Raw genomic sequence first — 60,719 nt, 5'->3', positions numbered from 1 at the left:
TCCCCAACATCGGGAACAACTTTCCTGCATCTAGCCTGTCCAATCCCTTTAGGAGTTTATACGTTTCAATAAGATCCCCCCCTTCAATCTTCTAAATTCCAGAGAGTATAAGCCTAGTCGATCCAGTCTTTCATCATATGAAAGTCCTGCCATCCCAGGAATCAATCTGGTGAAGCTTCTTTGTACTCCCTCTATGGCAATAATGTCTTTCCTCAGATTAGGGGACCAAAACTGCACATAATACTCCAGGTGTGGTCTCACCAAGGCCTTGTACAACTGCAGTAGTACCTCCCTGCTCCTGTACTCGAATCCTCTTGCTATGAATGCCAGCATACCATTCGCCTTTATCACCGCCTGCTGTACCTGCCTGCTACTTAATGTTCAGTTCCACCCACAACGCCTCACTGGATGAGTTCTTCACCCTGCCCTGCCCTGACATCTTCCCAGACTGGTAAACCCACCCCTCCTCCTTTAACCCCTCCCGCTCTGTCGCGTCTAAAGCAACGGGACCCCCGGGACATCGGGCAGCCCCTCCTGCAACCCAGTCTCATGAGAGGCTGCGGCGTCATAATTCCAGGTGCTGCCCCACGCCCTGAGCTCGTCCGCCTTTCCTCCGATACTTCTCGCATTGACACACAGGCAGCAACGGACACCCATCGCGCCATGCTCGACCTTTTGATTCTTGACTTTGTCTGAGGTCTCGCCAGCACCCGCCTCCACAACCTCTCCTCTCACTGTTCTGGCGTACTGGCTCACATCCTAGTTTAAACCACCCTTGCCCCCACTCCCATGCACCACTTAAGAGAGACGAAAAGGTAGAAGGGTGGTAACTATTCAGGAATTCCCATTACTTTCCGGGGAATATCCTGCAGTATTGATTCAGGGTCCGGGGTGAATATCTTCGTACTAATTCAGGGTCCGGGGTGAATACCGGACAGTATTGATTCAGGGTCCGGGGCAAATATCCTATAATATTGATTCAGGGTCCGGGGCAGATATCCTACAGTATTGATTCAGGGTCCAGGGCAGATATCCTACAGTATTGATTCAGGGTCCAGGGCGAATATCCTATAATATTGATTCAGGGTCCGGGGTGAATATCTTCGTACTAATTCAGGGTCCGGGGTGAATACCCGACAGTATTGATTCAGGGTCCGGGGCAAATATCCTATAATATTGATTCAGGGTCCGGGGCAGATATCCTACAGTATTGATTCAGGGTCCGGGGCAGATATCCTACAGTATTGATTCAGGGTCCGGGGCAGATATCCTACAGTATTGATTCAGGGTCCAGGGCAGATATCCTACAGTATTGATTCAGGGTCCAGGGCGAATATCCTATAATATTGATTAAATCCAGAGCCGGGAGGGGCGGTCGGTGGGGGGCGTCCCTGAGACAGTTTGACGGCGCTGACAGCTTCACTCTGGCAAACTCAGCGATGACGCTGGTGCCAAGCCATAGGGATCGACAGCTGCCCACTGCTACTGAGCGCCAGAGCACTGCGGGCAGGGCGGTGGTGGGGGGGGACTGGCAACGTTGGTCTGCTGTGTTGAGAGGAATGCTAAAACTGAGCCGGGAAATTACAGGCCAACGAGTCTGATATCAACAGCCGGCAAAGTATTGGAGGTTGTTTGAAGGAACGGGAAACATAAGACCATAAGGCACAGGAGCAGAATTCGGCCACCCGGCCCATCGATTCTGCTCCACCGTTCAATCATGGCTGGTCCTTTTTTCCCTCTCCTCCTCAACCCCAGTTCCCGGCCTTCTCCCCGTAACCTTTGATGCCGAGAACCTATGGATCTCTGCCTTAAATACGCCCAACGACCTGGCCTCCCACAGGGTGCACGTGGCAACAGAATTCCACAAATTCACCACCCTTTGGCTAAAGAAATTTTCTCCGCATCTCTGTTTTGAAAGGTCGCCCCTCTACCCTAAGGCTGTGCCCTCTTGTCCTAGACTCCCCCACCATGGGAAACATCCTTTCCACATCTGCCCTGTCTGGGCCTTTTCAACATTTGAAAGGTTTCAATGAGATACCCCCCACCCCCATCCTTCTGAATTCCAGCGAGTACAGACCCAGAGCCATCAAACTTTCCTTTCATTCCTGGAAAACATCCTTGTGAACCTCCTCGAGACCCTCTCCAATGACAGCACATCTTTTTCTAAGATGAGGGGCCCAAAATGGTTCACAATATTCAAGGTGAGGCCCTCACCAGTGCCTTATAAAACCACAGCATCAACATCCCTGCTCTTATGTTGGAGACCTCGTAAAATGAAGACTAATATTGCATTTGCCTTCCTCACCACCGACTCAACCTGCAAGTTAACCTTCAGGATGTTCTGCACGAGGACTCCCCAAGTCCCCTTGCACCTCAGATTTTTTTGATTTTTCTCTCCATTTCGAAAATGGTTCACTACCAAAAGTGCATCAACCGTGCATTTTTCCAACACTGCATTTCATTTGCCATTTTCTTGCCCATTCCTCTAATCTGTCCTAGTCCTTCTGCATCCCACCTGTTTCCCCAACACTACCTGCCCCTCCGCCAATCTTCGTAATAAGCACAGTGGATTCTGGTTAATTGGGCAGTTAACTACTCAGTAAATGGGTTAATCAGTTAATTAATTGGGCAGCTAAGTTTCCGGTTAATTAATCAGACCTTGTGGGAGGCACAAGGGTTAATTGGGGCCGGTGCCGATTTTGAGAAAGAACCAAAAAAAACTGATCAAGGGAAATAGCCAGGATTCCTCCTGTCCATTTGGGACACTATGCCCCTTAATTGGGACAGGAGGCTGTTGCCAAAACAGTTTCTGACCTGGTGTCAAGTCACGTGCACTCGTGAGGCCGTTTGACACTGTGCTTAGAGGGAGAGCGGTCTATAAATAGCGTCATTTCCATGTGCTCGTTATTCCTAAAGAGAAGTGATTTTTTTTTTTTTTGGTCAGTGATAGTTGCCAAGAAATAAAGAGCCAGGGAAAACCATCTGGGGCCTGCCCAGCACAATGCTGCTTCACGGGCTCGGAGACGTGAAAATGAAACCATTTCGCCACCTCAACAAGTCAGTTGGCGGGGCGGGTGGGGTGGAGGGCAATGAAGAATTTGAAGGCATCAGCAACCACCTTGAATGTTACAATGAAAACGAAGATTTGGAGGACGCAATTGCCAAAAGCGTTTGCGCGAAAGGCGGTGCGTCTGTATCTGAGCTGATTTTGTTCATTCGCGGCCAATTAAAAGAGTTGCGGCAGTGTACCCTGGGTGAAAACGTTTGCTGGTAACTATCCCGGAGCTAATACACAGCTTTATAGTGCTGTAGTAGCATTGGCAATGTTCCAGTTTGTTCTGTATTCCGCACTAAATGCATAATTTGTTACCCCGTTAAACGGTAGTTTTTTTTTTTCTCTTTTTTTTGTCTAACTTCTTAAACTAGTTCCATGAAATCTTTGGCTGGTTTGGGGGGCGGTCCGCTCAATTGGGCCAAACTGTACTGGTCCCGACGAGTCCCAGATACCCGGAATCCGTGTTGGTACTTGGCTAAGCAGGGACGGAGGAGGGGTGTGGACAACAGAGCTTCACACTGCGGACGCTCTGACCGACCTTGCGGCGATCTTTGAGGGAGTTACCGGGAAGGTCCACGACTGGCAAGGCGGCGTGGGGTGCCGTCTACACAGACTTTAGGAGGCCCTTCAATGAGTTCCCGCAAGGGCAGCTGACAAAGAAGGTCCTGTCGCCCGGCATGCAGGATGAGGTAGTAAATTGGATTGGTAGTAGATAGTTGCCTCTCTGACTGGAGGCTCTGTGACCAGCGGAGAGCCGCAGGGATCGGAGCCGGGTCCGTTGTGGTTTGTCATCTAGATCAACAGTCTGGGTGATAATGCGGTGAACTGGGTCAGCAAATTTTGCAGGTGACACCAAGATTGGGAGAGTAGTGTGGTCAGCGGGGAAGGCTATCAAGGCTTGTAGAGGGATCTGGACCAGCGGGGAAAACAGGGGTTGAGAAAGCGTGCGGACGGGAATTCAATGCAGACAAGTGCGAGGAACTGCACTTTTGGTAGGACCAACCCAAACTAGCCGAAGTTTTCATGGAACTAGTTAAAAAGTTGGACAGAAAACCGCACAGGGAAGAGAACTAAAGGAATCTGGGAATACCGGTTCATAATCCCTTGAAAGTGGCGGCAGGGTAGACGGGAACATAAAGAAAGCTTTTGGCGCGTTCATTAATCTGTGCAGTGGGTGCAGGAGATGGGCTGTTACGTTGAATTTGCATGAGATCTTGCTGAGGCCGAATTCAGAGTACTGTGTGCAGTTTTTGGCAACCTGTCCTGCAGGGAAGGTATCAAGAAGATCGAAAGAGGCGCGGGGGAAAGTTTACAAGGATGTCGCCGGGCCCCCGAGGAGTTGTAGGGAAAAGGTCGAACAGGTTCGGACTCAATTCCCTGGAGTGTCGGAAGAGGGGGGGAGGGGGGAGATTTCATAGTCATAGTCATACTTTATTGATCCCAGGGGGAAATTGGTTTAAACGGTTTGACGGAGGGGCGCAAGATTCCGAGGGCCTTTCCCGCTGAGGTGTTGGGTTGGGACTCGATCCAGAGGTCGGGGGGTTAAGGGTGAAAGGTGGAATGCTGAAGGGGAACACGAGGGAGGCGTTCTTATTCACTCGGAGGGTGCGGGGCAATCTGCCAAGTGGGGGATGCAGGGTCAATTTTCACGTTTCAAAGAGGTTCAGTTCGATGGGAGAGGTGTGGAGGGCCGCGGGGAGGGTTCGACGGAGCTCAGCACAAGTAACGGGTTCAGCAGCGATGGTTTTTGCCCGCAGAGTCCGGCAGGTGTTTGCTTTACCTGTGCAGAGGTGTGAGTAGAAGCCTTCCTTCGTCAGCATGAGGAGGAGGGAGGCCCATCCCAGCAGCACGGCGGAGAAGAGGAGGTTTTCGATCACCGCCGTAATCGCCATCCACCAGCGCCTTCGGTAGGCCTTGAGAGAGAGAGGGGGCCATACCTGGGGGACGAAGAGAGGGAGAGAGAGGGGGGGGAAGGTTAGTGGGAGCTGATGAGAGAGCAAGCGCGAGCACGGGGGAGCGAGTGAGAGGGGATGTGAGAGAGGGCTAGAGAGAGTGACAGAAGGATGAGAGTGAGAGAGAGAGGGGAGGTGAGTGGGATTGAGGGAAGCAAGAGAGAGTGAGAGGGGTTGTGAGAGAGGAGGAGGAGAGAGGATGAGAGAGAGAGGGGGGGCAAGTGAGAATGGGGGAAAAGGGAAGGTGAGTGGTAGTGAGAGAGCAAGAGAGAGAGGGGGGGGGGTTGTGAGAGGAGGGTGTGTGTGTAAGAGAGAGAGAGAACTAGAGAGCAAAAGAGAGTGGAAGAGTGAGGGGGGTGAGTGTGTGGGGGAGAAGGAAAGGGTGTGAGAGGGAGGGAGGAGGGGAGGTGAGGGGGGAAGGGAGAGGAAAAGGAGGGGAGAGTGGGTACAGGGGAGGGGGGAAAGAAGGGGGAGAGGGAAGAGGGGAACAAGAGGGGGGGGAAGAGGGGGGAAGAGGGGGGAAAGAGGGGGTGAAGAAGGGGGGAAGAAGGGGGGGACGAAGGGGGGACGAAGGGGGGAGGGGGAAGGGGAGGGGGAGGGGAGGGGGGAGGGGAAGGGGGAGGGGAAGGGGGAGGGGAAGGGGGAGAGGGGTGAGGGCAAGAGAGAGGGAGGAAGAGGGAGCTGTATGTGTGGGTAGAACACATTAGCAGAAGTGGTGGAGGCAGGTAGGTAGAAGGAGGGACACCTTGACAGGTGCACAAATAAGAAACAAGAGAGAGAATCTGCAGAAGCCAGAAATCTGAACAACACACACCCGAAATGCCAGAGGAACTCGGCAGTCGCGGTCGGCAGTGTCTATGGAAAAGAGAGTCAACAGTCAATGTTTCAGCCCGAAACCCATCAGCAGGCCAGCTGCACTTTTTTTTTTCCAACAGATGCTGCCTGGCCTGCCAAGTTCCTCCAGCATTTTGTGTGTGTGTGTGTGTGTGTGTGACACAGATAAGAAAGGATTTTTTTTAAAAAAGAGGGGGTCGGGAAAAAATGTAGGCACCTGGGACTGGGCTTAAATGGGAATCTTGGCCTGCACGGAGCAGCTGAGTGGAAAGACCTGTTTTCCAGCTGTGTGACACTGTGACAGAGAGAGACAGAGACAGAGACAGACAGAGAGAGAGACAGACACAGAGAGACAGAGAGACAGACAGAGAGGCAGAGAGACAGGGGATGAGTGGAAAGGCCTGTTTTCCAGCTGTGTGACAATGTGACAGAGAGAGAGACAGAGAGAGAGACAGACACAGAGAGACAGAGACACAGAGAACAGACAGACAGAGAGACAGAGAGACGGGGGATGAGTGGAAAGGCCTGTTTTCCAGCTGTGTGACACTGTGACAGAGAGAGACAGAGACAGACAGAGAGAGAGACAGACACAGAGAGACAGAGACACAGAGAACAGACAGACAGAGAGACAGGGGATGAGTGGAAAGGCCTGTTTTCCTGCTGTGTGACACTGTGATAGAGAGAGACAGACACAGAGAGACAGAGACAGAGAGAGACAGGCACGGAGAGACACAAAGGCAGGGGATGAGTGGAAAGGCCTGTTTTCCAGCTGTGTGACAATGTGACAGAGAGACAGACAGACAGAGAACAGACACACAGAGACACAGAGAACAGACAGACACACAGAGAGACAGGGGATGAGTGGAAAGGCCTGTTTTCCAGCTGTGTGACACTGTGACAGAGAGAGACAGACACAGAGAGACACAGAGAGAGACAGACACAGAAAGACACAGAGAGACAGACAGACAGAGACAGACACACAGAGAGACAGAGAGACGGGGGATGAGTGGAAAGGCCTGTTTTCCAGCTGTGTGACACTGTGACAGAGGGAGACAGAGACAAGAGAGAGACAGACAGACAGAGACAGAGAGTGACAGGCACAGAGAGACAGAGAGACAGGGAATGAGTGGAAAGGCCTGTTCTCCAGCTGTGTGACAATGTGACAGACAGAGAGAGACAGAGACAGACAGAGAACAGACACACAGACGCAGAGAGACAGGGGTATGAGCGGCAAGGCCTGTTTCCCAGCTGTGTGACACTGTGACAGACAGAGAGAGACAAAGAGACACAGACACACAGGGAGGCAGAGAGACAGGGGGATGAGTGGAAAGGCCTGTTTTCCAGCTGTGTGACACTGTGACAGAGAGAGACAGAGACAAAGAGAGAGACAGACAGACAGAGACAGAGAGAGACAGGCACAGAGAGACAGAGAGACAGGGAATGAGTGGAAAGGCCTGTTTTCCAGCTGTGTGACAATGTCACAGACAGGAGAGAGACAGAGACAGACAGAGAACAGACACACAGAGACTCAGAGAGACGGGGGTATGAGCGGCAAGGCCTGTTTCCCAGCTGTGTGACACTGTGACAGACAGAGAGAGACAAAGAGACACAGACACACAGGGAGGCAGAGAGACAGGGGGATGAGTGGAAAGGCCTGTTTTCCAGCTGTGTGACACTGTGACAGAGAGAGACAGAGACAAGAGAGAGACAGACAGACAGAGACAGAGAGAGACAGGCACAGAGAGACAGAGAGACAGGGAATGAGTGGAAAGGCCTGTTTTCCAGCTGTGTGACAATGTGACAGACAGAGAGAGAGACAGAGACAGACAGAGAACAGACACACAGAGACGCAGAGAGACGGGGGATGAGCGGCAAGGCCTGTTTCCCAGCTGTGTGACACTGTGACAGACAGAGAGAGACAAAGAGACACAGAGAGGCAGAGAGACAGGGGATGAGTGGAAAAGGCCTGTTTTCCAGCTGTGTGACACTGTGACAGAGAGAGACAGAGAGAGAGAGAGACAGACACAGAGAGACAGGGGATGAGTGGAAAAGGCCTGTTTTCCAGCTGTGTGACAATGTGACAGAAAGAGACAGACAGAGACAGACAGACAGACACAGAGACGGGGGGGGGGGGGGACAAAGAGGGGGGGGTCAGAGAGTGGGGGAAAAGATGACAGCCCTAATGCAGCGTGTCCACCAGAAACATCCGTTTGCCGCTTTAGATGTTGCCCGACCCGCTGAGTTCAGCAGATTGTATACACACACACACACACACACACACACACACACACACACACACACACACACACACACATACACACACACACACTGAAGATCCTAACGTGGAGAGAAACAGACATACACGTATGCACACAGACACCAACACACAGAGATAATGAGAGAGAGAGAGAGAGAGAGAGAAATACACACACACGCGGGTACACAGTTAGAGAAACACAGAACTGGCAGATAAATAAAAAAAGTTTGAGATAGGGATTGCGGAGGGGGGGTCTGAGAGGGAGGGGTGAAGAGTGGGGACGGAGGGAGGAATGGTGTGTGAACGGGCGTCTCCTAGGTGTGGTGGCTCTGTCACCCTGTCCCTGTCCTTGTCTCAGACGACGGGAGAGAGAGCCGCAGCCGCTGAGAGACAGTGCGAGAGGGAGCGGGTAGAGAAGAGAGACTGGGAGCTGAAATCGGACACCGCCGGCCCATGGTATCAGGCGGCAGCTTCGGACTGCCCCAGAGCTGGCCCCGGCCCACGCAGGTACACCCCGAACCCCGCTCGGCGTGGCGGGACACCCCCCACCCTGTCACGGCTCCCGCCACGCTTTCTCCCTGCGAGGCGGGAGCTCCACGCTCGGCGGGAACCAAAAAAGGAAGTCTCTGCAAAAAAGTTTGGGGAAACTTTTCTTTTGGTTGAAAAGTTTTGTCGGGGCGGGCTGTCCCGGGGGAGGGTGGCACTGCTCACCTGTCTAGCTGGACACCCGTCTCCGGGTCCGGGGAAGCAGAGAGACAGAGAGTCAGAGAGCGCGGAGGCAAAGGCGGGGAGGAAGTCGGGTTGCGCAGCTTTGGCAGCCGGGGGCGCGTTTTCCCGCAGCCACGTGGTGAACGAACATTTCACGATCGCAATTTGCGTGCGTGTCTGTGTGTGTGTGTGTGTGTGTGTGTGTGTGTGTGTGTGTGTGTGTGTGTGTGTGTTATGTATAGACGGCTGGGGGGGTGGTTAGTGGTGAGTCATACAGGGAAGCAGGTGGGGGTAGGGGAAAGAGAGGAGGGAGAGGGACACTGCATGAGAGTTTGTGTGAGGGAGACGCAGACTGTATGTGTGTGTGTGTGTGTGTGTGTGTGTGTGTGTGTCTGAAGGAGGGAGGGTGGAACTATGTACGCTTTGTACCGTCCGGAGGAGTCGTTGAATCAGACAGGCCGCGCACAGCAGGTAGAGAGAGAGAGGGACTTCTGGTTGTAGTGGGTGACGGGGGAGGGGGGTGGGGACGGAGAGAGCCGAGACGTGTGACAGCTAGAGACCGAGAGGGGCGTGTATCGGACGTCACGCAGGCAGGGCTGGTGTGGGACAGGACTTGGGAAAATAGAGGTGTGTGTCACAGAGCGAGAGAGAGAGAGAGAAATAAAGTATGTGTGTGTGTCAGAGAGAGAGGGATAAAGTGTGTGTGTATGTGTGTGAGAGAGGTGTGTGAAGGAGAGATGTGTTTGTGTGTGAGGGAGAGAGAGGGTGTGTGAGACAGAGGGTGTGTGAGGGAGAGAGAGGGGGTGTGAGAGAGGGTGTGTGAGGGAGAGAGAGAGGGGTGTGAGAGAGGGTGTGTGAGGGAGAGATGTGTTTGTGTGTGTGTGAGAGCGAGAGGGTGTGTATGTGTGTGAGAGAGAGGTGTGTGAGGGACGGAGGGGGAAATATGTTTGTGTGTGTGTGAGAGAGGAGACGTGCAAGGGAAGTTTGTGTGTGTGTGTGTGAGAGAGAGAGAGAGAGAGAGAGAGGAAGTAATTATGCGATAAAGCAAGAAATGGTCAGTCCCAGCCCATCCCTGTTTTCCCGAGACCGTCAGGCGTGTCCATGTCTGCTCCGTCTCCCTGTCCTAGTGTCTTGTAAACATACCATTTCCGCTGGCAGCCCGCTCCGGCTCTGTGTCACAAACTAGTCCCTTTAAATCCTCAGCCTCGCTCCTTAAAATTGGGGTCTCTTTGTGTATTTGTGTGTGTGTGTGTGTGTGAGCGAGACAGACAGAGATCAGTATCCCACACCGAGAGTTTTACCGCACACAGCTCCAGTCTCCGCATCCCACGCCGGGACTTTTCTGCGCGCCGCTCCCGGCCTCTGCGTCCATCTCTGGAAGCTCCCGCACGCGGTTCCGGCCTCCCTGACCGGCGGGGCACTCACCGCTCCCTCCGCCACGAAGTTCCCTCTCCTGCAGCCCCCGCACCCATCCCATCCCATCCCATCCCATGTGGGACTCTGGTCTCCGAGACAGCTCGGGAAGGGCGCAGGTCGTCGGCAGTCCCGCGGTCTGCTGGTGGGCTGCTCCGGACGTGGGAGGGAGGGAGGGAGAGAGCAGAGGGCAGGGACAGATGTTGGTATAAGTGTGTGCCAGGACTTTCGATGGATCGGCTCGCCGATGCTGCGTTTGGGTTCTGGAGGGAGAGAGGGAGCAGAGGGGGAGGGGGAGAATGGTGGGGTCAGGGTGACTGAGAGGGAGAGAGAGAGAAGATGGGAGAGAGGGAAGACAGACAATGTTGGGGAGGGAGAGGACGAAGAGATCGGGGAGACGGGGGGGTAGGAGAGAGGGGACTCAGAGGCGGGGAGAGGGACGGAAAGGAGAGCAGCAGGGGGTGGGGAGCAGAGAGAGGGGAACTGAGTGGAGGAGGGGGAGGGAGACGGAGGAGAGCGAAAGGTGGGGGGAGAAGAGGAAGACAGAAGAGAGGGGAGAGAGATGGTAACCAGAGGGGAGACTGGGTATGGAGAATGGGAGGGAGGGGCTGGAAGGAGTTAGGAGAGGAGGGGGGAAGGCAGGTAGAGAAGGGAGTGGGGGGAAAGCGACGTGGTGAGTGCTGGGCGAGAGAGAGAGATCGTCTTTGTTCTGCCAACTATTGAGGATTATTCCTCTCGACCCTGTCCAAGATTCCTCTCCTCCCTCCCTTACCCCTCCCCCACTCCCTCCTTCTCCGCCCCTTCCTTCCTTCTCCACCTCCCTTCCTCCCTCCTCTTACTATTCTCTCCCTTCCTTCCTCCCTTTCCCCTCCCATCCTTCCCTCTCCCTCTCATGTTCCTCCCCTGCTCCCTCCTGTCTCCCTCAATAGGTTTCAAAGGTCAGAGAAATATATACAATATACATCCTGAAATTCTTTTTCTTCGCAAACGTCCACGAAAACAAAGGAGTGCTCCCCAAGAATGAATAACAGTGAAATATTAAAACCCCAAAGACCCCTCCCCAGCTCCGTCTTCCTTGCCCTCCTCTCCTTACCCTTTCCTCTCCCTCCCTCCCCCTTGCTAATCTCACCCCTCCCTCCCGATCCTCCCTTCCCCTTCCCCCTCCCTCCAAAGTTGTTTCGAGGCCGGCCCTCTCTCTCTCTCCAAAGATTCCTGCTGCCCCACTCTATCCCTGTTCCTCTCCAACCATCGCCCATCCCAAATCCCGGCTGAGTTGTCCGTGAGAGGGGAGAGCGTGCGTGGTGACATCACTGAGTTGAGGGCCATCACGAGGAGTGTTTGGGGACAGAGGAGGAGACGGAGAGAGCGAGGCCGCGGGGCAGGGAGCGGGAGGGTTATTCGGAGGGTGCGGGGGGAGCCCTCTGTGTGTTTGGGGAGGGGAAGGGATGGTGGAAGAGAAGAAGAGAGGAGGAGAGGAAAAGGGAACGATAGAGAGAGAGAGATAATGAGAGGAACAAGAAAGGAGAGAGAACGAGAGAAGGGAGGAGAGCGAGATGGAGAAAGAGAACAGGAGATGAAGGGGGTGAGAGAGAGAGAGCAGTGAGGGGAGGGAACGAGAGAAGTAGGAAGATGGAGAGAGAGAACGAGCGAGGGTAAGGAAGAGAGAAGGAGAGAGGGAACGAGAGGGAAGAAGAGAGATGGAGAGAAGGAACGAGAGAGGAATGGGAGAAAGAGAGAAGGGGAGAGAGGAGGAGAGTGAGAGACTGAAAGGAAAATGCAAGGAGATGGAGAAAGTGAGAGAAAGTGAGAGGGAGAGTGGGAAAGGAGAGAGTGAGTGATGGGTGGATGGAGGGGATAGTGAATCTAGGGTGAGGAAGAGAGACGGACCAGTTTGGTTGGGGGGGAGGGAGCGGGAGCGTAGGAATGAGGGAGGAGAGAGAGAAGGAGATCGGGAGATGAAGGCGGCAGAGTGAGCGATGGGAGGAAAAAGCGAGGGGGAGAGAGGGAACAAAGGAATTGGAAAAAGAGGGAGATGAATAGAGGGAATGAGAGATTGGGGCAGAAGAGGAAGAGTGAAAGATGAGCGATGGAAGGAGAATGGAGGAGAGGGAAGGAGAGAGGGGGAGAGGAGAGGAAAGGGAGGGACGGGAGAGGGAATGAGCGAGTGGAGAAGGAAGGAGACAGGGAGAGAGCAGAGGATAGAGTGAAAGAGAGGGGGAAGAGGGGAGGAGTGAGGGGAAGGGGAGGAGAGAGGGAAGGAGAGAAGGGGCAGAGGAGAGGAGAGAGTGGGAGAGGGGGAGAGGGAGAGAGCGGAGCAGAAAGTGAAGGAGAGAGGGGAGAGAAGGAGAGGGAGGGAGAGAAGGAGAGGGAGAGAGAGAAGGAGAGGGAGAGAGAGAAGGAGAGGGAGAGAGAGAAGGAGAGGGAGAGAGAAGGAGAGGGAGAGAGAAGGAGAGGGAGGGGAGAGAGAAGGAGAGAGGGAGAGGAAAGGAGAGAAGGAGAGAGAGAGTGCAGAGGAGGGAGAGAGCAGAGAGAGAAGGAGAAAAGGGAAGACGGAAGGAGAAGAGGAGAGAGGGGAGGAGACAGGGGAGAGGGAAGGTGAGAAGGCAAGAGAGAAGGAGAGAGGAGAGAGACAAGGAGAGGGGGAGGGAAGGACAGAGGTGAGAGGCAAGGGGGAAAGGAAGGAGAGAGGGGAGAACAAACGAGAGAGAGGGAGAGGGAAGTAGAGAGGTGGGAGAGAGAGGGAGAGGGGAGCGGGAAGGTGAGAGAGGAGAGAGGGAAAGAGAAAGGGGAGAGAGGAGAGGGGAGAGGGACGCAGGGAGAGAGAAGGGGAGAGGGGAAGAGAGGGGGGAGAAGGAAGAAGAGAGGAGTGAGGGAAATAGAGAGGGAGAGGGAAGGAGAGTGGAGGAAGATGGAAAGAGAGAGGAGGCAGGAGTGTTAAGGAGAGAGGAGGAGAGTGAAGGGGAGAAGGAAGAAGACAGGAGTGTGAGACGTAGAGGGGAGAGGGAAGGAGAGGGGGGAAGGAATAAGAGGGCAGAGGGAAAGCAATGGATGGTGATGGAGGGGAAGGAGTGAGGGAGCGGAGAAAGAGGGAGTGAGAGGGTGAGAGATGACGAGAGGGATGGGTGGAGAGAATGGGAGAAGGAGGAGGAGTAGATGGGAATAGGATTGAGAGAATGTGTGAGAGCAGAGGGAGAGGGAAGGAATGAAGCAGAGAGAGATTGAAGAGAATAAAAGAGGGAGGCAGAGAAGGGGAGAAGGAGTTAGGCCACCGAAGAGGAGAGGGAGGTGAGAAGAAAGTTGGGGGTTGGGTGGAAGAGGGCGCGGGGGGTGGCAGAGCTTTGGGAAGGGGCAGGGGAGATGGAGAAGGGATAAGTGAGAAATTGGAGGGAGGGGAAGGGGACAACGGGAAGCGAGGGATGGAGTGAGTGTGAGAGAGAAATTGGAGGGAGGAGGAAAGAAAGAGAGAGAAATGCCGATGGTGAAGGGGTGGAACAGGAGGCAGCGAGGGGACGAAGAGAGAGGAAGGGACGAGGGGGAGAGGGAGGGGAGAGAGAGGTGAGAAAGCCGAGATGGGGGAAAGAGAGATGGGGGAGAGGTGAGTAACAGAGGGAGATGGAGAAGGGAACAGAGGGCGGGGAAGAGAAAGAGGGGACGAATCGAAGGGGAGAGAGGGTGAGATGGGTTAGGGGAGGAGAGGGGAGCTGGGAAGTCCGGACACAGGGATGTTGGACAGAACTGGTCACACTGTCCAGCAGACAGGTGGGGACCCTCTCACCCCCACCACACCCTTGTGAACCCCATCCCCCTTTCTCTACAACCGTCCCCCACCCCACCCCTCTCGCTCTCTCCGCAGGACCCCTAGATCCAAGCCACGTCGCCCTCCTCGCCCTCGCTCTCTGTGTCCTCGGCTCCGCCAGCCCCGTCCCGCGGAGGGAGATCAGCCGGGAGCAGACGGTCACCTCGGCCCGACTCCTCCGCAAGGCCCTGACGCAGGTCAACGCCAATCTCCTGGTACGTCACAGCGCGGGGCTCCTTCTACATCACCCCCACAGTGTGTTCCCACCACTTTACCCACAGTGTGTTTCCCCCCCCACTTTATCCCCAGTGTGGGCACCGAGCGCTCCCGGGACACGGGTCAGACACGGTGTGGAGCTCCCTCTACATCACCCCCACAGTGTCCCTCCCCCCCCACTTTATCCCCAGTGTGGGCACCGAGCGCTCCCGGGACACGGGTCAGACACGGTGTGGAGCTCCCTCTACATCACCCCCACAGTGTCCCCCCCCCCACTTTATCCCCAGTGTGGGCACCGAGCGCTCCCGGGACACGGGTCAGACACGGTGTGGAGCTCCCTCTACATCACCCCCACAGTGTGTCCCCCCACTTTATCCCCGGTGTGCACACCGAGCGTTCCCGGGACACGGGTCAGACACGGTGTGGAGCTCCCTCTGCATCACCCCCACAGTGTGTCCCCCCCCCCCCACTTTATCCCCAGTGTGGGCACCGAGCGCTCCCGGGACACGGGTCAGACACGGTGTGGAGCTCCCTCTACATCACCCCCACAGTGTGTTCCCCCCCCCACTTTATCCCCAGTGTGGGCACCGAGAGCTCCCGGGACACGGGTCAGACACGGTGTGGAGCTCCCTCTACGTCACCCCATAGTGTGTCCCCCCACCCACTTTATCCCCAGTGTGGGCACCGAGCGGTCCCGGGACACGGGTCAGACACGGTGTGGAGCTCCCTCTACATCACTCCCACAGTGTGTCCCCCCCACTTTATCCCCAGTGTGGACACCGAGCGCTCCCGGGACACGGGTCAGACACGATGTGGAGCTCCCTCTACATCACCCCCACAGTGTGTCCCCCCACTTTATCCCCAGTGTGGGCACCGAGCGGTCCCGGGACACGGGTCAGACACCGTGTGGGGCTCCCTCTACATGACCCCAGCAATCGTCTATCCCTACAGTGCGTGAGGTGACCGACTATTTTTGAATGTCTCATTGCAGTCCCACCTCGGTCTGGAGGGAAGTGACCAGCCCTCAATATGCCTCCCGCCCGTGGAGCGATCGTCTGCCGGCTGGTACCGTTACCCGGTGAGTCAGTTCTACCTCCCCGACACCCGCCCCCAGCCGTCTCGACCCGCCCGTCTGTCTCCTGCCCCCATCCCGCTCCGTGTGCCGGGCTCTGACTGACGGCCTCTCCCTCAGGGTCTCGCCGGGGTCAGGTTTTGCCTCTACCGAAAGTGCCTGCGGCGTTTGGAGGCGACCCTCCTGAGGAAGTACGGATTCGGCCTCGATAGTACCCCTCTCGGGCTCGGCCTGCTGATCGGGTGCCTCGGCAAGCTTTCCGTGAGTCACCGCCCCACCCATGCACACCCCACCCTTCCCGGCGCGGACCGGTAATCGAGTTGAGTAGCTGGAGGGGAGGGCGGCGGCAGGCCGCCTCTCTCGGGACCATCCTGACAAGTCCCCAGCCCGGCCGAGCGAGGACAGAGCCGGGGGGCGAGATTGTGAGCGGAGGCATCCTGATTATGAGCGAGATGATATCGAGGGACGGTCGAGGTGGGAGGGGGGAGGGTAACCTCGGGGTAGGACGGTAGGACACGCACCGTGAACGGTGGGGGGGGGGGGTCGAGGGCCCCTCGCCCCGTGTTTAACCGCGGCCTCCCCTCGTTCTGCAGGGCACCACCGTTTTCTGCGGGGAGCCTCTCGATCCCGGGCCGGCCTTCTGGACGAGCGAGGTGGAAGGAGGGGTGAACGTGATCCGTGACCTCATCTCGGACCTGGAGCTCCTGGTGGGACAGTCCGACAGCCTTGTGTCTGACCTCCCCGCCTAGGCCGGTCCTGGGTGGAGGGAGTTGGGGGTGCGGGGGTCGGGGGGTGGTTGGTGTCCGTCAGCGGTTGTATTATTCGCCCTGGGTACGGAGAGGGTCGCCGCTGTAATGTCAAATTCCCGTTAACAGAGGGGCGGACGGGCGGGGCGGTGGAATCTCTCAGCCACGCAACCCGTTTCTGAGGGGGTGGGGGAGACTCTCTTTCCATCGGCGAGCCCTGGTAACAGAGGGTAATTCCCCGCCCCGCTTATACAGCGAGTCTCACCGTCGGTAGGTCCTGGCCGCTTGAAGCGTCCCTCCGGCACGCATCCTAGTCCCGGAGGGACTGTCCCTCTGTCGAGGATCGCTGGCGGTCGAGGGAGCCTCTCCGACGGGGGCGCCACGGCTACAGGAGGGTCCTCTCCGCCACGTGTCCCATATCGGAGGGACCCTTTCCAAATGGGGGCCCTGGCGACAGCGGCAGTTTCTCCGACGGGGGAGCCGCGGGTACAGGAGGCTCCTCTCCATCGCTCATCCCGTTCTCGGAGGGACCCTCTGTTGGGGAGCTTCGCTGACAGAGGCGGTCTCTCCGTCTCGCGGCCCCACCCCGTCTTCAGGGAGAGGGTCCCCTCCGTCGACAGCCGGCCCTGGAAACAAAGGCGATCTCTCTGTCCGTGCAGGGAAGGCTTTCCAACAGCAAGAGTGGCCCGGACGCTCCGGAATGAGACGGGCAACGATATCGACGAAGGATTCCCGCTGGCGTTACTTTATGAGCCCCAGCTGCAAAATTCAATAAACCTCAGGGATATTGTTTCACCTTCCGTGTGCGTTTTCACTTATGTTCTGTCCCGACCAGTCACAACAGGACCCAGGTCCCTTCCCATTCACTCCCACCGTCCGCACTCCCAATAGACCCCACCCCTTCCCATTCACTCCCACCGTCCACACTCCCAATAGACCACACCCCTTCCCATTCACTCCCAATAGACCCCACCCTTCCCATTCACTCCCAATAGACCCCACCCCTTCCCATTCACTCCCAATAGACCCCACCCTTCCCATTCACTCCCACCGTCCACACTCCCAATAGACCACACCCCTTCCCATTCACTCCCAATAGACCCCACCCTTCCCATTCACTCCCAATAGACCCCACCCCTTCCCATTCACTCCCAATAGACCCCACCCTTCCCATTCACTCCCACCGTCCGCACTCCCAATAGACCCCACCCCTTCCCATTCACTCCCACCGTCCGCACTCCCAATAGACCCCACCCCTTCCCATTCACTCCCAATAGACCCCACCCCTTCCCATTCACTCCCACCGTCCACACTCACAATAGACCCCACCCTTCCCATTCACTCCCACCGTCTGCACTCCCAATAGACCCCACCCCTTCCCATTCACTCCCACCGTCCGCATTTCCAATAGACCCCACCCCTTCCCATTCACTCCCACCGTCCGCAGTCCCAATAGACACCTCCCCTTCCCATTCACTCCCAATAGACCCCATCCCTTCCCATTCACTCCCAATAGACCCCACCCCTTCCCATTCACTCCCACCGTCCGCACTCACAATAGACCCCACCCCTTCCACTTCCAATAGACCCCACCCCTTCCCATTCACTCCCAATAGACCCCATCCCTTCCACTTCCAATAGACCCCACCCCTTCCTATTCACTCCCACCGTCCGCACTCACAATAGACCCCACCCCTTCCCATTCACTGCCAATAGACCCCACCCCTTCCCATTCACTCCCACCAGACCCCACCCCTTCCCATTCACTCCCACCATCCGCACTCACAATAGACACCTCCCCTTCACATTCACTCTCACCGTCCGCATTTCCAATAGACCCCACCCCTTCCCATTCACTCCCAATAGACCCCACCCCTTCCCATTCACTCCCACCGTCCGGACTCCCAATAGACCCCACCCCTTCCCATTCACTCCCAATAGACCCCACCCTTCCCATTCACTCTCACTGTCCGCATTCCCAATAGACCCCATCCCTTCCCATTCACTCCCAATAGACCCCACCCTTCCCATTCACTCTCACTGTCCGCACTCCCAATAGACCCCATCCCTTCTCATTCACTCCCAATAGACCCCACCCTTCCCATTCACTCTCACTGTCCGCATTCCCAATAGACCCCATCCCTTCCCATTCACTCCCAATAGACCCCACCCTTCCCATTCACACTCACTGTCCGCACTCCCAATAGACCCCATCCCTTCTCATTCACTCCCAATAGACCCCACCCTTCCCATTCACTCCCACCGTCCGCATTCCCAAATGTGACCCCTCCCGTTCCCATTCGCCCCACCGTCCACACTCCCAATAGACCCCACCCTTCCCATTCACACCCACAGTCCGCACTCCCAATAGACCCCACCCCTTCCCATTCACTCCCAATAGACCCCACCCCTTCCCATTCACTCCCACCGTCCGCACTCCCAATAGACCCCACCCTTCCCATTCACTCCCACCGTCCGCATTCCCAAATGGGACCCCTCCCGTTCCTATTCACTCCCACTGTCCGCATTCCCAAATGGGACCCCTCCCGTTCCCATTCGCCCCCACCGTCCACACTCCCATTAGACCCCACCCCTTCCCATTCACTCCCACCGTCCGCATTCCCAAATGGGATCCCTTCCGTTCCGATTCGCGCCCACCGGATTCCACAGTCCGAGGCGGACAGGAGATCTTCAATTTATTTTTAATTCAGAGCAGCTGGTCAGTCTGCGGCAATAACGGTAGCGATGGGGAAGGGGCGGACATCCCGCCCTGGGCCGATCCGCCCTCCTCTCCGGTGGCGAGGAGCCGCGAGGTGGGATCCAGGGAGCACGTCAGCTCGGTCCTGACCACCTGCCCTCCCCGGGAGAGATCCGGACGGGTGGGAACGGGGATGTCGGGGTGAGGGAATGAGATGAGTGCGTGAGGCAGTGTCGAAAGAACCAGGAGGAGGGACTCCGATGGGTATTGATGGGGGGGGGTGAGGGGGGATAGGAATCCAAGCTACTGACGGGCCGAAGGGTCTGGCTCTCGTCGAGGCAGGCTAGGCTGCAAGGCTGGCGGTACTCGTACCTACAGAGGGGGTAAATATGCGACAGGGAGTGGTGGGGGGGGGTTAAGAAAGGAGGGAGGGGACAGAGAAGTGAGTGAGGATAAGGGAACGGTGAGATAGAGGGAGAGAGCGGGGTGGGTGTTAAACGAGGGGGTTCAGGACCCTCCCCATGAAAAAGGGGTACCCCAGCACGTCGTCCCAGAGCATCCAAAGGAAGGGCCGAGTGGCGTCGAAGACTGTGATGGTCCGGCCAACGGACAGGGAGGTGGCGGCGGCGGCCTCCATTCCGTCCTCGTTCAGCGAGACGAACGCGCGGTGGGTGGCAGAGGTGATGGACATGCCCGCCCCGGGGGTCAGTCCGCACAGGTTGGGGTAGAAGAGGGCGTTGCTTAAACCTGGGAGTGGGAGAAGAAGGGAGGGAGGGAGAGAGAGAGTGGGGGGGGGGGGACAGGGAGGAGAGAGGGGGAGAGGGAGGAGAGAGGGGGAGAGAGAGGAGAGGAGGTGGGAGATAAAGAGCCCCGAGAAGGGCAGAGAGAGAGGTGGGATGGAGGGGGCGGAAGTACGCAGAGAGAGAGAGTGATGGGAAGGGGGAACGAGAAGGGAGACAGGGATAGAGGGGGCCAGGAGAGTGATTCGCACAAATATAGATCACATATTCTGGTTCAACTTTTCAGGAAAAAAAAACCCAAACTCTCGCTCCTATTCCAGATATTCTCTATCCCACTTTATCCCCAGTGTGGGCACCGAGCGCTCCCGGGACACGGGTCAGTCACGGCGTGGAGCTCCCTCTACATCACCCCCACAGTGCGTCCCCCCCACCACTTTATCCCCAGTGTGGGCACCGAGCACTCCCGGGACACGGGTCAGACACGGTGTGGAGCTCCCTCTACATCACCCCCACAGTGTGTCCCCCCCCCCCCACTTTATCCCCAGTGTTGGGCACCGAGCGCTCCCGGGACACGGGTCAGACACGGTGTGGCGCTCCCTCTACATCACCCCCACAGTGTGTCCCCCCCCACTTTATCCCCAGTGTGGGCACCGAGCGCTCCCGGGACAGGGGTCAGTCACGGCGTGGAGCTCCCTCTACATCACCCCCACAGTGTGTCCCCCCCCACTTTATCCCCAGTGTGGGCACCGAGCGCTCCCGGGACACGGGTCAGACACGGTGTGGAGCTCCGTATACATCACCCCCACAGTGTGTCCCCCCCCTCCCCCCCACTTTATCACCAGTGTGGGCACCGAGCGCTCCCGGGACACGGGTCAGACATGGTGTGGATCTCCCTCTACATCACCCCACAGTGTGTCCCCCCCACTTTATCCCCAGTGTGGACACCGAGCGCTCCCGGGACACGGGTCAGACACGGTGTGGAGCTCCCTCTACATCACCCCACAGTGTGTCCCCCCCACTTTATCCCCAGTGTGGGCATCGAGCGCTCCCGGGACACAGGCCAGACACGGTGTGGAGCTCCCTCTACGTCACCCCTACAGTGTGTCCCCCCCCCCACTTTATCCCCAGTGTGGGCACCGAGCGCTCCCGGGACACGGGTCAGACACGGTGTGGAGCTCCCTCTACGTCACCCCCACAGTGTGTCCCCCCCCCCCCCCCCACTTTATCACCAGTGTGGGCACCGAGCGCTCCCGGGACACGGGTCAGACATGGTGTGGATCTCCCTCTACATCACCCCACAGTGTGTCCCCCCCACTTTATCCCCAGTGTGGACACCGAGCGCTCCCGGGACACGGGTCAGACACGGTGTGGAGCTCCCTCTACATCACCCCCACAGTGTGTGCCCCCCCCCACTTTATCCCCAATGTGGACACCGAGCGCTCCCGGGACACAGGTCAGACACGGTGCGGAGTGAAGCTCTTACCTATCTCAGTCAGGGGCTGCAGAAGTTCTTGCGTGAAGTCAATCTTCAGACGTGGCAGCCTCACATTGGTCGGGTGGACGTGTGTCTTACGCAGTGTGTCAATCACCTTCTCCAAATTCTGAGCTTCCAGCGACATCTCCAGGTCACGGAGGGCCCGGTCGTTCTCCTGGGGCAGGATTACGATCAAACTGCTCTTGCCGAACAACTGAAATCGGGCTACCTGCAATGGGTGTTAAAAGACAGATCAGCCCCTCTCCCTCTCTCTCTCTCTTACTCTCGCTCTTACTCTCTCTCCCCTCTCTCCTCTCTCCCTGTCCCCTTCTCTCCTTCTCCCCTCTCTCGTCTCTCTCCGTCTTTCTCCCCCACTACCCCTCTCCCTTCCTCGCTACTCTCATTCTCTTTCTGCCTTTCTCTTTCTCCCGCTCCCCCTCTCTCCGTCCCTCTCTCCTCTCTCCCTCCCACTTTCTCTCACTCTCCCCTCCTCCCTCAGTTTCTCTCTTCCTCACTACCCCTCTTTCCCTCTCTCCTCTTTCTCTCGCTCTCCTTCTATCTCTCCTCTGCCCCTCCCCCTCTCTCCCCACTCTCTCTCCCTATCACTCTCTCCCTGGCTCCTCTCTCTCTCTCTCTCTCTCTCTCACACACACAATCTCCTTCTCTCCCTCTCTCTCTCCAACGCTCCCTCCCCTCTCTCTCCTCCCTCTCTCTCACTCTCTCACTCTGTCTCTGTCTCTCTCGCTCTCTCTCTCTCTCTCTCTCTCTCTTTCTCTCTCTCACACACACACACCTACCTGTCTCAAGCCCCCGCTCTGTCCACTCCCTCACCCGGTCGCAAAAACAGGCCCTTTGGCCCATCTGATCCATGCTCACCATCTTCTGCCGAGCCTCCGCCCGGTCCATCGCCCTCTGCACCCCACGACCTTATTCCAAACTTCTCTCCGATGGCTGAAATCTAACCCACCCTCCCCACTGGCGCCGTCCTCTGCCCCCCCCCGATGATCCTCGTGAACATTTCACCTTTCACCCTCAAACTATGACCTCTAGTTCCAGGCCCGTCTCCCCTTTATAGGAAATGCCGTCGCCGCATCTAATAATGTTGTGCACCTCTGTCAGATCTCCCCTCATCCTCTCACACTCCAGGGAGTAAAGTGTCAGCCCACGCAACCTCTTCCTGTACAAGTCCCGGCAAAACCCTCGCACGTCTTCCTCCCTGTGCTCTTTCTTGCCTTTCCTGTCGGCAGTTGAGCGGTAAAGCTCCAAGTCAGGCCTCACCAATGCACCATCAACGTCGCAACCCCACTTCTTGTGCTCAGTACTCTGATTTCTGGGGGCCAATGCGCCAAAAGCTTTTTTCACGACCTCATTTACCGGTGACGCTACTGTCAACGAATGATGGGCCTGTATTCCCAGATCCCTGTGTTCTACCGCTCTCCTCAGTGCCCTACCGCTCACTGTGTGAGACGTGCCCTGGTAGGTCCTGCCGAGGTACAGCACCTCGCACTTGTCTGCATTGAATCCCATCTGCCACTTTTTCAGCCCATTTTTTCCCCGCTGGTCCAGGTCCCACTGCAAAGCTTTGATGGCCTTCCTCGATGTCCACGACTCCCCAAATCTTGGTGTCACCCGCAAATCTGCCGACCCAGTTCACCACGTTATCACCCAGATCGCTGATCTCGACGACAAACAGCAACGGACCCGGATCCAAACCCTGCGGCTCTCCACTGGTCACAGGCCTCCAGTCAGAGAGGCAGCCATCTCCCACCGCTCTCTGTGTTCTCCCGCAAAGCCAACGTCCAGTCCGAATTACAACCTCGCCTCGGGTGCCGAACGCCCGAGCCTTCTTGACCAACCCGCCATCCGGGAGCTCGCCAATATCCTCGCTGAAGTGACCCCGCTGCCTCGCCTTCATCCACTTTCCCGGTGACTTGCCCGTGAAGCCCGGTGAGATGGGTTAGACTCGACCAACCAGGCTCCAAGCAATGCGGACTCCACCCGTTCGGTCTCTGTCCGCCCAAAGCCTTACACACTCAGCGGACACGCGGGGCGGGGGGCTGCCTAATAAAGTGGCCGCTGCTGTCATTTTGTGCGCTCACGGTCTCCTGACGATCCGCCTCAGGGTCTGGCATGCTCTGCGTCCGCAGATCTCTTCCGCACGTCACTGCGGCTGTTTGAGCCACGAATCACTCCCATCGGCTCGGATCAGCCTGGCCGTTCTCCTCTGGCCTCACTCACCCAATGTGTCCCCACTCCCCCCCTCAGAACTGACGCTCGCTGGATTTCCCCTTCGCACCATTCCCCCCGCAAACTCGAGGGACTACCGTGCGTTAAAAAAAAAACAACAACCAGGAGATCAGCGGGTTTCTGAGATTACTCAAACCACCCCGTCTGGCACCAGCAAACCATTCCTCTTAGATCACATTTCTTTTCCCCATTCCGAGGTTTGGCCCGGGCCTCTTGGCCGTGCCGGCGTGCTTTTATGCAGTCGAGTTGCTGCCACCTGATTGGCTGATAAGATATTGGCATTATCGAGCAGGGGTGAGGTGTCACTGAGCGTCTATCTGGCCCCTTAAAATACTTCCAGTCATTTAATGACGGGGGGGGCACCTTTCCAAGCCCTGGGGGACCTATTTGCCCCAAGCCGGCAAGCAACTCGTCCTCTGCGGTCCGTCTCGGCACCCTGACCTCCCTATTGTTTTGTCCCACATATATAGGCTGTGTCTGTCTCCAAATGCAAAAAAAAATCAATTTGAGACCATCCCCATCGCCTTCTGCTCCGTGAGTGGGTAATTACTCTAATCTTCAAGTGCGCCGATTTTGTCCATCTTGGTCCCCGTTCTCTTCCTTCACTCCCTCTCTCGCTCTTTCCCTTTCTCCTCACCGCCTTCTCTCTCTCTCTTCCCTCCTCATTTCCCATTCTCTCCATTCCTTCTCCGATCCTGCCCCGCCTCTCTCTCTCTTCTTCCATCTCTCCATTGGACTCCCTCCCTCTAGTTCTCCCTCAATTTCTGCCTTTCGCCCTCGCGCTCTCCCCCTCTTCCCCGCCAACCCTCCTCCCCACATTCTCCCCCCCCACACTCTAGCTCTCCTCACCCTCCCTCTCTTCTCTTTACTTCTGCACGCCTCTCGTTCCCTCTCCCGCCACCCAACCCTCCCCCCTCCTGCCCCTCACACTCCCCCTCCACCTCTGTCCTCCTGCCCTTTCTTTTGTTCCTCTTCCCCTCTTTCTCTGTCCCACCCTCCGTCTCTGTCTCCTATTCTCTCTCCCTCTCTCACCCCTTCTATCCCCTCCCCCTCACTCTCTCTTTTCCTCCTCCCTCCGCCTCTCCCTCCTTTGACCCGCTTTCTCTCTCTCTCCTCTCTCTCTCTGTTCCCCACCCTGTCTCCTCCTCACCCTCTAACACGCTCCCCCCTCCATCACGTGCATCTCCCGTTGCGTTGGAAGGAGGGGCGGCGAGGTGGGACACGCTCCCCACTACGAGGGCCCCCACCCCCATCAGTGTTGACCTTGCCCGGGCAGCCAGACAGGAGAAACACGCCACCTCGGAGTTGAGTTCGAGGCTGTAGATGGCGGTCAGGGGATACGACACGCTCTGCATCATCGGTACGCGGATCATCTTTTTGGGCGAAACCCAGAAGTCCTCCTCCCTGGTCAGATGCTTCTCGAACTTCGTTTTCCATTTGCCTGCGTGGCGGAGAGGGACAGGGTGAGGTCTGACTGAACCGGTTCCTCGGCGGGACAATACCTTCGCTGAACCGGGTTCACTGACTGCTTGGTGACCCGTTTAAACCAGCCTCCCCGAAGACATAACACCTCAGCTAAGCTGGGTTACCTGACAGTATTAATAATAATAATCATAGGCATTCGTTAGTCTCATGCGACCATGGATTTGCGCCTTGGAAGGTTTCCGGGGTGCAGGCCTGGGCGAAGGTTGTATGGAAGACCGGCAGTTGCCCATGCTGCAAGTCTCCCCTCTCCACGCCACCGATGTTGTCCAAGGGAAGGGCACTAGGACCCATACAGCTTGGCACCGGTGTCTTCGCAGAGCAATGTGTGGTTAAGTGCCTTGCTCAAGGACACAAACACGCTGCCTCAGCCGAGGCTCAAACCAGCGACCTTCAGATCACTAGACGAACGCCTTCACCACTTGGCCACGCGCCAACGTACCTGGAAGTATTGCAGCCTATCGAAACTGGGATCCCCGATAGTATAACGCCCTCTCTAAACCGGTTCCCTGAAGACATAACTCCCCAGCTAAACTGGGTTACCTGACAGCCTATCTAAACTGCGATCCCCAATGGTACAAAACCCTCTCTAAACTGGGTTTCTCGATGGTATAATGCCCCCTCCCCAAGAAACCAGTCTCCCCAAGGGCATTACGCCCTCTTTAAAGCACATACCACGAACGGTAAAAAAAAAACACCTTTTCAAAACTGGTTCCCCCTCAACAAACCGGGACTCCCATGGTATAACACCCTCTCCAAACCGGGCTCGCCAATGACATAACGATAGGCAATAGGTGCAGGAGTAGGCCATTCAGCCCTTCGAGCCAGCACCACCATTCACTGTGATCATGGCTGATCATCCACAATCAGTACCCAGTTCCTGCCTTCTCCCCATATCCCTTCACTCCGCTATCTTTAAGAGCTCTATCTAACTCTTCCTTGAAAGCATCCAGAGAATTGGCCTCCACTGTCTTCTGAGGCAGAGCATTCCACAGATCCACAACCCTCTGTGTGAAAAAGTTTTCCCTCAACTCCGTTCTATATTGTCTACCCCTGATTCTTAAACTGTGGCCTCTGGTTCTGGACTCACCCATCAGCGGGAACATGCTTCCTGCCTCCAGCGTGTCCAATCCCTTAATAATCTTATATGTTTCAATCAGATCCCCTCTCATCCTTCTGAATTCCAATGTATACAAGCCCAGTCGCTCCAATCTTTCAACATATGACAGTCCCGCCATCCCGGGAATTAACCTTGTGAACCTACGCTGCACTCCCTCCATAACAAGAATGTCCTTCCTCAAATTTGGAGACCAAAACTGTACACAGTACTCCAGATGTGGTCTCACCAGGGCCCTGTACAGCTGCAGAAGGACCTCTTTGCTCCTATACTCAATTCCTATAACGCATTCCATGAACCGGGCAACTGGACGGTATAGCATCCTCTCTAAACGGGGTTCCCCGACGGTATGGCGCCCTCCCCGACGGTATGGCGCCCTCCCCGTCGGTTGCCAGGAGTGCCTGGCGGAGAATACCCGGTACACGGTGGGGGGGGGGGTGGGATGGGGACGCGCTGCGGGGCAGAGCCTCTCCCTGACCTGCGTAGTAGACGGCGTTGAGGATCATGATGATGACGTCATCCGGGACGCTGTCGACCAGCTTGGGGATCAGTCCATGGGTGTGACCGGACACCCAGTCGTTAATTGCCCGGACGTTCTCGGTGGCGTTCGGAGTCAGAGGTTTTGGCCTCTGTCCGTAAAACCGGATCGACCGGTCGTTGAAGTCCCCTTCCAGGCAAATACCTGAGAGAGGAGAGAGAGGAGAGAGAGAGAGAGAGAGAGAGAGAGAGAGGGCGTAGAGGGGATGGGGCAGGGGAGAGAATTGATGCGGGATGGAGAGAGGGGAGTGGAGGACGAGGGAGGGGCAGAGAGGGGGAGAGGAGATAGGGAGAGAGGAGGGATGCCATTGGGGCAGAGGAGAAGAGGGGAGAGGTAAGGCGGAGTGGAGAGGAGATGGGGGAGGGAAGGATTGTAAGGGGGACGTGGGGGAGAGAGGGTGTGCGCGGGAGAGAAGAGGGGTAGGGGGATCGCAGAGGGAGGGAGCGAGGAGGAGAGGTAAGGGGTCGGAGGGAGACGGGCGGAGAGGAGAGGAGAAGGGGGGCACTTGCGATGAAGGGGAGAGTGGGTGAAATCGGGATTTAGAAGAGGGCGGGAGGGGAAAGACAGGGGGGGTGCCGAGAGGCGAGAGAGAGGGGTGGGAGGGGGAGGGAAGGTGAGAGAGGAGGAGCGATTGGGTGGTGGGGTTGGGGCAGAGGGTGGGTGAGCGCGGGAGGAGGGGGGAGAGGACAGAATTAGAGAGTGGGAGGGGAGAGATGGGTGGACAAGTGAATCTCCAGCTGCCACGGGAGAGGGCGACGTGACGACAGATCGAGAGCTGGGGATGGGCAGGGAGGGGGCAGGGACGTTGTGACAGAGAAAAGCAACAGAGGCAGCCCCCCGCAACACGGTCTCCCCACCCCTGCCGGGTGGAGAATCCCTTTCACCCAATCGGGCCTGATGGAAGGTCCACGCACCACCTCCGCTGCTCAGGAGCTGAGGGTTCTGGTGGTGGGCGGGGGTGGGGGAGGGGTGTAGGGGAAGACAATATTGAATCTTCTCCCTTCACCCCCAACCCACTACCGTCAGCCTTGCCGTGCCTCTGGAAGACCGCAGCAATCAGCCTTGCCGTGGGGGGGGGGGGGGGGGGTCGTGGTGGTGCGGGGGACATTTGCCCGGGACGGAGATGGGGTGATGCGCCTAACAACGACAGGGCGCAACGACAACCTCGCGCTCCGCATCAGAACTGGCTGTGGATTTCAGGAAGAAGATGACCGTAAAACATGCCTCCCCCCCCCCCACACATCCCCAGTCCTCACTGAAGGGGGGGGGGGGGGTGTCAGCGGTGGAAAGGACGAGCGGCCGCGAGTTCCTGGAGGTCACATTCTCAGGGGCTCTATCCCGCGCCCCACGTGTTATATAACCATATAAAAATTACAGCACGGAATCAGGCCATCTCGGCCCTTCTAGTCCGTGCCGAACGCTTACTCTCACCTAGTCCCACCGACCTGCACTCAGCCCATTATCCTCCATTCCTTTCCTGTCCATATATCTATACAATTTAACTTTAAATGACAACTTCGAACCTGCTTCAACCACTTCTGCTGGAAGCTCGTTCCACACAGCTACCACTCTCTGAGTGAAGAAGTTCCCCCTCATGTTACCCCTAAACTTTTGCCCCCTGACTCTCAGCTCATGTCCTCTTGTTTGAATCTCCCCAACTCTCAATGGAAAAAGCCTATCCACGTCAACTCTATCAATCCCTGTCATAATTTTAAATATCTCTATCAATTCCCCCCTCAATCTTCTACGCTCCAAAGAATAAAGACCCAACTTGTTCAACCTTTCTCTGTAACTTAGGAGATGAAACCCAGGTAACATCCTAGTAAATCTCCTCTGTACTCTCTCAATTTTATTGACATCTTTCCTATCATTCGGTGACCAGAACTGTACACAATACTCCGAATTTGGCCTCACCGATGGCTTGCACAATTTCGACATTACATTCCAACTCCAATACTCAATGCTCTGATTTATAAAGGCCAGCAAACCAAAAGCTTCCTTCACCACCCTATCCACATGAGATTCCACCTTCAGGGAACTACGCACCAATATTCCTAGATCCCTCTGTCCTACAGCATTCTTCAATGCCCTACCATTTACCATGTATGTCCTGTTTTGATTAGTCCTACCAAAATGCAGCACCTCACATTTATCAGCATTAAGCTCCATCTGCCATCTTTCAGCCCACTCTGCTAATCAGCCTAAATCTCTTTGCAAGCTTTGAAAACCTACTTCGTTATCCACAGTCACGCAGTAGCCACGCCCAGCGGCTCTGCTTGGCGCCGACCTTGAGGGGACAACCGCAACCGCCTTAATCCTCTTTCTACTGAATAGCCAGAGACGATATTTCTCTCTCTCTCTCTCTCTCTCTCTCTCTCTCTCTCTCTCTCTCTCTCTCTCATTACTATGCTTTGCCCTGTACGCTGCCACAAGGTCAGAAACCTTCATGCCGTACGTCAGCGTCGCCGCTCTCAACTCCGTGTACTCGGGCGTTTGACCGTGGCGAGAAATGATAGCGGCCCTCCGCTCTATCCACGCCTCTCGCAATCTTATAAACCTCCATCCGGTCTCCCCACCGCCACCTCCCCCCTGAGCCTCGGCAAGAATGTCCTTCTTCAAATTTGGAATCCAAAACTGCACACAGTACTCCAGGTGTGGTCTCACCAGGGCCCTGTACAGCTGCAGAAGGACCTTTTTGCTCCCATACTCAATTCCCCTTGTTCTGAAGGCCAGCATGTCATTAGCTTTCTTCACAGCCTGCTGTACCTGCATGCTTACTTTCAGTGACTGATGTACAAGAACACCTAGATCTCGTTGTGCTTCCCCTTTTCCTAACTTGACACCATTCAGATAGTAATCTGCCTTCCCGTTCTTACCACCAAAGTGGATAACCTCACATTTATCCACATTAAACTGCATCTGCCATGCATCTGCCCACTCACCCAACATGCCATTAGTTTTCTTCACTGCCTGCTGTAGCTGCATGCTTGCTTTCAGTGACTGATGAAACCGGGCCAGCATCCTGGTGAACGCCTTCCCGCCCCTCTCCGAGGTCCCCCCCCACGCCCCTTCCCGCAGGGGGACGACGAGAACCATGCCCCACGGCACTTCCCTGTCATCCAACAGTCCCGTCTCGCTGTGGACCCCGGGGTGGTGGTGGGGAAGGAATGAGGGGGGGGGGCGGTAGGGAGGGATTGAGTCTCACCTTCCCTGTAGAAGAGCTGGGAGGCAGAGGCCAGGTTTCTCGACCTGTTCAGGAGCTCGCTGAGCGGTCGGTGCACGCAGGGGAAATGGTCGGTGTAGTGGAGGGCATCCTGCAGCTTCTTCCATGTCTCGTTCCGGGAGCCTGGCGGGGCGGGGTGGGGGGCGGGAAAGAGAGGTCGGGCCTTCAGAACGGGCGGGGCATTTCCCCCTCCCCCCATGTCCCTCCTCCCCAGCTGGTCTCCCTCCCCTCAGCAACCCCTCGTTCCCACCGTGCTCCCCGTCCGAACGCAACCCCTGACCCACCGCAGCGCACCTCCCCTCCCCTCCCCCAACCACACCGACCTACGCACGTGACCCCTGACCCTCCCCCCCCCATTCTGACCTCTGGCCATCGTTCGCAACCATAGATGTGACCCCTCTGACGCGCATCAGCGACCCCTGCCCACGCGCGTTAACCCTGCGTGCTTGGCCTCTGACACGCGTGTGCGTTTCTTGTATCCTGTACGTGAACCCCCCACCCCCCACCCCTCGATTTTGACCTCCAAATCCCCGCGCGCCTCATCCAAAGCCGCAGCTTTGGCCTCAGCCTCCATACGTGACCTGTATTCGACCTCAGAGCGCCTGACTCTGAACCGACCAGTGACCCCACCCCCTTCATAAACAGTGATTTTCACCTGCGAATCCTGGCGCCTTAAATTTGCACCCCACCCCCCCACCGAGCCCATACTTGACCCACGACCCCTGACCCCGAGGTTTGGACCCCTAACACCAAAATGACCCCCGGTGAAGAGCAAGGCCCCCTCGCCTCCGCACGGGTCTCCCGACCCCTGGTTCTGAACCGGACTCTTGGAAATGACCCCTGACACTTGACTTTGACCTCTCCCTCCCTGCCGCCGCCCCTGCCCCCACCATATTTGACCACGGACCCACTTGATTACGTGGGCCCTGACCCCTTGATTCTGACCCCCCGGTACTCGACCCGTGTCTGGCCGCCAATAGCACTACGCAAGCCCACCCGCTGGTGATGACCCCGGACCCGACGCACACGATCCCCGACCCCCGGGATTTTGACCCTCGGCCCCTTTACGCGGCCATTGATCCCCGTGTACGACCCTTGCCTCCCCCCTCCCTCCCCACCACCGCCCCCTCGCAAGACCTGGCCTCTGGACTCAACACCTCACCCCTGATTTTGACCTCCGGCACCAGTCGGCGACCCCCGAGCCTTGTGCATCGCACCCGACCCTCTGTACTTACCGAGGAGGAGATATGTCAAGGCGGTCGCCACACTGATGGGAGACAGAGCGAGATTAACGCCGGGGTTGACATTGGCCACCGCCTGGTACAGATCCACCCCGAACCGGGTCAGCGAGGCGGACAGCTTGGTCAGCTGGCCTTGCGAGACCTCCTGGGTCTCCTCGCAGCGCTTCCAGGGGTCCGGGAAGAGCGCGCAGTCTGCCCTCTGGGGTGTGGGGCAGATCCGGGGGCCCTGCCACAGCCGCGGGATGAGTCCCGGGACCCCCTGGCGATTGGTGCGGGAGTCCTCCTGCTTGAGGGGCAGGTGGGACTCTGTCTGCGGTGGAGAGAGGGAAAGAGGGAGAGAGAGAGAGACGAGAGAGATGGGATCAGACTCTCTTTCACTCCCACCGCCCCCCTCACCCTCACCTACCCCTCCCTTCCTTCCCTCGGCAGGGAGAGGGAGAAAGTGAGGGAGGGTGGGTTTCAGTCCTGGGACGCCTTTCCCTCACTCACCCTACTCTCCCTCCCCACACCGCCTCGTCCTCCTCCTCCCTCTCCCCTCCCATCCCACCTACCCGCCTCTCCCACCACGCCGCCCTCGCCCACCCCTGGGTCCCGGCACCAACCCAACCCCCCCGCCCCGTTGTCTTTCTCCTCACTCGTCTCCCTCCCCTCCCCTCCGCAACTCTCTCCCCCCCATCCTCTTTCCGCATCCCCCTCCCCTCCGTTTGCAGGAGAGACACGGGGTGAGAGGGAGGAGGAGGGGTTCAGCGCCGAGACCTCTCCCACACTACCCTACCTTCTCCTCCGCATTCCTCCACTAACCCACATTCCCCTCACCCTCCCTCCGCTCTCCCCTCACCTCCACAGACTTCCCGACCCTCCATCTCGCTTTTCTCAACACTAGCGCACCACCACCCCCCCCCCACCCGGCCCGTTCTGTACTGTCCGATTCCCTATCCCTCTTTTCCCATCGACACACGCACCCTCTCCCTTCCCTCCCTCACCCTCCCCCCACCATCACCTAATCCTCACTCCCCATCCTCAATCCCTCGCCTCCCGTCCCCCTTTCTCTCCCCTCCCACTCCTTATTACTCCCGCTATCCTCTCCCTCCTTCAAAAATCACCCCCCCACCCTCCCCCCTTGATCCCCACTCATTTCCTCGACCCCACTCCCCTTCGGTCCTTCCCCTCCCTCCGCCCCAAACCTTTCACCCTCCTCCCCTATCTCACCCGATCTCTCCCATCTCTCTCTGCTCCTTCCCTCCGTCGCCTCCCTCTCCCCCAACTCCTCTTCTTCCCCGTGCCTGTTTCCCCTCCGTCCCATTTGTCTTCATCTCTCTCTCTCTCTCTCTCTCTCTCTCTCTCTCTCTCTCTCTCTCTCTCTCTCACACACACACACACACACACACACAATCCGTGCAGATTGGAAATCGCATCTCACCTCACTGGCAATCAGCACTGGCGCACCACAGGGTTGTGTGCTTAGCCCACGACACCAGTCTCTCTGCACTCACAACTGTGTGGCAAGGCACAGCTCAAAAAATGCCATCTCTAAATTTGCTGCTGATATATCCATTCTCAGCAGAACTTCAAATGGCACAAAAAAGCACAAAGGAGCGAGATATACAAATCAGTTGACTGGTGTCTCACACACATCTCTCTCCCTCTTTCACGCATCCCTCTCCCACACACACCTGACTCTCTCACACTCCTCTTTCACAACACACATCTCTCTCTGTCTCTCACACACACCACCCTCTCTGTCTCACAACTCTATTTCACACACGCACACACACACACACACACACACACACACACACACACACACACACACACAGCTCCCTCTCTGTCTCACACCTCTCTTTCACACAAACACAGACACACACCTCCTCTCTGTCTCACACCTCTCTTTCACATAAACACACTCCCTACCTGTCTCACACTTCTCTTTCACACACACACACCTCCCTCTCTGTCTCACACCTCTCTTTCACTCACACACACACACAACTCCTCTATGTCTCACACCTCTCTTTCACACAAACACACACACCTCCCCCTCTATCTCACACCTATCCTTCTACACACACACACACACACACACACCTCCTCCTCTGTCACACGCCTCTCTTTCACACAAACACACACCTCCCTCTCTGTCTCACACTCTCTTTCAGTCACACACACACCTCGGGCTCTGTCTCACACCTTTCTTTCACACACACACACACACATACGCACACACACGCACACACACACGCACACACACCTCCCCTCTGTCGCACACCTCTCTTTCACACAAACACACACCTCCCGCTCTGTCTCACACCTTTCTTTCACACACACACACCTCCCTCTCCGTCTTCCACCTCTCTTTCACACACACACACCTCCCCTCTCTGTCTCACACCTCTCTTTCACACAAACACACACACGCACACCTCCTCTCTGTCTCACACCTCTCTTTCACACAAATACACACACACACCTCCCTTTCTGTCTCACACCTCTCTTTCACATACCACATCTCTCTCTGTCTCACACGTCTCCTACACACACACAGCTCCCTCTCTGTCTCACATCTCTCTTACACACACCTCCCTCTCTGTCTCACACCTCTCTTTCACACACACACACCTCCCTCTCTGTCTCACACCTCTCTTTCACACAGACACACACCTCCCTCTCTGTCTCACACCTCTCTTTAACACACGCACACACACACACACACACGCACACACCTCCCTCTCCGACTCACACCTCTCTTTCACCCAAACACACACACGCAAACCTCCCTCTCTGTCTCACACCTCTCTTACACACACAGACCTCCCTCTCTGTCTCATACCTCTCCTTCACACACACACACACACACATACACAAAAACACCTGCCTCTCTGTCCCACACACACACACACACACTCACCTCCCACACTGTCTCAAACCTCTCCCACACTGTCTCAAACCTCTCTTTCACACACACACACACAGACACACACACGCCTCTCTCTCTGTCTCACACCTGTCTTACACACACAGACCTCCCTCTCTGTCTCATACCTCTCCTTCACACATACACAAACACACCTGCCTCTCTGTCCCACACACACACACACACACACACACACACACACACACACACACCTCCCTCTCTGTCTCAAACCTCTCTTTCACACACACACACACAGGCACACACACGCCTCTCTCTCTGTCTCACACCTTTCTTACAAACACACAGACACCTCCCTCTTGTCTCACACCCGTCCTTCACACACACACACACACACACACACACACACACACACACACACACAATCCGTGCAGATTGGAAATCGCATCTCCACCTCACTGGCAATCAGCACTGGCGCACCACAGGGTTGTGTGCTTAGCCCACGACACCAGTCTCTCTGCACTCACAACTGTGTGGCAAGGCACAGCTCAAAAATGCCATCTCTAAATTTGCTGCTGATATATCCATTCTCAGCAGAACTTCAAATGGCCACAAAAAAGCACAAAGGAGCGAGATATACAAATGAGTTGACTGGTGTCTCACACACATCTCTCTCTCTCTTTCACGCATCCCTCTCCCACACACACCTGACTCTCTCACACTCCTCTTTCACAAACACACATCTCTCTCTGTCTCTCACACACACCACCCTCTCTGTCTCACAACTCTATTTCACACACACACACACAGCTCCCTCTCTGTCTCACACCTCTTTCACACAAACACAGACACACACCTCCCTCTCTGTCTCACACCTCTCTTTCACATAAACACACCTCCCTATCTGTCTCACACTTCTCTTTCACACACAAACACACCTCCCTCTCTGTCTCACACCTCTTTCACATTAACACACAAACACACCTCCCACTCTGTCTCACACCTCTCTTTCACATAAACACACCTCCCTCTCTGTCTCACAGCTCTCCTACACACACACACACACACCTCATTCTCTTTCTCACACCTCCCTTTCACACACACACACACACCTCCCTCTCTGTCTCACACCTCTCTTTCACACACACACTCACACACACAAACACAGCTCCGTCTCTGTCTCACACCTCTTTCACAGACACACACACACACACACCTCCCTCTCTGTCTCACACCTCTCTTTCACACACACACTCACACACTCACACACACAAACACAGCTCCGTCTCTGTCTCACACCTCTTTCACAGACACACACACACACACACCTCCCTCTCTGTCTCACACCTCTCTTTCACACACACACTCACACACACACACACACACACACAGCTCCCTCTCTGTCTCACACCTCTTTCACAGACACACACACACACACCTCCCTCTCTGTCTCACACCTCTCTTTCACACACACACTCACACACACACACACACACACACAGCTCCCTCTCTGTCTCACACCTCTTTCACAGACACACACACACACACCTCATTCTCTGTCTCACACCTCTCTTTCACACACACACGTGCGCACAGACCTCCCTGTCTGTCTCACATCTCTCTTTCACAGACACACATCTCTCTCTATCTCACACCTCTCTTTCACACACACACACCTCCCTCTCCGACTCACACCTCCCTCTCTGTCTCACAACTCTCTTTCACACACACACACGCACACACCTCCCTCTCTGTCTCACACCTCTCTTTCACACAAACACACACACACCTCCCTCACTGTCTCACACCTCTCTTTCACACACCCACACCTACCTCTCTGTCTCACAGCTCTCTTACACAGACACACACCTCATTCTCTGTCTCACACCTCTCTTTCACACACACACACCTCCCTCTCTGTCTCACACCTCTCTTTCACACACACACACACGCACACCTCCCTCTCTGTCTCACACCTCTCTTTCACACACACACACACACTTCCCTCTCTGTCTGACACCTCCCTTTCACACACACACACACACTTCCCTCTCTGTCTCACACCTCTCTTTCACACACACACTCACACACACACACACAGCTCCGTCTCTGTCTCACACCTCTTTCACAGACACACAAACACACACACACCTCCCTCTCTGTCTCACACCTCTCTTTCACACACACACTCACACACACACACACACACAGCTCCCTCTCTGTCTCACACCTCTTTCACAGACACACATACACACACCTCCCTCTCTGTCTCACACCTCTCTTTCACACACACACTCACACACACACACACACACACAGCTCCCTCTCTGTCTCACACCTCTTTCACAGACACACATACACACACCTCCCTCTCTGTCTCACACCTCTCTTTCACACACACACTCACACACACACACAGCTCCCTCTCTGTCTCAAACCTCTTTCACAGACAGACACACACACACACACACCTCACTCTGTGTCTCACAACTCTCTTACACACACTCACACACACACCTCATTCTCTGTCTCACACCTCTCTTTCACACACACACGTGCGCACAGACCTCCCTGTCTGTCTCACATCTCTCTTTCACAGACACACATCTCTCTCTGTCTCACACCTCTCTTTCACACACACACACCTCCCTCTCCGACTCACACCTCCCTCTCTGTCTCACAACTCTCTTTCACACACACACACGCACACACCTCCCTCTCTGTCTCACACCTCTCTTTCACACAAACACACACACACCTCCCTCACTGTCTCACACCTCTCTTTCACACACCCACACCTACCTCTCTGTCTCACAGCTCTCTTACACAGACACACACCTCATTCTCTGTCTCACACCTCTCTTTCACACACACACACCTCCCTCTCTGTCTCACACCTCTCTTTCACACACACACACACACACCTCCCTCTCTGTCTCACACCTCTCTTTCACACACACACACACACCTCCCTCTCTGTCTCACACCTCCCTTTCACACACACACACACACCTCCCTCTCTGTCTCACACCTCTCTTTCACACACACACTCACACACACACACACACACAGCTCCGTCTCTGTCTCACACCTCTTTCACAGACACACAAACACACACACACCTCCCTCTCTGTCTCACACCTCTCTTTCACACACACTCACACACACACACACACACACAGCTCCCTCTCTGTCTCACACCTCTTTCACAGACACACATACACACACCTCCCTCTCTGTCTCACACCTCTCTTTCACACACACACTCACACACACACACACACACACAGCTCCCTCTCTGTCTCACACCTCTTTCACAGACACACATACCCACACCTCCCTCTCTGTCTCACACCTCTCTTTCACACACACACTCACACACACACACAGCTCCCTCTCTGTCTCACACCTCTTTCACAGACAGACACACACACACACACACCTCACTCTCTGTCTCACAACTCTCTTACACACACTCACACACACACCTCATTCTCTGTCTCACACCTCTCTTTCACACACACACCTCCCTCTCTGTCTCACACCTCTCTTTCACACACACACACACGCACAGACCTCCCTGTCTGTCTCACACCTCTCTTTCACACAAACACACACACACCTCCCTCACTGTCTCACACCTCTCTTTCACACACCCACACCTACCTCTCTGTCTCACAGCTCTCTTACACAGACACACACCTCATTCTCTGTCTCACACCTCTCTTTCACACACACACACCTCCCTCTCTGTCTCACACCTCTCTTTCACACACACACACACACACACCTCCCTCTCTGTCTCACACCTCTCTTTCACACACACACACACACTTCCCTCTCTGTCTGACACATCCCTTTCACACACACACACACACACCTCCCTCTCTGTCTCACACCTCTCTTTCACACACACACTCACACACACACACACACACAGCTCCGTCTCTGTCTCACACCTCTTTCACAGACACACAAACACACACACACCTCCCTCTCTGTCTCACACCTCTCTTTCACACACACTCACACACACACACACACACACAGCTCCCTCTCTGTCTCACACCTCTTTCACAGACACACATACACACACCTCCCTCTCTGTCTCACACCTCTCTTTCACACACACACTCACACACACACACACACACACAGCTCCCTCTCTGTCTCACACCTCTTTCACAGACACACATACACACACCTCCCTCTCTGTCTCACACCTCTCTTTCACACACACACTCACACACACACACAGCTCCCTCTCTGTCTCACACCTCTTTCACAGACAGACACACACACACACACACCTCACTCTCTGTCTCACAACTCTCTTACACACACTCACACACACACCTCCCTCTCTGTCTCACACCTCTCTTTCACACACACACTCACACACACACACAGCTCCCTCTCTGTCTCACACCTCTTTCACAGACAGACACACACACACACACACCTCACTCTCTGTCTCACAACTCTCTTACACACACTCACACACACACCTCATTCTCTGTCTCACACCTCTCTTTCACACACACACCTCCCTCTCTGTCTCACACCTCTCTTTCACACACACACCTCCCTCTCTGTCTCACACCTCTCTTTCACACACACACACGCGCACAGACCTCCCTGTCTGTCTCACATCTCTCTTTCACAGACACACATCTCTCTCTGTCTCACACCTCTCTTTCACACACACACACCTCCCTCTCCGACTCACACCTCCCTCTCTGTCTCACAACTCTCTTTCACACACACACACGCACACACCTCCCTCTCTGTCTCACACCTCTCTTTCACACACCCACACCTACCTCTCTGTCTCACAGCTCTCTTACACAGACACACATCTCATTCTCTGTCTCACACCTCTCTTTCACACACACACACCTCCCTCTCTGTCTCACACCTCTCTTTCACACACACACACACACACACCTCCCTCTCTGTCTCACACCTCTCTTTCACACACACACACACACCTCCCTCTCTGTCTCACACCTCCCTTTCACACAAACACACACACACCTCCCTCACTGTCTCACACATCTCTTTCACACACCCACACCTACCTCTCTGTCTCACAGCTCTCTTACACAGACACACACCTCATTCTCTGTCTCACACCTCTCTTTCACACACACACACCTCCCTCTCTGTCTCACACCTCTCTTTCACACACACACACACACACACACACACACCTCCCTCTCTGTCTCACACCTCTCTTTCACACACACACACACCTCCCTCTCTGTCTCACACCTCCCTTTCACACACACACACACACCTCCCTCTCTGTCTCACACCTCTCTTTCACACACACACTCACACACACACACACACAGCTCCGTCTCTGTCTCACACCTCTTTCACAGACACACAAACACACACACACCTCCCTCTCTGTCTCACACCTCTCTTTCACACACACACTCACACACACACACACACACAGCTCCCTCTCTGTCTCACACCTCTTTCACAGACAGACACACACACACACACACCTCACTCTCTGTCTCACAACTCTCTTACACACACTCACACACACACCTCATTCTCTGTCTCACACCTCTCTTTCACACACACACCTCCCTCTCTGTCTCACACCTCTCTTTCACACACACACACACGCACAGACCTCCCTGTCTGTCTCACACCTCTCTTTCACACAAACACACACACACCTCCCTCACTGTCTCACACCTCTCTTTCACACACCCACACCTACCTCTCTGTCTCACAGCTCTCTTACACAGACACACACCTCATTCTCTGTCTCACACCTCTCTTTCACACACACACACCTCCCTCTCTGTCTCACACCTCTCTTTCACACACACACACACACACACCTCCCTCTCTGTCTCACACCTCTCTTTCACACACACACACACACTTCCCTCTCTGTCTGACACATCCCTTTCACACACACACACACACCTCCCTCTCTGTCTCACACCTCTCTTTCACACACACACTCACACACACACACACACACAGCTCAGTCTCTGTCTCACACCTCTTTCACAGACACACAAACACACACACACCTCCCTCTCTGTCTCACACCTCTCTTTCACACACACTCACACACACACACACACACACAGCTCCCTCTCTGTCTCACACCTCTTTCACAGACACACATACACACACCTCCCTCTCTGTCTCACACCTCTCTTTCACACACACTCACACACACACACACACACACAGCTCCCTCTCTGTCTCACACCTCTTTCACAGACACACATACACACACCTCCCTCTCTGTCTCACACCTCTCTTTCACACACACACTCACACACACACACAGCTCCCTCTCTGTCTCACACCTCTTTCACAGACAGACACACACACACACACACCTCACTCTCTGTCTCACAACTCTCTTACACACACTCACACACACACCTCATTCTCTGTCTCACACCTCTCTTTCACACACACACCTCCCTCTCTGTCTCACACCTCTCTTTCACACACACACACACGCACAGACCTCCCTGTCTGTCTCACACCTCTCTTTCACACAAACACACACACACCTCCCTCACTGTCTCACACCTCTCTTTCACACACCCACACCTACCTCTCTGTCTCACAGCTCTCTTACACAGACACACACCTCATTCTCTGTCTCACACCTCTCTTTCACACACACACACCTCCCTCTCTGTCTCACACCTCTCTTTCACACACACACACACACACACCTCCCTCTCTGTCTCACACCTCTCTTTCACACACACACACACACTTCCCTCTCTGTCTGACACATCCCTTTCACACACACACACACACCTCCCTCTCTGTCTCACACCTCTCTTTCACACACACACTCACACACACACACACACACAGCTCCGTCTCTGTCTCACACCTCTTTCACAGACACACAAACACACACACACCTCCCTCTCTGTCTCACACCTCTCTTTCACACACACACTCACACACACACACACACACAGCTCCCTCTCTGTCTCACACCTCTTTCACAGACACACACACACACACACCTCCCTCTCTGTCTCACACCTCTCTTTCACACACACACTCACACACACACACAGCTCCCTCTCTGTCTCACACCTCTTTCACAGACAGACACACACACACACACACCTCACTCTCTGTCTCACAACTCTCTTACACACACTCACACACACACCTCATTCTCTGTCTCACACCTCTCTTTCACACACACACCTCCCTCTCTGTCTCACACCTCTCTTTCACACACACACCTCCCTCTCTGTCTCACACCTCTCTTTCACACACACACACGCGCACAGACCTCCCTGTCTGTCTCACATCTCTCTTTCACAGACACACATCTCTCTCTGTCTCACACCTCTCTTTCACACACACACACCTCCCTCTCCGACTCACACCTCCCTCTCTGTCTCACAACTCTCTTTCACACACACACACGCACACACCTCCCTCTCTGTCTCACACCTCTCTTTCACACACCCACACCTACCTCTCTGTCTCACAGCTCTCTTACACAGACACACATCTCATTCTCTGTCTCACACCTCTCTTTCACACACACACACCTCCCTCTCTGTCTCACACCTCTCTTTCACACACACACACACACACACCTCCCTCTCTGTCTCACACCTCTCTTTCACACACACACACACACCTCCCTCTCTGTCTCACACCTCCCTTTCACACAAACACACACACACCTCCCTCACTGTCTCACACATCTCTTTCACACACCCACACCTACCTCTCTGTCTCACAGCTCTCTTACACAGACACACACCTCATTCTCTGTCTCACACCTCTCTTTCACACACACACACCTCCCTCTCTGTCTCACACCTCTCTTTCACACACACACACACACACACACACACCTCCCTCTCTGTCTCACACCTCTCTTTCACACACACACACACCTCCCTCTCTGTCTCACACCTCCCTTTCACACACACACACACACCTCCCTCTCTGTCTCACACCTCTCTTTCACACACACACTCACACACACACACACACAGCTCCGTCTCTGTCTCACACCTCTTTCACAGACACACAAACACACACACACCTCCCTCTCTGTCTCACACCTCTCTTTCACACACACACTCACACACACACACACACACAGCTCCCTCTCTGTCTCACACCTCTTTCACAGACACACATACACACACCTCCCTCTCTGTCTCACACCTCTCTTTCACACACACACTCACACACACACACACACACACAGCTCCCTCTCTGTCTCACACCTCTTTCACAGACACACATACACACACCTCCCTAACTGTCTCACACCTCTCTTTCACACACACACTCACACACACACACAGCTCCCTCTCTGTCTCACACCTCTTTCACAGACAGACACACACACACACACACCTCACTCTCTGTCTCACAACTCTCTTACACACACTCACACACACACCTCATTCTCTGTCTCACACCTCTCTTTCACACACACACCTCCCTCTCTGTCTCACACCTCTCTTTCACACACACACACACGCACAGACCTCCCTGTCTGTCTCACACCTCTCTTTCACACAAACACACACACACCTCCCTCACTGTCTCACACCTCTCTTTCACACACCCACACCTACCTCTCTGTCTCACAGCTCTCTTACACAGACACACACCTCATTCTCTGTCTCTCACCTCTCTTTCACACACACACACCTCCCTCTCTGTCTCACACCTCTCTTTCACACACACACACACGCACACCTCCCTCTCTGTCTCACACCTCTCTTTCACACACACACACACACTTCCCTCTCTGTCTGACACCTCCCTTTCACACACACACACACACCTCCCTCTCTGTCTCACACCTCTCTTTCACACACACACTCACACACACACACAGCTCCGTCTCTGTCTCACACCTCTTTCACAGACACACAAACACACACACACCTCCCTCTCTGTCTCACACCTCTCTTTCACACACACACTCACACACACACACACACACAGCTCCCTCTCTGTCTCACACCTCTTTCACAGACACACACACACACACCTCCCTCTCTGTCTCACACCTCTCTTTCACACACACACTCACACACACACACAGCTCCCTCTCTGTCTCACACCTCTTTCACAGACAGACACACACACACACACCTCACTCTCTGTCTCACAACTCTCTTACACACACTCACACACACACCTCATTCTCTGTCTCACACCTCTCTTTCACACACACACCTCCCTCTCTGTCTCACACCTCTCTTTCACACACACACACGCGCACAGACCTCCCTGTCTGTCTCACATCTCTCTTTCACAGACACACATCTCTCTCTGTCTCACACCTCTCTTTCACACACACACACCTCCCTCTCCGACTCACACCTCCCTCTCTGTCTCACAACTCTCTTTCACACACACACACGCACACACCTCCCTCTCTGTCTCACACCTCTCTTTCACACACCCACACCTACCTCTCTGTCTCACAGCTCTCTTACACAGACACACATCTCATTCTCTGTCTCACACCTCTCTTTCACACACACACACCTCCCTCTCTGTCTCACACCTCTCTTTCACACACACACACACACCTCCCTCTCTGTCTCACACCTCTCTTTCACACAAACACACACACACCTCCCTCTCTGTCTCACAACTTTCTTTCACACACACACACACACACACACCTCCCTCTCTGTCTCACATCTCTCTTTCACACACACATGTCTCTCTGTCTCACACCTCTCTTTCACAAACACACACCTCCCTCTCAGTTTCACACCTCTTTTTCACACACACACACACACACACACACACCTCCCTCTCTGACTAACAGCTCTCTTACACACACACCTCATTCTCTGTCTCACACCTTTTTCACACACACACACCTCCCTCTCTGTCTCACACCTCTTTCACACACACACACACACCTCCCTCTCTGTCTCACAACTTTCTTTCACACACACACACACACACACACACACTCACACACACCCACCTGCCTCTCTGTCTCACACCTCTCTTTCACACACACACACCTCCCTCTCTGTCTCACACCTCTCTTTCACACACACACACACACACACCTCCCTCTCTGTCTCACACCTCTCTTTCACACACACACACACCTCCCTCTCTGTCTCACACCTCTCTTTCACACAAACACACACACACCTCCCTCTCTGTCTCACAACTTTCTTTCTCACACACACACACACACACACACCTCCCTCTCTGTCTCACATCTCTCTTTCACACACACATGTCTCTCTGTCTCACACCTCTCTTTCACAAACACACACCTCCCTCTCAGTTTCACACCTCTTTTTCACACACACACCTCCCTCTCTGTCTAACAGCTCTCTTACACACACACCTCATTCTCTGTCTCACACCTTTTTCACACACACACCTCCCTCTCTGTCTCACACCTCTTTCACACACACACACACACACACCTCCCTCTCTGTCTCACAACTTTCTTTCACACACACACACTCACACACACACACACACCTCCCTCTCTGCCTCACACCTCTCTTTCACAAACACACACCTCCGACTCACACCTCTCTTTCACACAAACACACCTCCCTCTCTGTTTCACACCTCTCTTTCATACACACACACACTTCTCTCTCTGTCTCACAGCTCTCTTACACACACACACCTCATTCTCTGTCTCACACCTCTTTTTCACACGCACACACCTCCCTCTCTGTCTCACACCTCTTTCACACACACACACAAACACCTCCCTCTCTGTCTTACACCTCTCTTTCACACACACACACACACACACACACACACACACTCACACACACCCACCTGCCTCTCTGTCTCACACCTGTCTTTCACACACACACACACACCTCCCTCTCTGTCTCACACCTCTCTTTCACACACACACACACACCTCCCTCTCTGTCTCACACCTCTCTTTCACACACACACACCTCATTCTCTGTCTCACACCTCTTTCACACACACATACCTCCCTCTCTGTCTCACAACTTTCTTTCACACACACACACCTCCCTCCCTGTCTTACACCTCTCTTTCACACACACACACACACATACCTCCCTCTCCGTCTCACACCTCTCTTTCACACACACACACCTCCCTCTCTGTTTCAGACCTCTCTTTCACACAAACACACACACACCTCCCTCTCTGTCTCACACCTCTCTTTCACACACACACACCTCCCTCTCTGTCTCACTGTTCTCTTACACACACACACACCTCATTTTTTCTCTCACACCTCTCTTTCACACACACACACCTCCCTTTCTGTCTCACACCTCCCTCTCTGTCTCACACCTCTCTTTCACACACACACATCTCTCTCTGTCTACCTCCCTCTCCGACTCACACCTCTCTTTCACACAAACACACACACACACCTCCCTCTCTGTCTCACAACTTTCTTTCACACACACACACTCACACACACACACACCTCCCTCTCTGTCTCACACCTCTCTTTCACAAACACACACCTCCGACTCACACCTCTCTTTCACACAAACACACCTCCCTCTCTGTTTCACACCTCTCTTTCATACACACACACACTTCTCTCTCTGTCTCACAGCTCTCTTACACACACACACCTCATTCTCTGTCTCACACCTCTTTTTCACACGCACACACCTCCCTCTCTGTCTCACACCTCTTTCACACACACACACAAACACCTCCCTCTCTGTCTTACACCTCTCTTTCACACACACACACACGCACACACTCACACACACCCACCTCCCTCTCTGTCTCACACCTCTCTTTCACACACAGACGCCTCCCTCTCTAACTCACACCTCTCTTACACACACACACACCTCATTCTCTGTCTCACACCTCTTTCACACACACATACCTCCCTCTCTGTCTCACAACTTTCTTTCACACACACACACCTCCCTCCCTGTCTTACACCTCTCTTTCACACACACACACACACATACCTCCCTCTCCGTCTCACACGTCTCTTTCACACACACACACCTCCCTCTCTGTTTCAGACCTCTCTTTCACACAAACACACACACACCTCCTTCTCTGTCTCACTCCTCTCTTTCACACACACACACCTCCCTCTCTGTCTCACTGTTCTCTTACACACACACACACCTCATTCTTTCTCTCATACCTCTCTTTCACACACACACACCTCCCTTTCTGTCTCACACCTCCCTCTCTGTCTCACACCTCTCTTTCACACACACACATCTCTCTCTGTCTACCTCCCTCTCCGACTCACACCTCTCTTTCACACAAACACACACACACACCTCCCTCTCTGTCTCACACCTCTCTCTCTCTCACACACACACCTCCCTCTCTGTCTCACACCTCTCTTTCACACACACACACACACACACCTGCCTCTCTGTCTCACAGCTCTCTTACACACACACACACACACACACACACCTCATGCTCTGTCTCACACCTTTCTTTCACACACACACACCTCATTCTCTGTCTCACACCTCTCTTTCACACACACACACCTCCCTCTCTGTCTCACACCTCTCTTACACACACACACACACACCTCCCTCTGTCTCTCACACCTGCATCTCTCTCACACACACACACCTCTCTCTCTAACACACACACATTTCTCTCTCTCTAACCCACACACAGTCAAACACTCGCCACTCTCGTTCTCTTTACCCAGGGAAGATTTTCCACTGCGATCAACAGTAGTAGAAATTGTAATTTCGCCTGTAATATCATTGTCGCCTTCAGCACAGTTCAACTAGGGTGTACCAGATCAAATCTCGTAACTGTGGGAGAGAGCGAGAGATTCCATTTCAGAAAACCCTGTGTGGGCACCGAGCGCTCCCGGGACACGGGTCAGACACGGTGTGGAGCTCCCCCTACACCACCCCCACAGTGTGTCCCCCCCCCCCCACTTTATCCCCAGTGTGGGCACCGAGCGCTCCCGGGACACGGGTCAGACACGGTGTGGAGCTCCCTCTACATCACCCCCACAGTGTGTCCCCCCCCCCCCACTTTATCCCCAGTGTGGGCACCGAGCGCTCCCGGGACACGGGTCAGTCACGGCGTGGAGCTCCTTCTACATCACCCCCACAGTGTGTCCCCCCCCCACTTTATCCCCAGTGTGGGCACCGAGCACTCCCAGGACACGGGTCAGACACGGTGTGGAGCTCCCTCTACGTCACCCCCACAGTGTGTCCTCCCACTTTATCCCCAGTGTGGGCACCGAGCGCTCCCGGGACACGGGTCAGACACGGTGTGGAGCTCCCTCCACTTCACCCCCACAGTGTGTCCCCCCCTCCCCCCCACTTTATCCCCAATGTGGGCACCAAGCACTCCCGGGACACGGGTCAGACACGGTGTGGAGCTCCCTCAACATCACCCCCACGGTGTGTCCCCCACTTTATCCCCAGTGTGGGCACCGAGCACTCCCGGAACACGGGTCAGACACGGTGTGGAGCTCCCTCAACATCACCCCCACGGTGTGTCCCCCACTTTATCCCCAGTGTGGGCACCGAGAGCTCCCGGGACACGGGTGAGACACGGTGTGGAGCTCCCTCTACATCACGCCCACAGTGTCCCCCCCTCCCCCATTTCATCCCCAGTGTGGGCACCGAGCGCTCCCGGGACACGGGTCAGACACGGTGTGGAGCTCCCTCTACGTCACCCCCACAGTGTGCCCCTCCCCACTCTTCATTAACACTTCTCTTCCCCCTACCATGCCCTCTTACTCTCTACTCTGTCATCTCACTCCTTCTCTTTCCCTATGTCCACCCTGACCTCCCCTTACCCTATCTCTCGGCTCCCTCCCTTCCCCCCACTCCACTGCTCTCTTTCCATTTCCACTTTCTCTTCCACATTTCTCCCTCTCTCCTATCTTCTTCTTCTGCCGGTTCTCTCTCTCTCTTCACCTCTCACCCCCACCACCTCCTGCCTCTCTCTCCCCCACCCCTCTCCCGGACACGTCCCCGCTCCCTTCTGCCGCTTACCGGGTCCTGTTGTGTCTCGGACAGTAGCTGTCCTCTGACGTCAGTGTGGACCCGCGGGGCGAAGTCCAGTTTGCTCTGGGTGTGGGTGGTGAGTGCTTACACTGGAATGGACGGTCGATGTCCGCCTGTCTCCGGCCGGAATGGGAGCCTTTCCCATCAGATACAGAATGTTGGCAGTGCTGTGTACACACACTCTCTCTCTCTCTCTCTCTCTCTCTTTCACACACACTCTCTCATACACACACAAACACACACACACTCACAGACAGACACTCACACACACACTCTCTCTCACAAACATAAACACACACGCTCTCTCATTCACACACACACACACACACACACACACACACACACACACAGTCACTCACTCACAGACACTCACACACCCAAGCACACACACACCAGCACGCACACACACTCTCTCTCTCTCTCTCTCACACACAGCCCCAAATACACACACACACACACTCTCTCTCTCTCTCTCTCTCTCTCTCATACACACACCCAGTCACAGACACGTACAGTATACACACTCTCTCCCTCTCTCACACGGACACATAAACACACGCACACACACTCACAAAGACACATGCACACATTCTCTCACACGCATATACACAGACACAAACATTCTCTCTCCCTCTCTCTCTCTCCTTCTCTCTCTCTCTCTCTCTCTCTCTCTCTCACACACACACACACACACAAAGAGAGTTGGTTTTGGTGAACTCGCGGGCCCCCGACTTTCAACAGCAAACGATCAAATGCCGTCCGTTCTAAATTACAGCGCCTCGGGAGCTCTCGTCCGTCGTCCGGTCCGCAGTTTCCATACCACCGGGACATCAGCCAAGCTTGTCTGCAGAAAACCCTGCCCAATTGCCATCAGCGTTACAGCCTGGAGCACCAGAGGTCCCCACGCACTGGACCACTGTCACGCCAACAAAAGGAATGCCGACTGCTCCACGCCGAGACCGTGTTTCGGTAAATCGGACCACTTGGCTGTCCTGCTCACAGGCTGAGGCTAAAGGACAAAACTCCCGAGATTAGAACAACAGAGAGGGGTGGTCATTGGTGGGGAGACAGAGAAACGGCTCTGGGATTGCTTCCAGTCGGTGGTCCGGGCCGTGCTCGGGGACTCGTCTGCGGACCAGAAGGTCGTCAGGACTTGGTCGCAAACCACCGTGACACCGCGAAACCGTCCGGAGACTTCCCCCGGCCGGAAGCCGCGCGGGTCCGCGATCCGTCGGGGGCCAGGGCAAAGCCGTTCAAGCCCGGAGACCGGGAACGTAAAACAGGAGGTCCGGCTACGATCTCCGGAAAGCGACGTGGAAATTCCCGGGCGAACGGCTCACGGAGAGGGTGGGGGGTGCTCCTGAACCCACGAAAAGCATCTGGCCCGCCCCAGGCGGGGTGGGGGGGGGCGCTACCAGGCCAAGTACTAAAGTCCTGACCAGCTGGTTGGGGTGTTCACGGGGATCTTCAACCTCTCGCTCCGCCAGTGTGCGGTACCCGGCTGCTTCAAGCGGGCTTCAATCCTCCCGGCGCCCAGGAAGATCATGGTAACCTGCCTCGACAACTCTCGCCCAGTGGCACTTAGATCCACAGTGATGAAGTGTTTTGCGAGGTTGGTGTTGAAGCGTATCAGCTCCTGTCCGAGTGGCGACTTGGATCCACTCCGATTTGCCGACCGGAGCAACAGCTCTACGCCAGACCTTGATGGCTCTTCATTCAACCCCGGAATATCTGGACAGCAAAAATGCATCCATCAGGATGTTGTCTTGTCGATTACAGCTCGGTATTCGGCACCGTAATCCCCTGAAAACTAATCACTAAATTCCAAACCTGGGCCTCAGTACCTCCTTGTGCCATTGGAGTCTGGATTTCCTGAACGCCTCCATCCTGATCAGAAAGACGCAACAGCGCCTTTATTTCCTGCGGAGCGTGAAGAAAGCTCACCTCTGTCCCAGGATACTGATGGACTTTTACCGCTGTACCATTGAGAGCATACTCACCAACTGCATCTCAGTGTGGTATGGCAATTGTCCCGTATTGGACCGCAAAGCACTCCAGCGTGTGGTGAAAACTGCCCAGCGGATTATCGGTACCCAATTGCCCACCATTGGGAACATCTACCATAAACGCTGCCTGGGCAGGGCGAAAAGCATTATCAAGGATGCATCTCACCCTAACCATGGACTTTTTACTCTCCTCCCATCCGGTAGGCGCTACAGGAGTCTCCGTTCCCACACCAGCAGGCACAGGAAGAGCTTCTTCCCTGAGGCTGTGACCCTGCTGAACCTCTCATCACAGCGCTAAGCAATATTGCATCTGTATTGTACTGTCTCAGTATTTTTATATTTGTGTGCTGTTGCACTTACTTTTTACTCACAGTTATTTTGTAAATAACACTAGTCTTTGCATTTCTGGTCAGATGCTGACTGCATTTCATTGGCTTTGTGTCTGTACTCGGCACAATGACAGTGAAGTTGAATCTGATCTAATCTAATCTAATTTTCTGCTCAAAGCCATTTGTGTTCCCATACCAGGCCGTAACACAGCCAGTCAGCACTGTTTCCACTATACTTCAAGAGAGGTTCGTCAAGGTTTTCGATGAGATGCTGAATGTTCACAGACTCCTGAGGAAGTAGAGGAGCTGTCCGTGCGCTCTTCTCAATTATATTTACATGACAGGTCCCCTGAGATAGTGACACCCAGGAATTTAGTTAATGACCTTCTACACCTCCGATCCTCCAATGATTACTGGCTGATGACTCTCTCGTTTCCCTCTTCTGAAGTTTACAATTGGTCTTGCTGACATTGAATAAGAGGTTGTTGTTGCTACACCACTCAGCCAAATTTTCTTCCTTTTTCTTTTTATCTTTTTTCCCCAATATTTTTATTAAATTTTATATACACAGAATACAGAATGCATAAGGATACTTATTATAAACCAAAATAAGGTACCACAAAATGCACTATCTATAAATCACACTGATACAATCACGGTATCCCATATTCATGATCAATCAAATAAAATAAATTGAATTATGAAGTACAATAATATGCTTAATTATATTATTCAGTTATTACCCCTCAAACATCAGGAAGAAGGTACAGGAGCCTCAGGACCCACACCACCAGGTTCAGGGACAGTTATTACCCTCAACCATCAGGAAGGAGGTACAGGAGCCTCAGGACCCACACCACCAGGTTCAGGAACAGTTATTACCTATCAAACATCAGGAAGGAGGTACAGGAGCCTCAGGACCCACACCACCAGGTTCAGGAACAGTTATTACCCCTCAAACATTAGAAAGAAGGTACAGGAGCCTCAGGACCCACACCACCAGGTTCAGGAACAGTTATTACCCCTCAAACATCAGGAAGGAGGTACAGGAGCCTCAGGACCCACACCACCAGGTTCAGGAACAGTTATTACCCCTCAAACATCAGGAAGGAGGTACAGGAGCCTCAGGACCCACACCACCAGGTTCAGGAACAGTTATTACCCCTCAAACATCAGGAAGGAGGTACAGGAGCCTCAGGACCCACACCACCAGGTTCAGGGACAGTTATTACCCTCAACCATCAGGAAGGAGGTACAGGAGCCTCAGGACCCACACCACCAGGTTCAGGAACAGTTATTACCTATCAAACATCAGGAAGGAGGTACAGGAGCCTCAGGACCCACACCACCAGGTTCAGGAACAGTTATTACCCCTCAAACATTAGAAAGAAGGTACAGGAGCCTCAGGACCCACACCACCAGGTTCAGGAACAGTTATTACCCCTCAAACATCAGGAAGGAGGTACAGGAGCCTCAGGACCCACACCACCAGGTTCAGGAACAGTTATTACCCCTCAAACATCAGGAAGGAGGTACAGGAGCCTCAGGACCCACACCACCAGGTTCAGGAACAGTTATTACCCCTCAAACATTAGAAAGGAGGTACAGGAGCCTCAGGACCCACACCACCAGGTTCAGGAACAGTTATTACCCCTCAAACATCAGGAAGGAGGTACAGGAGCCTCAGGACCCACACCACCAGGTTCAGGAACAGTTATTACCCCTCAAACATCAGGAAGGAGGTACAGGAGCCTCAGGACCCACACCACCAGGTTCAGGAACAGTTATTACCCCTCAAACATCAGGAAGGAGGTACAGGAGCCTCAGGACCCACACCACCAGGTTCAGGAACAGTTATTACCCCTCAAACATCAGGAAGGAGGTACAGGAGCCTCAGGACCCACACCACCAGGTTCAGGAACAGTTATTACCCCTCAAACATCAGGAAGGAGGTACAGGAGCCTCAGGACCCACACCACCAGGTTCAGGAACAGTTATTACCCCTCAAACATCAGAAAGGAGGTACAGGAGCCTCAGGACCCACACCACCAGGTTCAGGAACAGTTATTACCCCTCAAACATCAGGAAGGAGGTACAGGAGCCTCAGGACCCACACCACCAGGTTCAGGGACAGTTATTACCCCTCAAACATCAGGAAGGAGGTACAGGAGCCTCAGGACCCACACCACCAGGTTCAGGAACAGTTATTACCCCTCAAACATTAGAAAGGAGGTACAGGAGCCTCAGGACCCACACCACCAGGTTCAGGAACAGTTATTACCCCTCAAACATCAGGAAGGAGGTACAGGAGCCTCAGGACCCACACCACCAGGTTCAGGGACAGTTATTACCCCTCAAACATCAGGAAGGAGGTACAGGAGCCTCAGGACCCACACCACCAGGTTCAGGAACAGTTATTACCCCTCAAACATCAGGCTCTTTAACTTTACTCACTTCGTTAATGAAATGTTCCCACAACCAGTGGACTCACTTTCAAGGACTCCTCATCTCATGTTCTCGTAATTTATTGCTATTTATTTGTGTTTGCATTTGCACAGTTTGTTGTCTTCTGCACTCTGGTTGATGTTTCATGGACCCTGTTATACAGTGCTTATAAACAGTGTTCACCCCAACCCCCTTGGAAGTTTTCATATTTTATTGTTTTACAACATTGAATCATCATGGATTTAATTTGGCTTTTCTTGACACTGAACAACAGAAGAAGACTCCTTCATGTCTTAGTGATAACAGATCTCTACAAAGTGATCTAAGTTATTACAAATATAAGACACAAAATAATAGATGGCATAGGCATTCACTCCCTTTTATATGGGGCAGCCAATTGGTTTTAGAAGTCACATAATTAGTTAAATGGAGATCAGTGTGCGCAGTTGAGGTGTTTCAATTGATTGTAGTAAAAATACACCTGTATCTGGAAGGTCCAACTGCTGTTGAGTCAGTATCCTGGCAAAAAACTACACCATGAAGACAAAAACACACTCCAAGCAACTCGACAAAAAGGTTCTTGAATAGCACAGGTCAGGAGACGGATACGAGAGAATTTCCAGGTCACTGAATGTCCCCTTGGAGTACAGTTAAGTCAGTCATCAAGAAATGGAAAGAATATGGCTGAGCTGTAAATCTGCCTGGAGCAGGCCGTCCTCAGAAACGGAGTGACCGTGCAAGAAGGGGACTAGAGAGGGAGGCCGTCAAGAGACCTATGACAGCTCTGGAGGAGTTACAAACTTCAGTGACTGAGATGGGAGAGACTGTGCAAACAAATCTTCACCAGTCACAGCTTTATGGGAGAGTGGCAAAGAGAAAGCCACTGTTGAAAAAAACTCACATGAATTCTCAGCTAGAGTTTGCCAGATGGCATGTGGGAGACTCTGAAGTCAGCTGGAAGAGGGTTCTATGGTCTGATGAAACCAAAATTGAGCTTTTTGGCTATCAGACCAAATGCCAAATACCGCACACCATCTAGAACACACCATCCCTACCATGAAGCATGGTGGTGGCTGCCTCATGCTGTGGGGATGCTTCACTGCAGCAGGCCCTGGAAGGCTTGTGAAGGCAGAGGGTGAAATGAATGCAGCAAAATACAGGGAAATCCTGCAGGAAAACCTGATGCAGTCTGCTGGAGAACCGCGACCTGGGAGAAAATTGGTTTTCCAGCAAGACAATGATCCAAGCATAAAACCAAAGTTACACGGGAATGGCTTGAAAACAACAAAGTTGATGTCCTGGATGTCCAAGTCAGAGTCCAGCCTCAATCCGAATTGAGAATTTCTGGCTGGACTTGAATAGGACTGTTTACTGATAATCCCCATGCAATCTGACAGAGCTTGAGCAGTTTTGTAAAGAATGGGGAAAAATTGCGTGTCCAGATGTGCAAAGCTGATAGAGACCTTTCCATACAGAATGGACTCAAGGCTGTAACTGCTGTCAAAGGTGCCCCTACTAAATACTGATTTGAAGAGGGTGAATACTTATGCCATCAATAATTTTGTGTTTTATATTTGTAATTAATTTAGATCATTTTGTAGAGATCTGTTTTCACTGAGACACAAAAGTTTTTTTTCTGTTGTTCAGTGTCAAAAAAAGCCAAATTAAATCCACTGTGATTCAATGTTGCAAAACAATAAAACATCAAAACTTCCTGGGCGGCGGGGTGGTGGGAATACATTTTCTTCGCATTGTAGTTACTATCCTATAGATTTATTGAGTATATCCGCAAGAAAATGAATCTCAGGGTTGTATATGGTGATATATAGCTACTTTGACAATAAAATTTACTGTGAACACACACACTCAGATGCAGACATGCACACACACTCTCTCTCTCTCTCTGACACATACACACACACAAAGAACAATCAAGGCGCAAAGATTAACATAGACTTTAATCAGCTCAGCTACACAGTAACAAAGGCAACCATTGAAATATGCAAACCCTCCCAACCCTCCCACCCTCCCCCATCCACTCGCTCCTTCTCCCAGTCTCCAACCAACCAATCACAATCAAATACACCCAACCAATCCCAACCCAGCTCAATAAAACCCAAGCAACACACATCAAATTTGCTGGTGAACACAGCAGGCCAGGCAGCATCTCTAGGAAGAGGTACAGTCGACGTTTCAGGCCGAGACCCTTCGTCAGGACTAACTGAAAGAATCTCTTACTAGCTCTTCTTTCAGTTAGTCCTGACGGAGGGTCTCGGCCCGAAACATCGACTATACCTCTTCCCTAGAGATGCTGCCCGGCCTGCTGCGTTCACCAGCAACTTTGATGTGTGTTGCTTGAATTTCCAGTATCTGCAGAATTCCTCCTGTTTGCGTCAATAAAACCCAGCCACTCTTAACCCGATCCAACGCAACCAACAAACCCAACCCAACTCAACCCAAACCAACCAATGTCCACCGAACTCGACCCAAACCGACCAATCCCAACCCAACTCAACCCAAACAGACCAATTCCCACCCAACTCGACCCAAACCAACCAATCCCAACCCAAGTCGACACAAACCAACCAATCCCAACTCAACTCAACCAAAACTGACCAATCCCAACCCAACTCAACCTAAACCAACCAATCCCAACCCAACTCAACCTAAACCGACCAATCCCAACCCAACTCAACCTAAACCGACCAATCCCAACCAAACTTAATGCAAACCTCAACCCAGTCAACCCCACCCAACCGAATCAATGCCACGTCACCCCACAACCCCAACCCCTTGGACAGTGAGCGGTTCAATCCAGCGGCCGCTTCTCGCTGTACTTCCTGGTGTGTTCCTCGGCGTTCCTCTGGAACTTCTCCCGGTCCTTGCTGTATTCCTCGGCAAGTTCCGTCCTCAGCGGGTGCTCAGGCTCCGGGTTCTCGATCAGCTGGACAAGGGACTCGATAACTGTCCGAGAGGAGAGTGGTCAGGGGCCCAGTGGCCATCGCAAAGCCAGTGGCCAAAGCAGGCCATCTCACTCCTCATCTCCGTGACTTTCTCCCTCCTCTGCTCACCTCCGCGACTCAGTTACCTGTTCCCGCTCCATCACCCCCTCCCTCTCCATCAACATCATCCCTCTCTACACCCCTCCCCGTCACTGTCACCCACTCCGCTACACCCTCCCCATCTCCGTCTCTCCCTCCCTCCCCTACACCCTTCTCCATCTCCATCTCTCCCTCCCACCCCTACACCCTTCTCCGTTTCCGCCTCCCTCCCTTCCTCACCTACACCCTCCCCGTATCGGTCACCCTCTCCCTCCCCTACACCCCTTCCCGTCTCCGTCACCCCCTCCCTCCCCTACACTCCTCCCCATCTCTGTCACCCCCCGCCCCTACACCCCTCCCCATCCCCGTCACCCCTTCCCTCCCCTACACTCCTCCCCATCTCTGTCACTCCTCCCTCCCCTACACCCCTCCCCATCTCCGTCACCCCTCCGTCCCCTACACCCCTCGCCGTCTCCATCACCCCTTCCTCCCCTACAACCCTCCCCGTCTGTCTCACCCTCTCTCCCCTACACTCCTCCCCATCTCTGTCACCCCCTCCCTCCCCTACAACCCTCCCCATCTCCATCACCCCTTCCCTCCCCTACACTCCTCCCCATCTCTGTCACCCCTCCCGCCCCTACACCCCTCCCCATCTCCGTCACCCCTTCCCTCCCCTACACTCCTCCCCATCTCTGTCACCCCTCCCTCCCCTACACCCCTCCCTGTCTCCGTCATCCCTCCGTCCCCTACACCCCTCCCTGTCTCCATCACCCCCTTCCTCCTCTACACCCCTCTACCTCCCCTACACCCTCCTCGTCTCCATCACCCCCTCCCTCCCCTACAGCCCTCCCCGTCTCTGTCTCAGCCTCCCTCCCCTACACTCCTCCCCATCTCCGTCACCCCCTCCCTCCCCTACACCCCTCCCCATCTCCGTCACCCCCTTCCTCCTCTACCTCCCCTACACCCTCCCCGTCTCCATCACTGCCTCCCTCCCCTACAGCCCTCCCCATCTCCGTCACTCCCTCCCTCCCTGTCTCCGTCACCTCCCCGTCACTGTCACCCTCTCCCTCCCCTACACCCCTCCCCATCTCCATCACCCCCTCCGTCCTCTACACCCCTCCCCATCTCCATCATCCCCTCCACCCCTCCCCATCTCCATCACCCCCTCCCTCCCCTACACCCCTCCCCGTCTCCATCATCCCTCCCTCCCCTACACCCCTCCCCGTCTCCGTCACCCCTCCATCCCCTACACCCCTCCCCATCGTCGTCACCCTTCCCTCCCCTACAGCGCTCCTTGTCACTGTCACCCCCTCCCTCCCCTACACCCTCCCCGTCTCCGTCACCTCCCCTACTCCCTCCTCGTCACTGTCACCCTCTCCCTCCCCTACACCCCCCGCCTCCATCACCCCCTCCCTCCCCTACACCCCTCCCCATCTCCGTCACCCCTTCCCTCCCCTACACTCCTCCCCATCTCTGTCATCCCTGCCTCCCCTACACCCCTCCCTGTCTCCGTCACCCCTCCGTCCCCTACACCCCTCCCTGTCTCCATCACCCCCTTCCTCCTCTACACCCCTCTACCTCCCCTACACCCTCCCCGTCTCCATCACCCCCTCCCTCCCTGTCTCCATCACCCCTCCGTCTCTGTCTCCCTCGTCTCACCCTCCCTCCCCTACACTCCTCCCCATCTCCGTCACCCCCTCCCTCCTCTACACCCTCCCCATCTCCATCACCCCCTCCCTCCCCTACACCCCTCCCCGTCTCCATCACCTCCCCTACACTCTCCCCATCACTGTCACCCTCTCCCTCCCCTACACCCCTCCCCATCTCCAACACCTCCTCCCTCCTCTACACCCCTCCCCATCTCCATCATCCCCTCCACCCTACACCCCTCCCCATCTCCATCACCCCCTCCCTCCCCTACACCCCTCCCCGTCTCCATCACTCCCTCTCTTCCCTCCCTGTCTCCTTCACCCCCTCCCTCCCCTACACTCCTCCCCATCTCTGTCAACCCTCCCTCCCCTACACCCCTCCTTGTCACTGTCACCCTCTCCCTCCCCTACACCCCCCATCTCCGTCACCCCCTACCTCCCCTACACCCCCTCCCCCTCTCCGTCACCCCCTCCCTCCCCTACACTCCTCCCCATCTCTGTCAGCCCTCCCGCCCCTACACCCCTCCCCATCTCCGTCACCCCTTCCTTTCCCTACACTCCTCCCCATCTCTGTCACTCCTCCTTCCCCTACACCCCTCCCCGTCTCCGTCACCCCTCCGTCCCCTACAACCCTCCCCGTCTCTGTCTCACCCTCCCTCCCCTACACTCCTCCCCATCTCTGTCACCCCCTCCCTCCTCTACACCCTCCCCATCTCCATCACCCCGTCCCTCCCTTACACCCCTCCCCGTCTCCATCACCCCCCTTTCTCCTCTACACCCCTCCCCATCTCCGTCACCCTCTCCCTCCCTCCTCCCCTACACCCTCCCCGTCTCCATCACCCCCTCCCTCCCCTACACCCTCCCGTCTCCATCACCTCCCCTACACCCTCCCCGTCACTGTCACCCTCTCCCTCCCCTACACCCCTCCCCATCTCCGTCACCCCCTCCCTCCCCTACACCACTCCCCGTCTTCATCATCCCCTCCACCCTACACCCCTCCCCATCTCCATCACCCCCTCCCTGCCCTACACCCCTCCCTGTCTCCATCCCTCCCTCCCTCCCCTACACCCTTCTCCGTCTCTGTCCCTCCCTTCCTCCCCTACACCCTCCCCGTATCGGTCACCCTCTCCCTCCCCTACATCGCTCCCCGTCTCCGTCACCCCTCCCTCCCCTACACTCCTCCCCATCTCTGTCACCCCTCCCTCCCCTACACCCCTCCCCATCTCCGTCACCCCTCCATCCCCTACACCCCTTCCCGTCGTCGTCACCCCTTCCCTCCCCTACACCCCTCCTTGTCACTGTCACCCCCTCCCTCCCCGTCTCCGTCACCTCCCCTACACCCTCCCCATCACTGTCACCTTCTCCTTCCCCTACACTCCCCCGTCTCCGTCACCCCCTCCCTCCCCTACACCCCTCCCCGTCTCCGTCACCCTTTCCCTCCCCTACACCCCTCCCCGTCTCTGTCACTCCCTCCCTCCCCTACACCCTCTCCATCCCCGCCCCTCCCTTCCTCACCCGTCAACACCTCCGTCACTACCATCCTCCCCTGGCACGCACCCCTCCTACCTTGCATGATCTTGGTGGCAGGTTTCCAGTTGTCCACGCTGATGATTGGCAGACAGACTTGCCCCTTCTCATCTACGTTCGGGTGGTAAATTTGTGTCTTAAACGTCAGCTTGGGCGGCTTGAACGGGTAATCACTGGGGTAGTGAATGCAAATCCGGAAAGCCCCCTTGTTGTAGGGGGGCTGTTGCTATTGAGTAGAGGTGGGGGAGAGAGAGGGAGAGGGGAGAGACAGAGGTGGGAGGGGGAGAGAGGGAGGGGGAGGGAGAAGGGAGGCAGAGGGGGTGAGAGAGTGAGTGGGGAGAACGGGTGGGGGGAACAGGGAACGAGTTAGTATATATATCAGTGTGTTGCTCCGTGTCTCTCTGCACTGTTACATATTTTTCCCCCTCCGTCTTCCCTCTCCCCATCTTCCTCTTCTCCTCGCCCCTCCTCCAGGGCTGTGCTCCATCTCTCCCTCCCCCCCAAGTCTCTCTTCCCCTCCCCCATCCTCTCCCCCTCCTCCCCTGCTCCTCCTCTCTGTCTCCTTTCCCCACTCTCTCCATCCACCCCTGCTTCCCTCCCTCCTCCCCGCCATCCTCTCCCTTCGCTCCACTCTCAGAGGACGAGAATATAGAAGCAAGGATGCGTCTAGGGTTGCCAACTTTCTCACTCCCAAATTAGGGACAAAAGTAGCAGTCAATTACGGGACACTAGTGTTTACCCCTGGAGAGACTACAATGACCATGAAGCCTTGCGCGGGCACCTCAGTGCGCATGTGTGTACGTGCCAATCTTTTTCTGCAAATCGGTTTTGGTTTAACCTTCCCAATTCTGTTAAGTGAAACTACACTGTACATATATTATTTCCACTTTATATAGGCTGTGTATTTATAATATCATTCCTGCTTTTACTACCAGGTGTTCCCCGCTTTTCGAACGTTCGCTTTTTCCTTGCTGTTACGAAAGACCTACATTAGTTCCCTGTTTTCGTTAACAGAAGGTGTTTTCACTATTACGATAAAAGTCAGTGTGCGACAAAAGTCAGCCCGCGCCCCGAGCAGCCAAGCTCCTCCCCTGGAACTGAATTCTGGCCGGCATTGCTTAAGCACATGCCTGTGAGCATCTTTGCTTTATGTCGATTTATTTTGACCATCCGTTAGCAAAATGAATTCTAAGGTATCGGAAAAGCCTAAAAGAGCTCGTAAGAGTGTTACACTTTGCGTAAAACTAGACATAACTGAGCGTTTCGATCGTGGTGAACGAAGTAAGGACAAAGTGAGTTCAGCTTGTGGAAGCTAACGAAGATGATGTTGAAGAGGTTTTGGCATCCCATGACCAAGAACTGATAGATGAAGACCTGATGCAATTGGAAGAGGAAAGGATAACAATTGAAACCGAATGCAGTAGCAAACGGACCGAAAGTGAAGTCGTCCAGGAACTGAACGTGAAGCAACTGTGTGAGATTTTCACTGCTATGATTGCAGAAAGGTACAACTTTAATTTTGAAAGGGTATGTAGGTTTAGGGCATATTTGTACGATGGTTTGAGTGCTTACAAAGAACTGTATGATAGAAAAATGTGCGATGCTAAGCAGTCAAGCATACTGTCGTTTTTCAAGCCTTCCACATTGGCCACAGCAAACGATGAACCTCGACCTTCGACATCGAGACAGGCAGACATAGAAGAAGATGAGCTGCCTGCCCTGATGGAAACAGACGACAAGATGACACCTCAGTGTCCCACCACCCCAACCACCAGGCTGCGGACAGATACATTGCCGCGGAGAATGCAGCGGTAGCCGGGATGCACCCAACACATCTTTAAGAAAAAAAGCCAAAATAAACAAGCTAATTAATTAGGTGCCGCCCGGCACGTAAATGTTGGCCCAGATCAGAGGCGACGGAATCCACAATCGCCTCTGATCTGGGCCAACATTTACGTGTCGGGCGGCACCTAATTAATTAGTTTGTTTATTTCGACTTTTTTTCTTAAAGATGTGC

The 60,719-nt window shown here is 54.7% G+C and overlaps 3 protein-coding genes across 5 annotated transcripts; 1 reads left to right on the top strand and 2 right to left on the bottom strand.

The window, feature by feature from the left end:
* Window positions 1-8,409: 8,409 nt before the first annotated feature.
* Window positions 8,410-16,849, top strand: LOC140192730 (uncharacterized). Of its 3 annotated transcripts, XM_072250230.1 has the most exons (5): window positions 9,125-9,277; window positions 14,073-14,230; window positions 15,223-15,309; window positions 15,424-15,564; window positions 15,897-16,849. In XM_072250230.1, the coding sequence occupies exons 1-5, from the start codon at window positions 9,163-9,165 to the stop codon at window positions 16,050-16,052; spliced, it is 657 nt and encodes a 218-aa protein (XP_072106331.1). In that variant the 5' UTR covers window positions 9,125-9,162; the 3' UTR covers window positions 16,053-16,849. The 3 variants fall into 3 exon arrangements, with proteins under 3 accessions (XP_072106334.1, XP_072106333.1, XP_072106331.1); XM_072250233.1 differs by lacking the exons at window positions 9,125-9,277; window positions 14,073-14,230 and adding an exon at window positions 8,410-8,605; XM_072250232.1 differs by lacking the exon at window positions 15,424-15,564 and having other exon boundaries at window positions 9,123-9,277.
* Window positions 16,850-18,728: 1,879 nt separating this feature from the next.
* LOC140192731 (plasma protease C1 inhibitor-like) lies at window positions 18,729-47,781 on the bottom strand. Its single transcript, XM_072250234.1, has 8 exons — window positions 47,694-47,781; window positions 46,378-46,490; window positions 30,804-31,119; window positions 29,551-29,691; window positions 26,286-26,489; window positions 24,507-24,649; window positions 20,971-21,190; window positions 18,729-19,494 (listed from the first exon to the last, which is right to left on the bottom strand). Exons 2-8 carry the CDS (start codon window positions 46,438-46,440, stop codon window positions 19,241-19,243), a joined length of 1,341 nt encoding a protein of 446 aa, XP_072106335.1. The 5' UTR covers window positions 46,441-46,490; window positions 47,694-47,781; the 3' UTR covers window positions 18,729-19,240.
* A 6,961-nt stretch (window positions 47,782-54,742) lies between these two features.
* Window positions 54,743-58,928, bottom strand: LOC140192732 (ubiquitin-conjugating enzyme E2 L3-like; the record flags this gene model as incomplete). The annotated part of the gene is made up of 2 exons (XM_072250235.1): window positions 54,743-55,449; window positions 58,742-58,928. Coding segments are annotated over 2 exons (342 nt in total), but the record flags the coding sequence as incomplete, so codon positions are not given.
* Window positions 58,929-60,719: the final 1,791 nt, after the last annotated feature.

The sequence above is a fragment of the Mobula birostris genome, unplaced genomic scaffold, assembly GCF_030028105.1.
Source record: "Mobula birostris isolate sMobBir1 unplaced genomic scaffold, sMobBir1.hap1 scaffold_2315, whole genome shotgun sequence".
Taxonomy (NCBI): domain Eukaryota; kingdom Metazoa; phylum Chordata; class Chondrichthyes; order Myliobatiformes; family Myliobatidae; genus Mobula; species Mobula birostris.
The sequence above is the reverse complement of the archived record's forward strand: the minus strand, read 5'-3'. Positions and strand labels throughout refer to the sequence as shown.

Excerpts from the sequence above, each read along its gene's own strand:
- LOC140192731 (XM_072250234.1), bottom strand. The coding sequence starts at position 46,440 with ATGATATTACAGGCGAAATTACAATTTCTACTACTGTTGATCGCAGTG. Across the intron at positions 31,120-46,377 it reads CAGTGGAAAATCTTCCCTGG|ACAGAGTCCCACCTGCCCCT; the intron begins GTAAAGAGAACG and ends TCTCCACCGCAG. Across the intron at positions 26,490-29,550 it reads CCAGCTCTTCTACAGGGAAG|GTATTTGCCTGGAAGGGGAC; the intron begins GTGAGACTCAAT and ends CTCCTCTCTCAG.
- LOC140192730 (XM_072250230.1), top strand. The coding sequence starts at position 9,163 with ATGTGTGTGTGTGTGTGTGTGTGTGTGTGTGTGTGTCTGAAGGAGGGA. Across the intron at positions 14,231-15,222 it reads AGGTCAACGCCAATCTCCTG|TCCCACCTCGGTCTGGAGGG; the intron begins GTACGTCACAGC and ends GTCTCATTGCAG. Across the intron at positions 15,310-15,423 it reads CCGGCTGGTACCGTTACCCG|GGTCTCGCCGGGGTCAGGTT; the intron begins GTGAGTCAGTTC and ends CCTCTCCCTCAG.